Source organism: Aquarana catesbeiana, linkage group LG02 (genome assembly GCF_042186555.1).
Source record: "Aquarana catesbeiana isolate 2022-GZ linkage group LG02, ASM4218655v1, whole genome shotgun sequence".
Classification (NCBI taxonomy): domain Eukaryota; kingdom Metazoa; phylum Chordata; class Amphibia; order Anura; family Ranidae; genus Aquarana; species Aquarana catesbeiana.
The window spans coordinates 254607039-254679127 of NC_133325.1; positions in this window are offsets into that span (position 1 = coordinate 254607039).

The window sequence follows — 72089 nt, forward strand, 5'->3', positions numbered from 1 at the left end:
CAGTCTATATATGCATCTAAATGATATGTGGGAGTCTTACTCCGATGTAGAGTATTTGGCTGGATTGTCCTATATTGCTCTCATATTGTATTGTATCCTCATATGTGCATAATTATAAAGGACTCCTTGGCTATAAGCCATTACCAGTCCCTAGTTGCTATTCTCCACACAATCCTATATGGGCCCATACAATATTCTGCCCATGTATGGGATATTTAGGCTCCAATCAGTGCCCCCAATCCCCATTTAGATCACCTGCACCCAGGCGATCCCACGGACACATCACACCCAATCACATTGACATCCTACCCAATGTACTTAACATCCAATTTTAGCATGTCCAGTACATCGGATACAGATCATACGCTCTCAGATTAACTCTGAGTCTACCATTGCATGTGCAGATCTGTTCAAAGTAGAGTGCAAATTTTATCAATGAATTATGAGGTCCATCGGTTCCATCTGATACAGGTCACATACACATCCAGATTAAATCTGAGTCCACCATAGTGTGTCCTGGTCTGTTCAAGATAGATAACGAATACCTTTGTCATAAAACTCAATTATCAAAGAGAAACCAAACAATGTTTATGCAAACACCAATGACTAGTGAGGGTAAGTAGCCAATATTATGCACATATTATCAATTATCCCCCATTTCAATCATAGAGAAAGCAATTTATATATGTATTTTATTAGATGCTTGTATGCGGATAACCAAATTCCACCGAATACAATGCACTCCAACATGAAGACAAGAAACTGATATCTACACGAAAAATGGACATACATATAGCATCTATAAAAAAACATTGTAGGGACATGTCGCTATTTAATCCCCTAGGGGCCATAGAGTTCAGAATAAAAATCCATTTTGCCTCTTTCTGCAGTAGCATCTTATCTCTGTCCCCTCTTCTGTTGGACAAGTCCAATTTATGGATAATTATGCACTGCAATTCAGCCAGTTTTGCATCATGGCTATCCCTAAAGTGATTTGCCACTGGAGATGTATCGTCTTTAGTGACAATGCTTGAAATATGCTCTCCTATTCTTTTACGGAACTCTCTGATGATTTTACTCGTATATATTTACCCGCAAGGGCAAATGATTTGATATATAATGTAAGTGGTAGAGCATTTTACAAAGGGTTTAATCCTAAAGATATGTTTCCCAGCAGAGTCACTAAAAGGTGCTGCTTCTCTTGACATACTTACATACAGCACAATGCTGTTGTGGAAAATTTTATATTAATGTATTGTCATAAGAGTCTCCCAGTGTCTGTTCTCTCGCAGCCCGCTCTAAAGAGCTGACTGGGCCAGACTGACACTGGTTGAGACCTGTTAGGTAGTGGAAAACTTCCTGGTGTTTGGAGAGAGGTGTTTGCGGAAAGAAGGCATGTCCACCAGCAAAGGGCCCCTGTGCAATACACAGAACGATCATCTGGTGGGAGTGTGTTCGCTCTGCAAAGACATTATCGGTTTAGCGGTTGTTTGCTCTTGTCACCCCGGTATGCCTGATCAACATATTTGGGGTGCCATGATGTACACCTGCAGATAATCTCCCATCCACGAGGAACTCTGGTCATCGTCATTTGGTTGTATTTTGTTGTGTTGTTAAATCCTTATATGGTCATTCACATCTTGTGTTCATTTCCTGTGAGGTCACAAGCTTTGTAAGAGGCGTTTGGTTGTTGGAAGTCCAACCCTCAAGTTTTGGGACTTCCTGTTGATATGTTAATAAAGGGACTCACGGCTGAGGGCCAGGGAGAGTGATGCTGAGCTGAGAACGTAGGGATGTGTTGATGTCTGTTTGTGGGTAATGAGACACACACCAGAGGATGGGCTATGGCAGAGGATGGCATACGATCAAAAAGTGAGATGCATTTATATCATTATACGAAATTGTTATTATTATTATTAGAAACAGGAGATTTGGCTGTGTGCTCTGTGTGCGAATGGAGAGTCAGGTACTTTATGGAGCAGACAGAGCCCCCCTCCACATCGGAAGGGGGGAGAACGGATTCCAGTCCAGGACATCTCTTTCCGATGTGTTGGGGAGCCTCTGCTCTACAAAAGAGCTAATTTTTCGTCTTTTGAGATAATGCTGGAAGTTTGATTGTATGTCTGGTGTGTGCCTGTGTGTGTGTGTGTGTGTGTGTGTGTGTGATTTGTATTTCCAAGCTCGAGTGTTTGTGTAAGGAGACTGTGTGCTGTGTGTATGTGTAAGTAACTGTATGTTGTGTAATAAATATATGATAAATAGAAATGTATGATTATTTGCAGCCTGCAATGTGGGTGTGACTGATGCTGTGTAACAAGTTTGTAATGCATGTGAGCAATGGATGAATTGTAATTATTACTTGTGTATGGGACAAGTAGATTGCATGAGTTTTGTAGAGTGTTTAATTGTCTCAAGATACAGATGGTTAGTGGACTTTGGGGAAAGCTTTTGGTTTGAAGATGGCTGCTGCATTTTCAAGTGGGCATGCGGCCTGGGGGAGGGTTAGCCAAGCATTTTACAATGGTGAAAATTGGCTACTCCCTGTAGAGAGAAAAGTGTAGTGAGTGGGTATGTTTTTGAGATGAAAAGAACATGCCAGCATTGCTGGTTGTATTTCTCAATGTCTTGTTCCTGTGAAAGCTGATGTGAACTGAGTTTGAGTAAAGAGGGTATGTTTCAGCCATGTGATAGTGGGTTATGTGGCTTGGTTGTTTCATTGGATAGCATGTGTTCCTAAATTGTGCTTTTTCGTAACTTTAACACTTTTAATGTTTGTCTAAGTGTTCATTTAGTATCTCAAATGTGTAATTTTGTGGGGAGAAATTTTTGGTTTTGACAGGAAAATGGTTTTTGTCTGCTATTTCCTTTTGTTGTTGTCTGCCATGTGGCTACGGTCGGGCATTTTGTATTCCTTTGTGTGTGCAAAGCCATGTGGTATAAGCTGCCATCTTGTTTCTAGACTCCTTTGTGTGTGCAAAGCAATGTGCTATAAGCTACCATCTGGCTTCTAGGCACCATTTTGTTTTCCTTTTAAGTGAATTCTATTTTTGTACTTTTTACACACATTTCAAGGAAGCTATTGCGTTTTCGGTATTGAATATTGGTTTTGAGTGAAATCTCTACTTTGCACTGAATTTCAATAGATACCAAGACTAGCTTTAACTGTGAGTTTTTGTACTTTTAGCGGTGTGTTTAATTTTTATGTGTTTTGTGTTTTTGTGTCTTTAGCTGGGGGTTGTATTGTATAGCCTGCAATATATGAAACTAGGCTTACCCTCCCCTCCCTTTTCCTGTACATTGATATGTAAATAAACCAGTTTGAGGGGTTTTAGAGCTGGGCAGGAAGTCCTTCTTAGCATTTTATGTATCCACAGGAAGTTGGTGGGGGGGAGCTTGGGGTCCTATCACACAAGCAAATAAGATTTGTGCTTGGAAGGACAATGGGAAAATACTGGTGTTTGAAAGTGTTTTAAATATCTCCCAGCTGTCTTTTTAGTTTTATACTGTAATACAGTTTTCGGTAGAGAGCAAACAGGAGGCATCCATGTTATCGAGGTACAGAGAGAAGCTGCTTTGTTTTGTAAAGGAAAGCAGGCAAAAGTGCTCGGTGTAGATTCGTCTGGAGATGCACTGTACGGTCGTACAGCGCAATGCGCTTGTGTATGCATACATTGTGAGGGGTAGAGACATAATTCGGGGGGTGATCTGTGGTTGTTGACGAATCATTTGGCATAGTTAATAGTTGGTTGTTAAAAGAGTGGTACTCTGTAGTTCTGTGCCAAAAGTGTTGGGACAACAAGCCATAGAGTTGATGCCGCGTTTTAGTGTTTCTAGTTGAGTGACTAATAGTGCTTGTAGTCCGTCAATCCACCGTGTAAGAAGGCACCGGGCGGTGGTCTCCGAAATGGGTGCAAGGGTTTCCCTGGATGCAGGGGTAGGACGATAAGCCGATTCGAATCGTCATGGGCAATGACAGTCCGTGCAAGGGAAGAAATTTGAGGCTTCCCACAGTCAAACGGATGCAAAGAGCATGGAGTCTAGTTCTGAGGAAAAGGCCATTAAGCTCCAGAAAGATTGACATAGGTGGTCCAAGGATACTATTTTGGGTATCCCTCTGGAGTTGATGTAGCGTGACTACAGCTTCAGAAATCTGTAATGTTGAGTGAGTTGATGGATGCGTCGTACACGTTTGTGTGATTAAAAATACAGAGGCCTGTTTTTGAACTTTGTGTGGCTGGTCCATGCAAAGATTTCGAAATGCTCTCATGCTTTTCAATTTGTATTCATTTTTCTATTGCTAAAAGAGTGAAGGTAGCATTCCATCTGGTCGTTTTTAATCTTTTTTTTCATTTTCATTTTTGGGAACTATGAAATATCTCCCCCACATTTGTATCTAAACGTTTGTCTCTTTTGAATGTTTGTATGTAGTAACATGTTTGAACCTACCACGACAGCCCTCTTGCGTGTCGCAGCTATAGTATTTTAGAAAAAACATGAAAGTAAGATTTACAGAGGGTTTAGTTATTTTCGGTTTTGAGGAATGTCAGTGACAATTTACCAATGTAAATGAATGTTGTATTGTTTACCATTCTTTGAAGGATAGAGTAATAAGTTTTGTTTATAAGTATCTTTTTCAGGTCCAAAGAGTTTCTGAATGTGGATGTACAGGTGTATAAGAAGGTAAAAGTATCATAGGCTATTTCACTGTTTTATTCTGCACCATTTTAAACCCTGCATGTCTTCCTCCCATTTGTAACGAGGAGGGAAGAAAAAGGAGGATGATAGTGGTGAGAATGACAATTTTTCAAACCAATAATACTAACCTTTGTAATTCTAACCAAGTTTGTGCCAAGACTGTCTTTCTTTAATAGAATTTGAATCAGCGAGCAGCAGTCTGGTGAAGTAGGCTCCCATCCCAGATGCTAAGAACCTTTTTGTCACTGGTTCCAGGTATTACACCCCAGATGGTAAGCCACGCACAGGTTATGTAGTGACCACAGTCCCGATGTCTGGGTTATTGTCATATGAGGTTTGTTTGGAGGTCAACCAAAAACAGAATTGTACTTTCCTCATTAGCTGTCACCTACATTCTCAACTGATGGGGTAGGTGCAATCACTGTAACATGAATTTCAAAAGATCCACCACAGGGTTCATGAGTCCATCCTGGACCTTGGCACAATATCCAGTTTACATTCTTTCCAACCAGGTGACTGGGTCATTGTAAAGAAGCTTGAGGGATAAGGCCATGCTAGCCACTGCAAGAAGCAGATCAACCACAAAGAGTAGAGGAGTATCTTCGTGTGTTTATATTTTTAAAGTGTATTTTCCAACTAGCTAAGAAAGAGAACAGGACACATGGTCGGGTATTAGTGCCCCAGCGATGACGGCGGTACATGCTATATGTGACGTTCATATTGGTGTGGGAAGGTTTGACAGAGTAAGTAAAATCAACAGACACCTTATAAGGTCATTCCCCTAAGGAAAGAGGTTCATGTGTGCTGGTGAAACTCGTCCCAGCATCTTATGTCGCGGCCGATTGTCAGGATCAGATGGAGAGAGAGAAGGTAAGAATGGCAGGGACAGCTGGAAGGGAATTGCTTGTAGACGGTGGGGGCTTGAGCTTATTAAACGCTTGAACAATTTCTCATCCATTGAGGATGGGATGTTTTCATGTAACTGTTGAAGCTACAAGGAAGTTTCCACAGTCCAAGGGGGTTTCTGGGAATTCATAAGTAAAGATTGTTATATCTGGATTGGGGATAGTAGTGACAAAGTTCAGGCCCATATGGATAAGGCTTAGATTCCTGCAAGGCAAAGCCAGAGCTATAGCTAGTGAAGGTTGGAATCCTTATTAAGGGTTTGGGAATCGTTGGGGATTTAATTTTTATTTTGCAGCAGATCATAGTGAAGGAAGTAGGGGTATGTACAGTATACTCATGTTGTTTTTTGTTTCTATTCCTTCTATATGCCATGATGAGGTGCTCCTGTTGCCTGATTGGACGCGTGACCAGAGCCTGAGCAGATGACAACATCTTCCCTGATGAGATGCCCCGAAGCCCCACCCACGTACAAGACACAGAGGATCCCAGACCGACCGGCAATTACTACAGCTCACCACGTCATCTCCAACATTGTCTACATGTCAAGCCGTGTTTTACTTTTTATGGACTAAGAAGAAGATCAGGATTCATCGAGGGACACATGGGATCATATAAGAGGAGGGGCTGTTGTGCAAAATTTTATATTAATGTATTGTCATAAGAGTCTCCCAGTGTCTGTTCTCTCGCAGCCCGCTCTAAAGAGCTGACTGGGGCAGACTGACGCTGGTTGAGACCTGTTAGGTAGTGGAAAACTTCCTGGTGTTTGGAGAGAGGTGTTTGCGACATGTCCACCAGCAAAGGGCCCCTGTGCAATGCACAGAATGATCGTCTGGTGGGGGTGTGTTCGCTCTGCAAAGACATTATCGGTTTAGCGGTTGTTTGCTCTTGTCACCCCGGTATGCCTGATCATCATATTTGGGGTGCCATGATGTACACCTGCAGATAATCTCCCATCCACGAGGACCTCTGGTCATTGTCATTTGGTTGTATTTTGTTGTGTTGTTAAATCCTTATATGGTCATTCACATCCTGTGTTCATTTCCTGTGAGGTCACAAGCTTTGTAAGAGGTGTTTGGCTGTTGGAAGCCCAACCCTCAAGTTTTGGGACTTCCTGTTGATATGTTAATAAAGGGACTTACGGCTGAGGGCCAGGGAGAGTGATTCTGAGGTGAGAACGTAAGGATGTGTTGATGTCTGTGGGTAATGAGGCACACACCAGAGGATGGGCTATGGCAGAGGATGACATACAATCAAAAGGTGAGATGCATTTATATCACTATACGAAATTGTTATTATTATTAGAAACAGGAGATTTGGCTGTGTGCTCTGTGTGCAGCCAAATTTCGCTGACAATGCCCACAAGGGTACATACCCTCAATGTGTGCTGCAACTGATGTCAAAGTGGGATTTTTTTGCCACTGAGCGGGTGTATTCACTATGCACTAGGGTATGTCCTATTGTCAGTGCACGTTTGTCAATTACACTAGGCTGGAAGCCCAAGATTTGTTTTAATTTGTTATCCAACATGAGTAATGTTTGCCCAGTATCCTTTTGAGATGATTCCAGTGCGTACCATACGTAGTCACCAAACCTATTTTATCCTTACTTGTTTTGTTCAATTTTTCTACATCTGGTTCAAATCATACAATTATTTCCCTTAGTTTCTTCCAGGCCTTTGTCTTTGCTTTTCTAATTACGAAATTGTGGTATCCTCTTTGTTTAAATCTCTTACTTAAATCTCTGCTCTCTTTATGGAAATCCTTGACGTTTGAACAATTTCTATGAATCCTTAAAAATTGACCTGTGGGGATTCCTCTGATTAGTGGCCATGGATGGTGACTGGTGGCGTGAAGGAGGGTATTTCCCGCTGTGGGTTTTCTAAAGGTGTTGGTCACAATCATTGTTTTTTCTTTACGAATCATCAGATCCAAAAATTCTATTTTGTCTTTGTCCACCTTTTATATGTAAGAAAAATATTTCTAGTGTTATTATTGAGTTCTTCAATGAACAACTCAAATTGAGCTGTGGTACCTCTCCACACCACCAGGACGTTGTCAATGAAGCGCACCCAAAGTGCCACATATTCCTGAAAATCTGGGTGATTATAAACCTCCTCAATTTCCCACCACCCCAAATGCAGGCAGGCGCAGGAGGGGGCACACGAGGCCCCCATATCTATGCCCCGTTTTTGGCAGTAGTATTTATTGTCAATGAAGAAATTGTTACTAAATACTAATTTGAGCAGTTCCATTAAGAATTCATTGTGGGGACTCGCTAGAGGGTGTCTAGCATCCAACCATTGGGATACCACTTGTATCCCCACTTCGTGAGGGATTGATAAGTAAAGTGATTCCACATCTATACCTGCCAACAGTGAATTCTCAGGTATCTGTACATTTTCTAATGTTTGCAAGATATCAGCAGAGTCCTGTATATAGGAAGGTAATTCCTTATTAAGATGTTTTATTCTTTGGTCTACTGTATATATTTGCCAATTCTCTCCAGCCCCCCCCCCCCCCCCCCCCATTCCTGATACAATTGGCCTACTTGGGTTTTTTTTTAGATTTTTATGGACTTTTGGCATAATATAGAATGTTCGTATATTACAATTAATAATTCTAAGAAATAAAAATTCTTTTTGAGTAAGTAATCCTACTTCCTGAGCTCTAGCCAGGTGATAATTAATTTCCCTGACTAGATCAGGAAAAGGATTATTGGGCCATCGTTCACAGCAATCAGTGTCATTGAGCTGCTTATAGATTTCCTCCAGATAGTCTGTTTCAGGCTATAGAACTACTTCCCCCTTTGTCACTGGGTTTAATGATACAATTTGGTAGCATTTTTAGTTCCTCAAGGGCTTTTCTTTCATTAAGTGAGAGATTATCTTTAGTTGGTTCTATTTTTTCCCACTTAATTGCCCATATATCTTCCGTAATTGCCTCCAGGAATGTCTGAAGATATTTGTTGTTAGAAAAGCTAGGAAAACGTTGAGATTTATTGGCCAGGCCTGATTTTGCTGGTGGATCTAAGATTTCAAAATCTATCCAAGTATTTCCCTCAAAGAAATCGACCAATTGTGTCTCATTGATTTCCATAAGGGTATTCATATCCATTTCATTTTTTGCATCCATATTTTTTCCAAAAAACATTAATTTAAAATTAACCGATCTCAAAAAAAGGCATATATCTTTATAGATCTCAAAAGAGGAGAAGCCCAGGCCCTTACTTAATACGGAAAGATGATCATGATTCAGTATGTGTTCTGTCAGATTAATGACATTCATATTTGATTCTTCTGCAATCTCATTGTTACCCTGTTCTCCTGGGAAGTAGAGTTCCGCATCCTAATTGCATTTTGATCCTGTATTGGATGTGTTTTTTCTTTTTCTATTTCTCTTTCGTCTCTTTTTTCTGTGTGTATTCCCCCAGGGGTAGCCGCACCTATCTTGTCAATCTCCTCTAAAAAAGTTGCCTCTTTACCTTCTTGACTATTGGTCTTGTCATTTTGTTTACTGGGTCTATTACGCAATCTACTTCTCCCTCTTTTTTTTCTAGGTCTAAAATATTGCCAGTTTCAAAGTCCACCGTATCTCTCTGGAATTTTTTCTGTTTTCCCACTTTTTGTTCTTTTTGAAATTCCTCCACTTCTTTTTTTAATCTAGCATTAAATTTACCAAAGTCCTCTATATCTTGATATTCATCTAGAGATTTTATACTCTTTTAACTGTATTTCTAGTTCCTGTAATTGGATCTTTTCCTCCTGCACAATTAACCCAATCATGTATAGTCTGTGTTTAACTGACTCTTCAGTCCATATTTTCATAAATCTGTCATTGTGCAAATGATCAGCAAGTATAATACGTTCCCTTAATCCTCGTGGTATCATTCCAGCTTCTATATATGCCTCCAATGAGATTATATTCCATTTTCTTTTTAAATGTTTAATAGTCAAATTACTATGTTTCCTATAAAGTTGTCTAAACTCATTTAGACATTTTGGGGCATTTTGTTTGTCTCTACTAAACACTGCCCTAATCTCCTGTTCCATCCCACTATCAACGTGAAATGCCATTATTAACAACTCCCACACACCTAAACAAACACACATATCTGTACCGGGCAGCTCACCACCAAATAAAAACCAGAGGGAGGGAAATATGTTGGAAAAAACAACATAAAGATAGAAAAAGAAGAAGGTCTGCAGGACTGGGGATATCCGTATCCCTATTGTATAAATCCTAATGTAAATAATCACAGTGCTATTAGTGAGCAAGGGAATAGTTCTATCAAATTATTTTAAAGAGGTATGATATAAATATATCTAATAGGGTGACTTCTCATCCAACATTTTTTTGATAAGCAATTGGCAGGACTCAACCATATATGGGTTATACTAAACCAAAAACTATCTGTACATAAAAAGAGCAAAAATGTGAATTCCACCTATTTAAGGTGGTAGCACTCACCGAATGGGTATCAGAGGGTGTGAACAAAAATTAGACTAAATCAACACAGAAAAATAAAAAACAAATAGATCTCCACACACCTACATGAGTTAAACTACAATAATTTTATTGCCTTAAAAAGCGATATACATGGAAAAAAGCACCAATCCCTATATCCCCCTATATATTGGGCCAGAGGGGAAGGCCCCCAAGAGGAAAAAAAGGGGATTCTCCCCAGTGGTCTAACCTAGCCCAAAGACTAAAAACACAAACTGTGTAAATGATGTATATAGAAAAAAAACCCTCACAAAATAGGAGGGAACAAATTAAATCACACAGTCTGCAGACCTAATCCCTCCCCTAGTATAAGAGCACCCCCTAAATATACCTAATAAAAACACATAGATCACCCATAAGGCCAAAGTCATGCAAGAAATGCCTAGTGTGGGGCAGTGTATTCCTGAAAACAGTTTATATCTCACTGTCCTACAATGGAATAGGGCATAGCCTAAAAAGCACTAGATGAAAACCACCCGAAGGGCTCCCAGTCGTCAGTTAGTCAGTCAGCAATTGAATGTGTATATTATACATCCTATTAGTAATCTTATCCTGATGAGTTGTATATGACTTGAGAGAAGGAAGGATAGTCAAATGCTCCAAGGACTGTATACAGTAGCAGGTTGTTCGATTGTCACCAAATGTGAAACCATAGTACTAGTTCTCTATTTTTAATGATGTGAAGTTATTTCCACAGCCTGCAGGTAATTCTCATAATTAGTCATTGGTCACACATATAACTGTATAATTGCTTCACAATCGCTGGTTTGTGCGAAGTTTTCCACAAACTTTAACTGTAATTTTAACTGCGTTAACTCTGCCCAGCCAGGATAGTCCACATCTCGACCACACCTCCATATCACCGCCACATTTATGAATCATAGGCGGATAGTTAGCCTGGAAGAGCTTACTGATATCATGGGTAAGCTGTATGCCCAGATAGGGGATCGCATCAGTTGCCCAAGAAAAGGAAGTTTTGTTTAAGTTGTGTGAGCAACGACAAAGGAACTGAGACGTTTAAGGCCACAGATTTAGACATGTTCACCTTCAATCCCGAAATTTGACTAAACTCATGCAGGATCTTATAAATTGTAGGGGTATAAGTCAGAGGGGAGGAGATGAATAGCAGGAGATCATCTGTGTATAGTGCGCATTTGTGTTCCTATTCCCAACATCTGATCCCTTTAATGTCAGCATTGGACCTGATCACGATAGCCAGTTTTTCGATTGCCAATGCAAAGAGGAGGGGGGAGAGCGGACAGCCCTGTCTGGTGCCCCTTTCAATACCGACGGAGTCAGACTATCTGCAGAACAGTCTCACTTGTGCATTCGGGGAAGAATATAAAGAGTGAACTATGCCCAGAAAATGTGGACTGAAGCCCCATCTTACAAGGATTTTGAAAAGATATGGCCACGTTACCGAGTCAAATGCCTTGTGAAGGTCTAGTGAAAGAAGGAAACCATTCTGGAGGGGCACCATCCCATTGGGAGTTAAGTAGGGAAATGATGTCAATCGCTCTTCTGATCTGGTCCAGTCCCTGTCTCCCAGGGATGAAGCCCAACTGATCCTTGTGTATGTAGGTAGCAATAAACTGGCTACCCTATTGGCTAGGATCTTTGACACTAATTTAATATCATTATTAATGAGCGAGATTGGACGATAGTTACCTACCTCGCTCAAATCTTTCCCCGATTTAGGGATGACAGAGATGTAAGTAGAATTCAGATCTTTCACTAGGGGGGCTCCATCCCTGAGAGAGTTAAAGAACCGGACCAGATAGGGGGCTAGGCTGGGGCCAAATTTTTTGTAATATACTGCAGAGAAGCCATCTGGGGACTGAGCCCTGTTGAGGGATTTGATGGCGTCCAACACCTCTGCAGTCGTGATTGGATTCTCTAGTAGTTCCTTATGATCTTTAGATATGGTGGGTAAAGGGAGGTTGTCAAGAAAAGTATTCTTGAGTGTTTGGGAAGGCGGTTGAACAGTTTTATAAATGTCTGAGTAGAACTGTAAGAATGTCTCCATTATTTTTGTCGGGTTCTGGGTGAGGTCCCCAGAAGAGGAACGAATTTTGGGGAACGATGATGTGCGTTGTTTGGGACTCAATTTGGTAGCGAGTCTGGCTCCAATTCTGTCCTTTTGTAAATAAAATGTAGCTCCTGTCCATCTAAGGTGCTTCTCAGCAGCCGTTGTGAGGGAAAGGTTGAGGTGGGTATGGGCCATGTCTAGTTGTTCTAATGTTGAGTGAGTAGGATGATGTTTGTGTGCCTTAGCAAGTCTTTGGTATTCTTCAGTCCATTTTAAAATTTCAGCCCTGTGCTCTCTTAAGTTTAGAGGAGAGCTGAATGAGCTTCCCTCTGAGAACCGTCTTATGTGCCGCCCACAGTATCGATGGGGAGGTCTCCTCAATGTCATTATCAAGAAAGTATGCTGTGATGTCTCATTCAATTAGGGTACACTGAATAGAATCATTTAAAAGGCCTTCATTAAGACGCCATTGGAAAGGGCCCTTATGTCCCGATGATTTCTGAGTGACAAGGTTGACCATAGAGTGGTCAGAGAAGGGGGTATCTACAATTTTAGACCTTACAATTAAGGGGATCATTGATGAGTGAGTGAAGATGTGGTCTATCCTGGCGTAGGATTTATGGGGTGCTGAGAAATTAGTATAGTCTTTTACATGGGGGTTTGCCTCTCTCCATATGTCCACCAGCCCTGCAGAGTGTAGCCTCTGAGCAATTTTCGTATTCTGTTTTGAGGGGCGTTTGGGTTTTGGTAAGCCTCCGGCTGTTTTGTCCATAGAGTAGTCTAAGGCTATGTTTGAGTCTCCACCTAAGAAGACCGTCCCTTTGAAGTGTAGTTGTAGTTTGCTCAATGTTGAGTCAGTTAATTTCCCCTGACCCTTATTGCGAGTATAATCAGATAAAAAAGGTGTAAATCTCCCCATCAATGGTGCCAGACACCAATATGTAGCGACCTGAATAATTTCGGGTTGGAAAAGATTGATATGTCTGGAGAAGCATATGGCCACACCTTTAGTTTTGTTTTCGGCGGATGCAATGTAAAATTGTGGGTATCTCTGATGTAGAAAAACTGGTTTATAGGAGGCAGGAAAGTGGGTTTCTTGTAATAGAAGAATGTCTGCGTGCATGGAATGGTGCAATTGAAATAATTTCCGTTGTTTGATAGGGGGGTTTAGGCCCTGAGTGGTATGTGAGATGAGTTTGAAATTGGAGGTGGTTGGTTCTGTATTAGCCATGGTTCAGAGGGGAAGAGAGTGCTGTGATGGCCCCCGACCTACCTTCTCCCGGTGGGTAGCCTGGGCGATGACATCGGTCCGTCCATGAAGTCGAAGCAAGGTGCCCCAAGTGATGCTGCCAGATGATCCCGGAGAACCTGGAAGAGGATAGGAAATACAAAGAGTAGCAGGAGAGGGAGAAAAGCCAAGGAGGAGAAGGAGAAACAGGTTAGACATGTAAAAGCACATACCGTACATTCATGATACAGCAACTGAAGAATCAGGAGACCCCCTGGTCCCCTCCCACCACGTGGTTGGAATAGACCTGCCATTACCCACCCCTTAAACCTGAAGGTTGGAGACCCCTGAATCAGGGACTCCTAGTCGTCTCCTGGGGGCACACTAGGTGCCTAGGGAGACTGGTGGAGGTGCACTGAGACCACCACAGCCCCACAACTAGAATACATGAAGAAAGAAAAAATAAAAAATAAAAAAATAAAAAAAAGTTAAACTATAATAGCTGAAAATGAACAGAGCACCCCTTAGACATAGAAATGTAGGGTCCTGAACACACCCTAGGCTCCGTCCCCTGGGTCCGGCGCCCCCCCAACCCCACCCTCCAAATTCAGGGGGGAACTCGGGTGAGACCGGGCCCAGGGAAATGAGCGGAATCGCTCACCTTACCACTGTCGATGGCAATATCCACTCCGGGGAGGGGACAATTTAAACCAATGATAGTTGAACAAACAGCATAGCATAAGACTATCTATACTGTGGGCTGGGTGAACCAACCCTGGGAACATCAACAAACAGTCAAGGTATTGAGGAGAGGGTTAACTAGCTCATCTGGGAGGAAGCACATAAACAAAAAGGAGCAAATAATGCTATTACCAACATGGTGAAACATATAGGTTATGTGCACAGACTCTTTCAGTCCTGGTTTGAGCCCTGAGAGTGGATTCCCTGCTTCCCGTTAAAGCCCCCCTAACAACTACCAATGATGAGATAGTAAGTCATAGAGTGAATCAACTGAGAGGGAAAGTCTTGTTGAAAATCAAACCTCCGTAGAAGAGACCTGGGGGTGTACTCCCGTACCAAGAGTAGGAGAAGTCACAAACCAGATCCCTGGTTTAAAAAGATAGGTGGTCCTTCATGTCAGCAAAGTATCTTTGGACCGCTTGGATTGTTGTTTTAGCCAAGTGGGCTGCAGGGGGCTCGCCGGCGGTGGTCTCTTCGATGTTGAGGATGGGCCTTTGTTTGAAGGTGAAGGAAAATGCTTCTGTGAGATCAGGCCCAGCTGGAGTAGGAGACTTTCTCCTTCCACCAAAACAGAGAATCCATGTCCTTTGTTGTGATATGAGAAATTCAGGCGAAGCGGGAAGGACCATCTATAAGAGAGCTCTTTCTGCATCAGGATTTTGAGTAGTGGTCTCAGCGATCGTCGTTTTTGCACTGTGTATGGGGAGAGGTCAGCAAAAATCTGGACAGCATGACCATGTATGTTAAGGACTTCCGCCCTTCTAGCCTTTCTCATAACCTCCTCCTTCACGGCATAAAAATGTGGCTTCACAATTATGTCTCTGGGGAGACCGTCATCGCGAAGGGGCTGTAATGCTCTATGTGCTCTGTCCAGTTCCAGACGGTGTTCAGCTATGTCAGGAAATAGCCCTTTGATAAGTGACTTAAACGCTGGGTGGACATCTTTCACCGATTCGGGGAGTCCCCTTATCCTGAAATTGTATCTGCGTGACCTGTTCTCGAGGTCATCGATCTTTGAGAGGGCTGTTTCAAGCTGGTCCTGAACGTCTTGGAGTCTGTCAGCGTTTTGATTGATCCTAGCCACAGACTGGTCCGCTTTCTTTTCTATTAATTCAATCCTCATTCCCAATTGTTGTAGGTCTGAATGAATGGAGGAAGTGATTTGGGCTGCATTAATAGCAAGGCCTCTGGAAAGCATTTGGGAGAGTCAGTGGGAGCTGGGTTAAGGTCACAGGCTTCTCCCTCACAGAGCAACATGCCTGTGTGTGGGTCAGTCATAGGAGTAGTGGGGAGACCTATCCCCATTCTTCCCAGCAAGGATTCAGCGGATGCAGGGGAGGGTTCCATGTATAGTGGGGAGTTTGCAGTACCTGAGGGTGATAAAGAAGCGGTGTCCTGTTCAGCAATGTATGCTTCCTCCTCAGTGTCAGTGTATCCCCCTCTCGGCGAGGCCGCCATCTTGGCATAGCTGAGGGGACCGGCTGCGGCAGTCATCAGGACCATTAGGCTTCTTCTGGCCGGCGCCGCTATGTTTAAATGTTTCCTGGAGGTATCCCCCACACGTTCATCTCGGTGTGGTGTGCGGTCGGGCCGTAGTTGCAGATTATGGGCCCGTGGTGGCACAGAGCTCTAAAGGGACGCGGCCATGTTGTGAGCTTCCGCGCATGCGCCTGTATATAGTGGCACAGTGGTGTAGTGGATAGCACTTTTGCCTAGCAGTAAGAAGGGTCGCTGGTTCGAATCCCAACCATGACACTACCTGCCTGGAGTTTGCATGTTCTCCCTTTGCCTGCGTGGGTTTCCTCTGGGTACTCCGGTTTTCCTCCCGCACTCCAAAGACATGCTGGTAGGTTAATTGGATCCTGTCTAAATTGTCCCTAGTGTGTATGAATGTAAGTTAGGGTCCTTAGATTGTAAGCTCCTTGAGGGTAGGGACTGATGTGAATGTACAATGTATATGTAAAGCGCTGCATAAATTGACGGCGCTATATAAGTACCTGAAAATAAATAATAACATCTCTTTTTTAAGGCAATAAAATTATTGTAGTTTAACTCATGTAGGTGTGTGAAGAGCTATTTGTTTTTTATTTTTCTGTGTTGATTTAGTCTAATTTTTGATCTCACCCTCCGATACCCATTCGGTGAGTGCTACCACCTTAAATAGGCGGGATTCCCATTTTTGCTCTTTTTATGTACAGATAGTTTTTGGTTTAGTATAACCCATATATGGTTGAGTCCTGCCAATTGCTTACCAAAAAAATGTTGGATGAGAAGCCACCCTATTAGATATATTTATATCATACCCCTTTAAAATAATTTGATCAAACTATTTCCTTGCTCACTAATAGCACTGTGATTATTTACATTAGGATTTATACAATAGGGATATGGATATCCCCAGTCCTGCAGACCTTCTTCTTTTTCTATCTCTGTTTGTTTTTCCAACATGTTTCCCTCCCTCTGATTTTTATTTGGTGGTGTGCTGCCCGGTACAGATATTTGTGTTTGTTTAGGTGAGTGGGGGTTATTAATAATGGCATTTCGCATTGATAGTGGGATGGAACAGGAGATTAGGGCAGTGTTTATTAGAGACGAACAAAATGCCCCAAAACGTCCAAAAATGAGTTAAGACAAAATAGGAAACATAGTAATTTGACTAGTAAACATTTAAAAAGAAAATGGAATATAATCTCATTGGAAGCATCTATAGAAGCTGGAATGATACCACGAGGATTAAGGGAACATATTATACCTGCTGATCATTTGCACAATGACAGATTTATGAAAATATGGACTGAAGAGTCAGTTAAACACGGACTATACATGATTGGGTTAATTGTGAAGGAGGAAAAGATCCAATTACAGGAACTAGAAATACAGTTAAAAGAGAGTATAAAATATCTAGATGAATATCAGGATATAGAGGACTTTGGTAAATTTAATGATAGATTAAAAAAAGAAGTGGAGGGGGGTGTGGCCTGACGCAAGTTCCGGATGGTCGCATAGTCTCTGAGCTCCGGAGACACGGGACCAAAGCGGCAAGAAGCGGGCTCATCTGAGACATCTAATGATCCACAATTACAGTGGATGGGTCTGGGACAGTACCAGAACCATGCCCAACAAAAGGCGAGGTGATAGAAAGCCCCAGCGGCTCACTGACTTTTATTTCTTAGTCTCCGGCGGAGACAGGCAAGATGGCGCCACGGCCTACTCGCCTCCAGCGGCATCCGTGCACATGAAAGCCTTGAAAAAAGGTAATATGCCTCCTAAAGTCACATCTGCAGATAGCCACTATTCTTACCCTCCCTCTCCTTCCACCCAGAGCCCTGCAAAATCCAAACCCAGGATGGATGGCAATAGATCAAGCCGGCGGGGTGCATGGCTTCTGATTCAGGGGAAGACATCAGGGATATGCCTGAATCCATTTAATCATACCCCACTCAGAACCAGCCTGTGCTTGATACTGTTTTAAAAGACATGTTACTATCACTCTGCAGCACACTCCAAGCTGATATGGCATATCATACGCATAGATTTAACAAAGAGATACAAGCAGTGGGAAACAGGGTTGATCCCATAGAGACAAAAATGGAAGAATACGCAGAGACCATTAATGATCTGGTTGATGCTAACGATGAGAGGGAGGGGGGCACAGAGTGGATTAAAGCAAAACCTGCAGACATGGAAGACAGATCAAGGAGAAACAATTTAAAAATAAGGGGGATTCCCAAATCTATCCAACAAAGTGATCTGAATTTGCACGTTACTACTCTGTTTAAACAAATCTTGCCCAGCTTAATTGATTTGGATGTTACCATAGATAGGATACTTCGCATACCCAAACCATCACACCTGTCTGAACGCATTCCTAGAGATGTTCTCTTACGCCTGCATTTTTTCCATGTTAAAGAACACCTCATGACGGTTGATGAGGAAAAAGGAGCAAATTCTCCCACAATGCCGGAATCTTCAATTTTTCACTGATTTATCACAATATACACTTCAAAAAAGAAAAAGCCTGAATACGGTAACCAAAGCTCTCCGTAATCATAAAATAGTGTATAGATGGGGCTACCCCACAAAACTCACCGTCACTAGGGACAATCATACCCACACAATTACCTCTTTGGAGAAAGGAATTGCCCTATTGAAAGAATTGGATATTATACCTGAACCAGAGGGAGGAGCCCACACTTCAAGCACTCCGCAGCAAATTAACCCAGAATGGAAAACGGTAACAGCAAAAAATGCCAAATCTCATGCGTAATAGCCCACATATTATTCTTTTATACTCTGGGTCCCTGTGTTATCTGACCCTAAGGAGCTAAAGGCCAAACTTACCCAGTGATATCTAGAAGCTTATGCTGCCCACAGTTGATTTTCACCAAATACGCTATTTTTACTCTTTTAAGAGCGTAATAATGTTCCACCAATTACTATGTTGTTTTGTTTTTCTATTTTCTTTCTTTTCATTGCCAAGTTTTTCAAATGACTACAGAATCAAGAAATTGGTATCTCCATACCCTCTCAGCGTAAAACAGAATTTCACCACAAGCGAGATTAATCCTTCTAGGATGGATACGTACATCATCTATTTTTACCTCATCTCCAAGAGTGAGTACTCAACTACACCCACTAAACACAACTCCCTCCGTTACCCATGGTACCAACCGATTCTGGCGGAGGAACTATATCCCACTACTAATTGTTTCCTGAGTGACACTTACAGCATGAACCATCAACTCCAAATATGACATTGAACATATTGTCTATTAATGCTAAAGGACTTAACCATCCTGAGAAGCGTAACTCCATGTGGAAAGAAGCAATTACACACCACTGTGACAGTGTGAACAAAAGAGACCCACTTTCTGGCCTCTAATCCCCCTAAATGCTCTCATAAGAGCTATCCACACATCTTTACAGCAAATGCAAATTCAAAAACCAGAGGGGTCCTAATTGCCATCAGGGACACAGTGGCATTCAAGCTGCAGAAGACTGAGTATGACATATACACAATAGTTAATGCATACTCACCCAACAAACATCAAATTCAATTCTTCAGTAGATTACTAAAAAAAGTGAAATGCCTCCAAAAAGGCTTATTAGTGATTTGTGCAGACTTTAATTTAACTCCTGACCCATTGTTGGACTCTACTTCTCAGTCTAAAAGAATAAGTCCAGCGCTTCTTCCCTCTATTATTTAACATGACTTACACGATGCATGGCGATGCCTTCACGCCAATTAAAGGAACTTTACTTTTTTTTTCAATACCACATCGCACCTATACCAGAATTGACTTATTTTTGGTAGATCAACAGACTCTACTTCGAACATCTTCTGTATCAATTAATCCGATAACTTGGTCGGACCATGCTTCGATGGTTTTCTCCATGGCGGACTCGACGACTGTTAACGCGAGGCAGGTATAGAGAATTAATTCATACCTTCTACAACAAAAATAATATAAAAAAGTTTTTCAAGATCAATTAATGGAGTTTTTTTCTAATAATGCGAATCCTGTTTCAAACCCATTCATTTTATGGAACGTGCATAAAGCATTTATGAGAGGTATATGTATTCAGTTAGGGGCGAGGGTTAGGAGACAGAGGCAAAGGCGGCTAAATGATCTGACGAATGAAATTAACAATCTGGAAACTCAAAACAAAAATAATCCTTCTCATTTCACCTCCCAAAAATGAATACAACCTAGACACGATCTAAGACTCTTGCTATTAGAAAACTTTGAAAAAGCTAGTAAAAGACTAAAAATGGTATATTATGCTAATGGGAATAAAGCGGGTAAGTTACTGGCTCAATCTCTTAAGGGGCATAAAGTTAAAGCAAAAATACCCTATATCATATACCCTGGCACTAAACAGAAAGAATTTCACCCTCAAAATATAGTGGATGGATTTAGCTTTTATTATAGCTCTCTGTATAATCTGAAAAATGATCCTAAGACCTGTCAGCCAACCCCAGAAGGAATTAACAAATTCCTCAATTACCCATACCAAAGTTGACAGACATGCAATTAGATTCCCTGAACGCTCTGATTACTGAATCAGAGATTCATAAAATAATAGGCTCTCTTCCCCTAAATAAATCACCAGGTCCTGATGGATTCTGCAGGGAATATTACAAAGAATTTAAGACCATTTTTATCGCCTCATCTAAATAATATTTTTGTTGCTGCTGCTGCCTCTGCATCTTTCCCTCCGGAAATGTTGGAGGCGCTCATTGTAACCTTGCCTAAGCCAGGAAAGGAGCCAGACTCTCCTTCGAACTTCAGGCCGATTTCGCTCTTGAATATCGACTTGAAGAACTACGCAAAATTAATAGCTGGTAGATATTCTACCCACGCTTATTCACCCTGACTAGACAGGTTTCACCAAAAATAGGCAAGATGCTACCCGGAGACTAATCAAAGTTATACACCTAGCTGAGGTGATGAAAGGGCCTTCTCTGCTCCTAACGCTGGATGCAGAGAAGGCCTTTGACCGCATACATTGGCAGTACCTGCTCAGGGTATTAGAAATGTTCGGATTTGCAGGTAATATACTCTCGGCCATCTTGGCTTTATACTCCAAACCATCTGCCAGAGTGTACTTATCAGGCATATTATCTTCGCCTTTCTCTATATCCAATGGAACAAGGCAAGGATGCCCCTTATCCCCTTTAATTTTTAATTTACTGATGGAACCCCTTGCCATTCACATTCGATCACACCCAAGAATCAAAGGCTTCTCAGTTGGAGGCACTGATCACATCGTCAGCCTATTTGCTGATGATGTTATCATGATTTTAACAGAAGTGGAACCTTCCCTGGCTGCAGCACACAAAACTCTTTCTGTGTTTAATCAAATATCATACTATAAGGTAAATAAAAGCAAGTCCCAAATCTTAGGACTAGGAATAGATGTTCATACAAAAGCTAGGCTTCAGAATAGATTTCCCTATATATGGAGTCCAAAAGGAATACAATATTTATGCATAACACTAACTGAAAAGACCGAACAACTATTTCACACAAACTACATCCCAATCCTCCAAGATCTAGACTCAAAACTACGCAACATATAAAAAACAGAAATGACATGCTCAGGAAGAATAGCAGCATTTAAAATGATAGTCCTACCTCAACTCATTTACCTATTTAGAGCCATCCCTATTCCGATCCCTGAAATTTTCTTCTCTAAAGCCCAATCAACAATTAATACATACTTGTGTCAAAAGAAAAAAGCTAGGTGTGCATTTCAAAAATTGATTAAATCTAGGAGAGCAGGGGGAATGGGTCATGTACTATTGCGGGATTATTACTTGGCCGCCATCTTAGCCCAAACAAAACAGTGGTTTCCACAAAACCAAACACCTAGATGGACAGAACTAGAGAAAGCCCAATGCATTAATAATAATACATATGACCTACTTCTAGCAAGCACCTTCAACCCGTTTAAAATAAATAACATATCACCCACTATGAAAACCACAATTAAAGCATGGAATATATTTCTAAAATCTTTCATTTCCACTCATATCGTCAAAACTATACCAATTCCGATCTCAAGCCTACAACTTACAACAACTGATACCAGACTTAAATATACGAAACTGGTTGTTGAGAGGCATTACAACTCTAGAGGATATTACAATTGGCCCAGCAATCAAAACATTTAGAGCAATCCAAATAGAGTACGGATTAGAATCAAAAGACTTATATGCCTATAATAAAATAGCACATCTTTTATCAGCCATTCCTATACCTTTTGTCTCATTACCGATAAAGATATACTTGTATCTTACTAATCCAATTACTTCTATTAAAGGCATATCCCTCTTTTATAACTTTTTAAACCAAAAATCTGAATATTCCATATCCCCATCCATGAAAACCTGGGAAATAGACCTAAAGTCCTCATAATCCACAGAACAATGGCAACACTCAATTAAGATTACTTATGTGGCCACTAAATGTGTCAACTTATGGGAACTCTCAAGCAAAATCCTTCTGAGGTGGTATTTAACTCCCACAAGGATAGCAGGATTTCACCCCCAAACTTCTCCACTATGCTGGAGACAATGTGGGATCAGAGGTTCACTTTTGCATATATTATGGGTTTGCCCACTATTAAAAACCTTTTGGTCTCAGGTCTATGATCTAATCAGTAAACTCATCAACAGCTCTCTCCCCAAAAAGCCAGAACTTGCTATCCTATTACTAGGAATAGAGAAAATCCCTCCAGCTCTTGGAAATATAGTCTTTCATATCCTTGTGAGTGCTAGACTGGCAATAGTTAGAAGATGGAAAAGTCCAGAAGCCCCAAACCTCACAGAAGTAATCAGAGTTACTAACCTACACATAAACTATGAACTGATGTTTGCTGCTTCGCAGGGTAAATATCAAGTGAGATATCTCTTATGCCATCCGTGGCTTGAATGGTATCAAAAGAACAAGACTTAATGCAATACCACTATGGAAATATACTAATTGTTTTTATGTTTCTTTTTAGTTAATATAATAGATGTTTGTGACAGACCTAGCCGGGAGAGAGACTTTTGGAGGGGACTGAATGCTAGCCTCTTGCCGATCGATTCTGGGCCCTGGCATTTGGGGGAACGGTGCTCTTTGTGAGCTGTATGCCTGGGGACTCTTGAGGTTGTATTACTGTGGATTCGGGTCCTGGTCCCCCAGGACACACAGACTCTGGGGACCCTGGATTTGCCATATTAGAGATACTGGCTAATTTATAATGCTGGGACAAATACTGTTAGGAGATGCTGATGTCAATTCCAGCCACCTGTCTGTCTGTTGCCTGCTAGAATGTGTAATGTAAATAAGTCTAGTATGGGATCTAAGAGTCATTAGATCCCCATTGTTGTTTGTGTTAATTAACTCTGCTATTGTGTGAACAAGAATTCGGTGTTGATTTGTGATAATGTTGATTGGGTTTTCTGAGCTACAAGACAGCCAGTCTGGCCTAAAGGTCATGTCTGAGTCATCTAGGCTGTCTAAAGGGATTAGTTAATTAGCCCATGTTAATTAGGTTTCTGGTCACAGGTGTATGTTCTGAGTAATATGAGCAGGAGGTATACACCTCCTCTTTTAATGTATAAAAGAGCCTGTATTCCTTTCAAGAAGAGAGATTCCTGGTTGAACTTACATACAGCCTGCCTGGTGTTTGTTCTGAGCTACACAACTGGATTAGAACAGCACATAGCTGTAGTTCTAGTCCCGGAGCATCTGTCATGGACATACTACTTCCAGACCTGCAACAGGGCTCAGGCGCATCCCCACCAACAGGTTCCCAGTAACGAACAGGCGTGCGCCAATGCGCATGTGCCGATCACGGAGATCGCACGCACAGTGACGCGGCTTTGGCGCCCAGTGGCCTTTAAGAGGGGCTTCCACCATTCAGCTCTTGCTGTTTGATCTGCAGCTTCACCTGTGACCTGTTCCTGTAATCAGCATCCGATCACCTGACCTGGCTCTCTGACCACGCTGCTGTCTCCAATCCTGAACCTTGGCTTTCCCTGACTCTGATTCTGTTTACCTGCCTGCCTGATCTCCTGTTACCAGAAACCAGCCTGAACTTGACTATTCCTTGCCTGTCGATTCTGTTGAACTGATCCACTGTGTATGACCCGGCTTGTCTGACCTTGCTTCTGCCTGCTGTGTGCACCCTGCTGACCTGCATCCTGCTGACCTGCATCCAGCTTACCTGCAGCCTGCTGACCTGCATCCAGCTTACCTGCAGCCTGCTGACCTGCATCCAGCTTACCTGCATCCTGCTGACCTGCATCCAGCTCACCTGCACCCTGCTGACCTGCATCCAGCTTACCTGCATCCTGCTGACCTGCATCCAGCTTACCTGCAGCCTGCTGACTTGTATCCAGCTTACCTGCACCCGGCACTCCAGCCAGTTCCAGTGTCTCCCAGTGGACATCATCTCCAGTTCCAGAGAATCCACCAGGCACTCATACCCCGCTGTGCTCCTACGGTCACTCTCCTCAACTCCAGTGATCTGGGAACCAGGGCTGTATGAGAGGTCTCCCTCTGCACGTCAGGCTCACATACGAGGTATGTGTCAGCATCGGATGACCGAACCATCAGATGTTGCGATCTGCAATCTGATTCTATAGCCGCAGAGGAGTGTCGGGAGAGGGGAACTAAGCGAGCAAGGGCTCGTTACAATGTTATCATATTATTATTGGTAAAATGGAGTGGCATGGTCGAGCCCTAGCACTAGGTGCAGTATGTTCCCGTTGGGGCGCTAAGTGCCTGGGGTCGATCCGAAAGTGCACACTCATATGAGAAAGTTTACACTCCAATGAAGGGGAAACTTCATGTTTATCTTCTCTTTCATCTCAGAGGGACAATGCTAGTGTAGATACAGTGGGGACAGAAAATATTCAAACCCCCTTAAATTTTTCACTCTTTGTTATATTGCAGCCATTTGCTAAAATCATTTAAATTCATTTTTTTCCTCATTAATGTACACACAGCACCCCATATTGACAGAAAAACACAGAATTGTTGACATTTTTGCTGATTTATTGAAAAAGAAAAACTGAAATATCACATGATCCTAAGTATTCAGACCCTTTGCTGTGACACTAACTCAGGTGCTGTCCATTTCTTCTGATCATCCTTGAGATGGTTCTACACCTTCATTTGAGTCCAGCTGTGTTTGATTATATTGATTGGACTTGATTAGGAAAGCCACACACCTGTCTATATAAGACCCTACAGCTCACAGTGCATGTCAGAGCAAATGAGAATCATGAGGTCAAAGGAACTGCCTGAAAAGCTCAGACAGAATTGTGGCAAGGCACAGATCTGGCCAAGGTTACAAAAAAATTTCTGCTGCACTTAAGGTTCCTAAGAGCACAGTGGCCTCCATAATCCTTAAATGGAAGACTTTTGGGATGACCAGAACCCTTCCTAGAGCTGGCCGTCTGGCCAAACTGAGCTATCGGGGGACAAGCGCCTTGGTGAGAGAGGTAAAGAAGAACCCAAAGATCACTGTGGCTGAGCGCCAGAGATGCAGTCGGGAGATGGGAGAAAGTTGTAGAAAGTCAACCATCACGGCAGCCCTCCACCAGTCGGGGCTTTATGGCAGAGTGGCCCGACGGAAGCCTCTCCTCAGTGCAAGACACATGAAAGCCCGCATGGAGTTTGTTAAAAAACACCTGAAGGACTCCAAGATGGTGAGAAATAAGATTCTCTGGTCTGATGAGACCAAGATAAAACGTTTTGGCCTTAATTCTAAGAAGTATGTGTGGAGAAAACCAGGCACTGCTCATCGCCTGTCCAATACAGTCCCAACAGTGAAGCATGGTGATGGCAGCATGACCCTAAGCACACAGCTAAAATAATGAAGGAGTGGCTTCACAACAACTCTGTGACTGTTCGTGAATGGCCCAGCCAGATCCCTGACTTAAACCCAATTGAGCATCTCTAGAGAGACCTAAAAATGGCTGTCCACCAACGTTTACCATCCAACCTGACAGAACTGGAGAGGATCTGCAAGGAGGAATGGCAGAGGATCCCCAAATCCAGGTGTGAAAAACTTGTTGCATCTTTCCCAAAAAATACTCATGGCTGTATTAGATCAAAAGGGTGCTTCTACTAAATACTGAGCAAAAGGTCTGAATACTTAGGACCATGTGATATTTCAGTTTTTCTTTTTTAATAAATCTGCAAAAATGTCAACAATTCTGTGTTTTTATGTCAATATGGGGTGTTGTGTGTACATTAATGAGGAACAAAATGAACTTAAATGATTTTATCAAATGGCTGCAATATAACAAAGAGTGAAAAATTTAAGGGGGTCTAAATACTTTCAGTCACCACTGTACATTTCTGCTTACTGTTAAAAATACTTTATGTGAACTTAATTTAAACAAAATATGTTAATGCCTTTAAATATTGAATGGATATTGAAATGTGATCATCTCCAACTTGGCTGTACACTAAGTACTTTTCTTATTTCTTTTTCTTTATACATTCTATGCTTTGATACTTGTTTTGTCACTCTTGATGTGTTAAATATGAAAATTACCTTTTTATCAATAAAAACGATTGAAATAAAAAAAAGAAGTGGAGGAATTTCAAAAAGAACAAAAAGTGGGGAAACAGAAAAAATTCCAGAGAGATACGATGGACTTTGAAACTGGCAATATTTTAGACCTAGAAAGAAAAAGAGGGAAAAGTAGATTGCGTAATAGACCCAGTAAACAAAATGACAAGACCAATAGTCAAGAAGGTAAAAAGGTAACTTTTTTAGTTCTGTATCTATGCCATTTTAAGTTTTGCGCTAGCAATTTCCCTGCTTTGTTTCCATGCACATAGTAGTTCATTTTTAATCTACGGGAACTTTTTTCAAAATTGTCTAGTAGCATTAATCTAAGATCCTGTCTGAGTTTCGATATTTGTTTGGATAAAGTAGGGGTGGTTTTATTTTTATTTTGGGCTTCTAGGATTGATATGTTTTCAGTGAACTCTGCTAGCCGTTTTTGCCTCTGCCTCTTTGCTTTTGCCCCTAACTGTATCAATATCCCTCTCATATATGCCTTATGGGCGTTCCATAATATAAAAGGGTCCTGGACTGATCCTTCATTGAGAGTAAAAAATTCCCTTAAGCGGGTTTGGATAGTCATCCTGTGTTCTTCTTGCTGTAGTAAAAATGGGTTCAACCGCCACATTGGTTTCTGTTTAGAGGATGCCAAGTCAGCTATGGAAAGGACAATAGAGGCATGGTCAGACCAGGATATTGTGTTAATATTGGCGGATGAGGTTTGGAATAGGACCCGTTGGTCTATTAGGAACATGTCGATCCTCGTATAAATTTGATGCGGTGGAGAAAAGTAGGTGAAGTCTCTCTTACCAGCATGAAGGCACCGCCACACGTCGTATAGATTATGAATAACGGGGAGTAGAGTAGAGACTTTACGTTTTGCTTGAGACGTGGAATCCATTTCTGGATCTGAGATAGTATTGAAGTCACCACAAATTATGAGCAAGCCTTGGAGATGAGTAATAACTTTTTTCATTAGCTTGTTGAAGAAGTGGATTTGGCGTTTGTTAGGTGAGTATACCGTAACTATCGTATAAGTGGTTGAGTTTAGATCACACGTAAGAATTAAGAACCTGCCGTTTGGATCTTTAATTTCTTTGTGTATTTTAAATGCTATTGAGTCTCTGATTGCTATCAATACTCCTTTGGTTTTGGAATTTGCATTAGCAGTAGTAAAAGGATATTTCTTGTGTGTGCATTTGGGTGGAGCTGTTGCGCTGAAATGAGTCTCCTGTACACAGACTATATCACTATCATGCAGAAGAGCCTCAGTCCAGAGAGACTTGCATTTCGCCGGGTGGTTGAGTCCCTTTGCATTAATGGATAAAAAATTAATTGTCATATTTGACAGATTTTGAGCATACTAGGATCCTGCAGGATTAACTGAATCAATAACTGAATTCAGATTAACTGAATCAATACCTTATAGGTAACACATGCCAGCTTATATTGTAGTTGTGATGTATAATTCTCGCAAAATTGCAAGTCCTTTATCCAAGGAAGATATCACATATGTGCGATTTTCTCTGGTCACAGTGATTTTAGTTGGGTATCCCCATCTGTAAGGAATTTTATGGTTCCTCAATATTTTGGTTACTGTGTAAATATAGTGGTGGCTAGATGGTACCATAGGATACAGCACCTCATCCCCAAATTAATCAGATAGCTAATGGATGTAGGGACAGGGGATTATAACGGTGCTAAGGTTAAAAGATACAAGAAGGAAGAGAGAGGTTTTAAAAAGGCAAAAATTACAAAGTTTATTTATTAATGATAATACATACATAGAAAAACACACTTAAATCAATTTACACTTAAAATGAATTTGTATACTGCATGCGACCTAGGGTATAGTAGAGTAGGCCAGATGGGGATGGCCGTCGAAATGGGGGCTCGATTTCCTACATGTTTCGCCAAGACATTGGCTTCCTCAGGGAACAAGAGCTCAAAAATGAATATATAAAAGGGTCTGTATATGGGGATACAGAAAACATCATGTGAACAAAATTATTTGACAGTACAGTATTTAATACACACTCAAGAAACTCAGTATTGTGGCTGGACAATCGTGCAGCAAGGTAGCCCCGCCAGTTCCGGTAGCGCAAAACGTACCTGGAACGCCGACACCCAGGAGGGGGCGCGGAAGGCGTCGCCATAGGGGAATGGTGGGCAGGCCGCGCCGTGTAATGTGCCTGCAGGGGGTACGCAGTAAACCTGGCAAAGGAATGTGTTGAAAATATGTGAGTAGATGTCGGACTTTGCATGTAAGGGAGTACTAAAAATGATGCAATTATGCATCAATTGCATAAAGCAGAAAAGGTTATATATATATATATATATATGTGTATCTATTTAATAAAAGCATAGAAAACTCACACTGATCTTTAAAAACAGTAGATTACAATGGGCACAAGGTGCCTGTGGATGAATGCACACACACAGCACACCTTGAAAAAACACCTTGAAAAAAGGCCTAAATGGAAGAATAAGTTGCTTTAAAGATGGAACAGGTGGTCGTTATAAAAATAGCAAAGAAAAAATCTTCAAAGGGGAACTTACGTAGTAAGGTACACTGCCAGATAGAAGGCTAATATTGACGCAGTCAATTGCATGAGGTAGGGTATTGTGGAATTTTATTGGAAAAGCAGCAAGTGCAATAAGTCCTAGGGAGAGATAGATATGAGGGGGAGAAGTTAGGACAGCACAGACTGTGTTGAAAGGAATAATGGGACTGCTGAGAAGGCAAGGAGCGAATTACCTGATCGGCCATGTAGCAGATAATGTAACTCATGGGAGATCAATGTTGAGGATTGCCGAGGAAATAGTTGGTAAGTCCAAAATGGCTCCTATAAGGAATGGTTATGGGCTCAGTGAATGGTAAAATAGGGACAAAATTGTGCTAAATGTAATAAAAAAGGAGGATTACCTTGTTGCTGTGTGTAGAGCATATACAGGCACGTCCCTCGTCCAGCATATGGGCTGAGGGACTGGCCGGTTACTGATATACCCCCCACACCTGATCAAATTGTGATCAGGTGTGCGGACGCGAGTGAGGGGCGCCCGCGCCTGCGCACAATTGCGGTGCCACGGAAATACAAGTTCCGACATGCACCGCATGCGCATGCTCAGACCAAGCGGGCCGCGTGGCGAATGAGAGGGTGAAACGCCATGGAATGGGAGATACCAGGGCGTCGCCACCTCCCACTAACCGATGGAAAGAAGGGGACCAAAAAGTCTGAGTACGGCGCGGACACCCGGGGCAGACAAGAATGATCTGCCCTGGGCGTCCCTACAGGCACGAACAGCGCTGGCAATGCACCTCCCGAGGGGGGAGCCACAACCACGCCTCCCCGCAGAGGCGCCGGAGGGTCAGGAAACCAATGCGGTCCGGTGGCGGGACACACCAAGTGCAAGATTGGAAGTGGGCGGAGACACAGGGTGGGGGGGCAAAGCCCCCACTAACCCGACAATCCATAGGGGTCCATATGGACAGCGGAAAGTATCTGTGTGTCGGCACACAATGTCCAGCCGCAAAGTGTATAACAGACATAGAGAACCACAGAGTCCCAGTTGCACAAGAGAACATATAATAAAGGCAATTCTTATATGGCACGGACTGAAACCAGAAAAACAAATGGGTCAAGAGGGTATGTTGATACAAATAAAAAAAAAAAATGTTTTTCACATATTTATGAATACAAACAAAAATTGAACAAAAATACAAGCAATAAATGAAAATTATAGTTATAATGGGGAATGCAATATTAACAAATGACAAAGGTCATGGTGGTATAAGATAACATAAGAAAACTGTAAGAGGGACCGCAAGTGGAGCCATGGCAGAGGAGTATAAGGCCAGAAAAACAGAAGGACAAAAGAAAACAGGAGAAGAAGAGAGTAGAGCGGTAGGAAAGAAGAGGGTGTATAAGAAAGAGAGGGACGGGGAAATAGAAAAAAGAGAGAAAGCAAGTGAAGACTATAAGCAACGCAGACTGAAGGGTGGGCATAAGAGATGGAGATACACAGTATATTTGCAGGTATGGCTCGTCAGAGTATAGGTATTAAAGAAAAGGTTTGAAACTAATATGTTCGTTGAGTCCAGGGAAATTGGTGGCATTTAATGTGTGGATCCATTTTGTTTCAAGCTGTAATAGTTTGTTATCTATGCTTCCGCCTCTGACATGTGAAGGAACATGTTCAAGTGCGGAAAACAAAATGACATGGGGATCAAAATTGTGCTGGGAAGCAATGTGCCGGTTGATAGCAGTGGTAGTAATGTTTTTGTGTAACGGTTTGATGTGGTCACGAATACGGATCTGGAAGGGACGCTTGGTTTTGCCAACGTAGTATGAGCCACATTGGCACTGAGCCAAATAAACGACTCCTACGGTGGCACAAGTGACCCGGTGTCTAATGGTGTGAGTGTTTCCATTAGGCAGGGTCACCACTTTGGAGTTAGTGACAAAGGCACATATGTCACACCTGCCGCATTGGTATGTACCTGTGGCAGTGGGCATATGTGCAGTGTCAATCACATGATGGCTATTGATGAGTCGGTCACGAAGTGAGGGGGATCGACGGTATGTAATGTCAGGGTGTGTTTTTACATATTTGGCAATTGTGGGATCTGATGTTAATAAGGGCCAAAATTGGTTGAGAATATGCTTAATTTGAGTATGTTGGTTTGAAAATTGGGTGATGAGTCGTATCGGTTGTCTGGTGTCTAGTGGTTTGTCGGAGAAGACCAGGTCCTTTCTGTTTAGTTTCTTTGCCTTATTAAAGGCTTTTTTCAGGAGAGAGTGGCTATAGCCTCTATCTAGAAGTCTATTGTACAATTCATATGCTGCCTTGAGGAAGTCTTCCTCTAGGGTGCAATTACGTTTTATCCTCAGGTACTGGCTGAACGGGATACTCCTAAGGAGAGGTCTGGGGTGGGCACTGTAGGCATGCAGTATCGTATTGCCCGAAGAGGGCTTACGGTAAAGGGCAGTGTAGATTTGACCATTGGATTGCAAGCCAATCTGGAGGTCCAAAAAGTGGATCTGCGACTGGCTGCACTCCATGGTAAACTTGAGATTGAACGTATTTAGGGTGAGGTGCTGAACAAACAAAACAAGTTCCTCTTTGGTACCTGACCAGAACAACAATATGTCGTCTATATACCTGTACCAGGATATAACCCTGGACAGGTAAGGAAAAGAATGGGCCGGATCAAATAGTTCCCTCTCCCACCCCCCCAGGTACAGGTTGGCATAGGCAGGGGCGCACTTAGTCCCCATAGCCACACCCTGCACCTGGAGGTAGTGGGAGGAGCCGAACATAAAGTAGTTCCGTGTTAGTATGAACCTCAGTAGTTCAAGGACGAAGTCCCCGTATGTGTCATATTTGGGGCCTCTTTCACGAATTAGATTTCTGATCACTGAAATGCCTCTATTGTGTGGAATAGTGTTGTATAGACTTTCCACGTCTAGGGCTACTAACCATGTGTTTTTTGGTAGGGTTTGACTCTCAAGTATCCGAAGGAGATGGATAGTGTCCTTGATGTATGAAGGCAGGGCAACTATGTGAGGTGCCAGGTATTTGTCGACCAATGCACTGGCAGATTCAGTGAGACATTGTTGTCCGGACACGATTGGACGGCCCGGAGGATGATCAAGGGATTTATGGAGTTTAGGGAGAGAATAGAAAGTAGGAGTTGTGGGTTCTAAATCACTGATTGACCACTACATATCCGAATACCAACAGCTGATATTCGGAGCCCACCAAAAGGGTATTATAGACTCCAACACATGGAAGTTCCTTAGTGTCCGTATTCGTGACCACATCAAACCGTTACACAAAAACATTACTACCACTGCTATCAACCGGCACATTGCTTCCCAGCACAATTTTGATCCCCATGTCATTTTGTTTTCCGCACTTCCTTCACATGTCAGAGGCGGAAGCATAGATAACAAACTATTACAGCTTGAAACAAAATGGATCCACACATTAAATGCCACCAATTTCCCTGGACTCAACGAACATATTAGTTTTAAACCTTTTCTTTAATACCTATACTCTGACGAGCCATACCTGCAAATATACTGTGTATCTCCATCTCTTATGCCCACCCTTCAGTCTGCGTTGCTTATAGTCTTCACTTGCTTTCTCTCTTTTTTCTATTTCCCCGTCCCTCTCTTTCTTATACACCCTCTTCTTTCCTACCGCTCTACTCTCTTCTTCTCCTGTTTTCTTTTGTCCTTCTGTTTTTCTGGCCTTATACTCCTCTGCCATGGCTCCACTTGCGGTCCCTCTTACAGTTTTCTTATGTTATCTTATACCACCATGACCTTTGTCATTTGTTAATATTGCATTCCCCATTATAACTATAATTTTCATTTATTGCTTGTATTTTTGTTCAATTTTTGTTTGTATTCATAAATATGTGAAAAACATTTTTTTTTTTATTTGTATCAACATACCCTCTTGACCCATTTGTTTTTCTGGTTTCAGTCCGTGCCATATAAGAATTGCCTTTATTATATGTTCTCTTGTGCAACTGGGACTCTGTGGTTCTCTATGTCTGTTATACACTTTGCGGCTGGACATTGTGTGCCGACACACAGATACTTTCCGCTGTCCATATGGACCCCTATGGATTGTCGGGTTAGTGGGGGCTTTGCCCCCCCACCCTGTGTCTCCGCCCACTTCCAATCTTGCACTTGGTGTGTCCCGCCACCGGACCGCATTGGTTTCCTGACCCTCCGGCGCCTCTGCGGGGAGGCGTGGTTGTGGCTCCCCCCTCGGGAGGTGCATTGCCAGCGCTGTTCGTGCCTGTAGGGACGCCCAGGGCAGATCATTCTTGTCTGCCCCGGGTGTCCGCGCCGTACTCAGACTTTTTGGTCCCCTTCTTTCCATCGGTTAGTGGGAGGTGGCGACGCCCTGGTATCTCCCATTCCATGGCGTTTCACCCTCTCATTCGCCACGCGGCCCGCTTGGTCTGAGCATGCGCATGCGGTGCATGTCGGAACTTGTATTTCCGTGGCACCGCAATTGTGCGCAGGCGCGGGCGCCCCTCACTCGCGTCCGCACACCTGATCACAATTTGATCAGGTGTGGGGGGTATATCAGTAACCGGCCAGTCCCTCAGCCCATATGCTGGACGAGGGACGTGCCTGTATATGCTCTACACACAGCAACAAGGTAATCCTCCTTTTTTATTACATTTAGCACAATTTTGTCCCTATTTTACCATTCACTGAGCCCATAACCATTCCTTATAGGAGCCATTTTGGACTTACCAACTATTTCCTCGGCAATCCTCAACATTGATCTCCCATGAGTTACATTATCTGCTACATGGCCGATCAGGTAATTCGCTCCTTGCCTTCTCAGCAGTCCCATTATTCCTTTCAACACAGTCTGTGCTGTCCTAACTTCTCCCCCTCATATCTATCTCTCCCTAGGACTTATTGCACTTGCTGCTTTTCCAATAAAATTCCACAATACCCTACCTCATGCAATTGACTGCGTCAATATTAGCCTTCTATCTGGCAGTGTACCTTACTACGTAAGTTCCCCTTTGAAGATTTTTTCTTTGCTATTTTTATAACGACCACCTGTTCCATCTTTAAAGCAACTTATTCTTCCATTTAGGCCTTTTTTCAATTGATTGCTGATCCTGCCAATTGCCCTGCTGTGTGTGTGCATTCATTCACAGGCACCTTGTGCCCATTGTAATCTACTGTTTTTAAAGATCAGTGTGAGTTTTCTATACTTTTATTAAATAGATACACATATATATATATATAACCTTTTCTGCTTTATGCAATTGATGCATAATTGCATCATTTTTAGTACTCCCTTACATGCAAAGTCCGACATCTACTCACATATTTTCAACACATTCCTTTGCCAGGTTTACTGCGTACCCCCTGCAGGCATATTACACGGCGCGGCCTGCCCACCATTCCCCTGTGGCGACGCCTTCCACGCCCCCTCCTGGGTGTCGGCGTTCCAGGTACGTTTGCGCTACCGGAACTGGCGGGGCTACCTTGCTGCATGATTGTCCAGCCACAATACTGAGTTTCTTGAGTGTGTATTAAATACTGTACTGTCAAATAATTTTGTTCACATGATGTTTTCTGTATCCCCATATACAGACCCTTTTATATATTCATTTTTGAGCTCTTGTTCCCTGAGGAAGCCAATGTCTTGGCGAAACATGTAGGAAATCGATCCCCCATTTCGACGGCCATCCCCATCTGGCCTACTCTACTATACCCTAGGTCGCATGCAGTATACAAATTCATTTTAAGTGTAAATTGATTTAAGTGTGTTTTTCTATGTATGTATTATCATTAATAAATAAACTTTGTAATTTTTGCCTTTTTAAAACCTTTCTCTTCCTTCTTGTATCTTTTAACCTTAGCACCGTTATAATCCCCTGTCCCTACATCCATTAGCCATTTTGGTTACTGTGTTCAGATTTTTCCTTTTTAGGAGCGTGTATTGCGAGAGATCGGCAAAGAATTGCAAATTCTGATAAGTTGGCGGCAATTGCTCCTGTTTTCTCATATATTGCATTAGATTTTCTTTTACATGAAAGAAATGTAAGCATAATAGCACATCTCTCGGGATGTGGTCAGATAGGTGGGACGGTTTGGGTAAACGATGAGTCCTGTCTATTGTGACATCGAAGTCAGTGAGGCCTGGTATGAGATTTTTGAATAAGGTCGTTGCGTAGGAGCGTAGGTCTGTTTGGTGTATTGATTCTGGTATCCCTCTTATTTTCAAGTTATTCCTTCTCGATCTATCTTCCAAATCAGCCAATTTTGCTTTGATCCATTGGTTTTCCTCTTCCTTTTCTTCATATGCATCAACCAGATCGTTTATGGTATGAGCATACTCTCCCATTTTAACCTTCCACATGATCCACCCTGTCCCCTATTGCTTGGATGTCTTTATTAAATCTGCTCATGCAAGAGGCCATATCCGTCTGGATGGTGCTTCTCAGAGATATTAACATGTCTTTTAAAACTGTGTCCATCACGGGCTGATTCTGTGTGGGGAATGTTTCAATGGAATCAGGCATCTCCCTTGTGTCTTCCCCTGACTCTAGTGCAGGGCTCACAGGCGATCCCCATCTAGTGCCATCTAGCCTGGGTTTGGACTTAGCTGGGCTGTTAGATGAAGGGGTAGAGGGACAGGAGTGTTGGCTGTTAGGGGATGTCGTTTTGGGATGAGGATTGCCCTTTTTTGATGTATTTTTTGTATTTTTTGTACGGCGGTGTGTAGGCCTCGGCGCCATCTTGCTTACCTCCAGCTTCTGTGATGGAGTAGAAGTCTGTCAGGCGCTGGGGACGGCTAACGTTACGCCGCTTGTTAGGCATGGTCCCAGTAGTGTCCCGGTCCGAACTGCCGTGAAAGCGGGGGTAAAAAAACGCCTTGGAAGGGTTGCTTTGTGCTGCTGTGTCCCTGGGTAGACGGAGCCCTGGGATTATGCAACCATCCGGCTCCGCTGCAGGCCACACCCCCCCTAAAGGTAACTTTTTTAGAGGAGACGAACAAGATAGGTGCGGATACCCCTGGGGGATACACACAGAAAAAAGAAACGGAGACAAAAGAGAAATAGAAAAAGAAAAAAACACATCTAATACAGGATCAAAATTCAGTCGGGATGCGGAACTCTACTTCCCAGGAGAACAGGGTAACAACGAGATTGCAGAAAAATCAAATATGAATGTCATTAATCCGACAGAAAACGTACAGAATCATGATCATCTTTCCGTATTAAGTGTCAGTACTAGGATCCCTTTAGGACCCAGCACAACTCACCTGACACAGCCTTTGCCTGGGAAACAACAGTGATTGGCCAGCTCACCCTTAAATCACCTGTATCAGCATTCAATCAGTGCTCATGTTAGAGTTTACTTTTGTGTTTGATCCAGCTGATATCTGCTCTGTGTATTTCGTGTATGACCCGGCTCGTTTGACCCTGCTTGCTCGCTTCTGATTCGGTACTAACATCTATCCTCATCTGCAGCGGTGAACTACAAGGTCCAGCAAACATCTACCTTCATCTGCAGTGGTGAACTACAAGTCCCATCTGACCTGCTCTGCTTAGACCCGCTCATGGTATGTGCTCTTGTTCTTTGAACTCTTTGCATAATCAGCACACCTGAACTGTTACCTGTTATCTGCTCCTAGCCTGACATTAACACGAGTCATACATAAAAAGGGAAACCTATCATGGATCCTGAGAAGGCTCAGTTGTTTGCACAGGAACTTTGCCGTTTATCCCATCAAGTTCAGGAAATAGCCACAGAGCTCACCAAGGTGCAATCTCCTCCTACTACCACCACTACAAAAACTCCATCTGAACCAAAAATTCCTTTGCTTCACCGGTTTTCAAGTTAAGGCCATCCTTGTCTGGCCCTGAAACTCAGAGGGTTCAAATCATTATCTCTCTACTACAGGGTGACCCCCAGGCTTGGGCCTTTAAGCTGGAACCAAACCATCCAGCCTTGCTAACAGTAGATGCCTTCTTTGAAGCCCTAGGGTTACTATATGATAATCCAGATTGTGCTGCTACTGCAGAATCAACCCTGCGTAACTTAAAGCAAGGAACTACTACAGCTGAAATGTATGTGCAGGTGGGCCCCGGTATCTGGCTGGAATGATACAGCTCTACTCAGCCAGTTTAGAATAGGCCTTTCAGATGCAATTAAGGATGCTCTGGTCAACTTCTCCTACCCAGCTTCACTGAAAGAGGCTATGTGTCTAGCCATTAGAATTGACCGCCGCCAGCGAGAGAGAAGGCGAGAACAAACTACGGCAGTGGCAAACTATATACCTCCCTATTCCACCTCCAGTGCCAAATCTGAGGAAGAACCTATGCAGTTAGGCTCCATCCAGTTATCTGCCCAGGAACACACACGCCAGCATAACATGGAACTCTGCTTATATTGTGGCCTCAAGGGTCATATGCTCCATTCATGCCCTACATATCCGGGAAACTCCAGGACCTAGGTGATTGTGGGGAGGTCACCTTAGGTGTGCTCTCATCTCCCCAGGGGGACAATTGTGTACTTTTACCCACTGTCATTCACTTTGGGACAGGGGCTCATGAACTGCTGGCCTTGGTAGATTCTGGAGCCACTGAGAATTTTATTGATAAGACTCTGATTACCTCTTTGTCCCTGGAAACTCATGCTCTAGTTTGCCCAGTCCGCCTGATTTCCATGGATAATCAGCCTCTCTCACAAGATCTAGTGCTCCAGTCCACCTACGCTTTCCAGTTACAATTGGGGGCTTTGCATTGGGAGAAGATTTCATGTCTTTTCGTTGACTGTCCATCCACTCCTTTGATCCTAGGCCTTCCTTGGCTTCAGAAGCACAATCCCGTAATTGACTGGCGAACAGGAAATATTCTGGCTTGGTCCAATCAGTGTAAAAAGAACTGCATCCAGCACCCTGTTCGACTTGCTACCTGTCAAGTGGGAATGGAACAGATTCCGCTTTGTTATATGGACTTTCAAGATGTGTTTTCTAAAGGGATTGCTGACACTTTACCTCCTCATCGCAGTTATGATTGTCCCATTGACTTCTTGCTTGACACTACACCTCCTCGAGGAAGAGTCTTTCCACTGTCTGAGCCAGAGAATCTTGCTTTGCAAGAATACATCCAGGAAAACCTAGCTAAGGGTTTCATCCATCCCTCCACTTCTCCTGCAGGAGCAGGATGCTTCTTTGTCCCGAAGAAGGATGGGGGACTGAGACTTTGTGTTGTTTACAGAGGTCTAAATAAAATAACTGTTCCCAATCGGTATCCTCTTCCTCTCATCATAAAGTTGTTCTCTCAAATCCAGGGAGCCAAAATCTTCTCCAAACTGGACTTAAGGGGAGCCTATAATCTGGTGCTCATCCATGCAGGTGACGAATGGAAGACTGCCTTTAACACCAAGGATGGTCATTGTGAATGTCTTGTCATGCTTGTGACATGTTGGGTCGCTTCATGCTTGTATATTTAGACGATATTTTTTATATACTCTCCCAATCTTGAAACACATCAGAAGCATGTCTGCTTAGAATTGACCTGATTAAAGACTCACTCCCTTTTTGTAAAGCCTGAAAAATGTTTATTCCATGTTAAACAAGTACCTTTCCTGGGCTACCTAATTTATCACACAGGCCTCACCATGGATCCAGCCAAGATTCAAGCCATTTTAGACTGGGCACCACCTTCAGACTTGAAGGCAGTTCAGCGCTTCCTGGGCTTTGCAAATTTCTATCGAAAATTCATTAAGAACTTTGCCACCATTGCACATCCCATCACCTCACTCACCAGGAAGACTCCAACTATGTTTAAATGGACTGCACCAATTCTACACCATCCTTTTCCTGAGCTACCTTTAATTATGGAGGTAGATGCATCTGAAGTAGGGGCGCTTTTGCACAAAAGGATCCTGTAAATGCTGCCATCCACCCCTGTGCCTTCTTGTCCCATAAATATTCCCCAACAGAGCGCAATTATGATATAGGCAACAGAGAACTTCTGGTATCCCAATGGTTGGGTGCTAGACACCCTCTAGTGGGTCCCCACAATGAATTCGAATTCTTAATGGAACTGCTCGAATTAGTACTTGATAACAATTTCTTCATCTTTGACAATAAATCTTACCGCCAAAGATGGGGCGTAGCTATGGGGGCCTCGTGTGCCCCCTCCTACACCTGCCTGCATTTCGGGAGGTGGGAAAGAGAAGAGGTGTATAATCACCCAGATTTTCAAGAATATGTGGCACTTTGGGTGCGCTTCATTGACGACGTCCTGGTGGTGTGGAGAGGTACTACAGCTCAATTTGAGTTGTTCATTGAAGAACTCAATAATAACACTAGAAGTATTTTTCTTACATATAAGGTGGTCAAAGACAAAATAAAATTTTTGGATTTGATGATTCGTAAAGAAAAAACAAACATTGTGACCAACACCTTTGGAAAACCCACAGCAGGAAATACCCTCCTCCACGCTACCAGTCACCATCCATGGCCACTAATCAGAGGAATCCCCACAGGTCAATGTTTAAGGATTCATAGAAATTGTTCAAACGTCAAAGATTTCCATAAAGGGAGCAGAGATTTATGTAAGAGATTTAAACAAAGAGGATACCCCAATTCCGTAATTAGAGAAGCAAAGACTAAGGCCTGGAAGAAATGAAGGGAAATAATCATGGGCTTTGAACCAGATGTAGAAAAATTGAACAAAACAAGGATAAAATAGGTTTGGTGACTATGTATGGTACACACTGGGATCATCTCAAAAGGATACTGGGTAAACATTGGCACTTACTCATGTTGGATAACAAATTAAAACAAATCTTGGATTGGATTGAATTGAATGTTAAGTACGTTGGGTAGGATGTCAGTGTGATTGGGTGTGATGTGTCCGTGGGATCGCCTGGGTGCAGGTGATCTAAATGGGGATTGGGGGCACTGATTGGAGCCTAAATATCCCATATATGGGCCGAATATTGTATGGGCCCATATAGGATTGTGTGGAGAATAGCAACTAGGGACTGGTAATGGCTTATAGCCAAGGAATCCTTTATAATTATGCACATATAAGGATACAATACAATATGAGAGCAATATAGGACAATCCAGCCAAATACTCTACATCGGAGTAAGACTCCCACATATCATTTAGATGCAGATATAGACTGTCACTTGGTAACATTTATCTTATATTATTATTTTTGTTTTTGTGCAGGGTAGCACACCACTATGCTTTTAAGGCCCCTTTCACACGAGGCGGGCTCCGTTTCCACGGAGCCCGCCTCGGTCCGCCGGCTCAGCGGGAGATCTGTCCGTTGATCTCCGCTGAGCCGGCGGATGACAGGTCCCTCTCTGCTCACTGAGCGGGGAGGGGCTTGTCAGGCGCCGCTGCCGCCTATGGAGGGATCGGACGAAAATGGACAGTGTGTCCGTATTCGTCAGATCTCACCCGATCCGCCAGCGACGGATCTGGACGTAGAGCCATACGTCTGCTTTTAGCGGATCGGACGGGGTCGGATGTCAGCGGACATGTCTCCGCTGACATCCGACGCTCCATAGGCTAACATGGAGCGCCCGTTCAGGTCCGCCGTCAAAACTGACAGGCGGACCTGAACGGTCCGATCGTGTGAAAGGGGCCCTATGCTTGAAACCTTATAGCAATTTCACACTCTTGGTGAAGTAACAAATGGGTTAGTAACACCTGGTACTCATCTTATATAATTAAGAGTGGGTTGTGGTTTTATATTTAATGGGTGACAGCTGACTACTCCCTTAGTTCTGACAAAGTTCCGGCCACTCAGAACGAAACATGTAAACTCAACCCTGGGACGAGCACCCCCGCTTTTGTACCTACCGTATCTTAACCCTATCACTATTGAGGATTTAATGACTGACTATGACTGACTATGAGGCATAAGTCTTAAGAGAAATCTCTGCCTGGATGAATCTTTCATTATCCCTTGAATGACTTTCTACCATTTCCTGAAGGACTTGGGAAAAGAGGATTGGCAACAGGACATTGTGAATGTTGACTATATATAAAAAACTCCCGCAGAAGAATTACAAATGCTCTCCTCTGATTACAATACACTGAGCTAACAGAAGGGAAAACAAGGAAATAACTAACCAAAAAGGAATAGTGTGTTGGACATTTTTTTTTTAAATCAGAAAGGTTTTTATTGAGCTTGTCAAGAATTAACAACATCCAAAAGTACATGAATATGAATGATTCTACAGTCAATAACGTATGCACAAGTATGTTATCCTTACCACTGCTACATAACAAAGTGTTCCTGGCACTCTACTTCCAATACTCCATTCCTCCACCAACACAGCCCGCATCTTTTATGGTTCACTTGAGGAATTTTTTTTTCTTTTTTTTTTTCTTTTTTGTCCCCCCTTTAGAGACACTGCAAGAGTCGAGACATTACCAGTTCTCTGGGGCTCAGACCAGGTGTGTCTAGCCAGCATGACCATATGCGTTCGAACCTGCCTGGACATCCCCTATGTTGGTAGATGTTTTTTTCCATGATAAGGGTATTTCCCATGTGGGTTATCCAGGAGTTGCTAATGGGTAGTAAGGCAGACTTCCAGCCCAACAAAATAAGTTTCCGGGCCTGGAACAGTGCCCTACAGAATTCAGTCCTGAACACTTCCTCAGGGATCACATCCTCCAGAACCCCCCAGTATACAGCATATAGGGTCTGTAGGTACCTTCATTTGGAACACCCCATTGAGTGTACCAACCACCTCTCTCCAGTACCGGTGGAGTTTCGGGCATCGCCACAGGAAATGGATGAGTTCCCAGTCGCGCTGCCAACAACAACAGCACAAAGGGTCCACCAGTCTCCCCATCTTATGTAATTTTGCTGGAGTGTAATGTACCCTCAGTATTATATACAGTTGGGAGACTTTTTGAGCCACATTCAGAGAGCATGTGGTTATGGATCGTAGGGCTTCCTCCCATTGATCTCCCGTAAGTTGTCCTATATCTTTCTCCCATGCTGATATTGCCCTACATGGGTATGCCCGCAGGTGTCTTGTGAGTAGCATTCGGTAGCATTGGGATATATTCCCTTTCGTTGCAGTGCTAGAATGCAACATATGGAATACCGGGGTGGGTGACAGTGTCCACTCTCCCACATCCCCCTGCGCATTCACAGCATGCCTGAGCTGAAGGTACGAGTACCACATGGTAGCGGGTAGTTTAAATTTGTCCTGCATTTCTGGGAAGGATAGTAATTTACCATTTTCAAATGTGTGAAAGCAAAGTTACACCATGAACATGCCACCCAGGTCCCTGCTGCAACTTAGCCAGCTCCACATAGGTGCGATTGTGTTGGACATTTAAATCAACTGGATACATATATACAGATCAATCCTGATTCAATTTCCGAGTGATCTCTGTATAATCAACAGATCTGTGAGTAATCCACACTATAAGTTGTATTATTTAGTACTACCAACTGGAAATTACCTGCAGGCTGCAGGAACTCCTTTTTGTGGCTATATTTAATGTATCCGTGATGATTGTTCCACATAGCATACCATAATATCTGTGAATACTGTTCCATAGCTTGTGTTACCTCAGAACATTCTGCAATGGTTGCACAGTGTCTTGTTAAGTCTGTCTTGAAAGTGAGGAGTGCGGGAACTATTATTATATAAATAGATATATATTGAAATATCAAGGATAACCATCGCTCGGCTGGCAATTTGAGATGATTGGGCATACACTGATAGATTGATCCTGATCTAATTTTGTGGAAAACTTCGCACAAACCAGCGATTGTGAAGCAATTATACAGTTATATGTGTGACCAATGGCTAATTATGAGAATTACCTGAAGGCTGTGGGAATAACTTCACATCATTAAAAATAGAGAATCAGTACTATGGTTTCACACTTGGTGACAATCGAACAACCTGCTACTGTATACAGTCCTTGGAGCATTTGAATATCCTTCCTTCTCTCAAGTCATATACAACTCATCAGGATAAAATTACTAATAGGATGTATAATATACACATTCAATTGCTGACTGACTGATTGACAACTGGGAGTCCTTCGGGTGGTTTCATCTGGTGCTTTTTAGGCTATGCCCTATTCCATTGTGGGACAGTGAGATATAAACTGTTTTCAGGAATACACTGCCCCACGCTAGGAATTTCTTGCATGACTTTGGCCTTATGGGTGATCTATGTGTTTTATTCGGTATATTTAGGGGGTACTCTTTTACTAGGGGAGGGATTAGGTCTGCAGACTGTGTGGTTTAATTTTTCCCCTGCTATTCTGTGAGGGTTTTTTTTTCTATACACATCATTTACACAGTTTGTGTTTTTAGTCTTTGGGCTAGGTTAGACCACTGGAGAGAACCCCCTTTATTTTCTCTTGGGGACCTTCCCCTCTGGCCTAATATATAGAGGGATATAGGGATTGGTGCTTTTTTCCAAGTATATCGCTTTTTTTAAGACAATAAAATTATTGTAGTTTAACTTATGTAGGTGTGTGGAGATCTATTCTTTTTTATTTTTCTGTGTTGATTTAGTCTAATTTTTGATCACACCCTCCGATACCCATTCGGTGAGTGCTGTCACCTTAAATAGGCGGGATTCCCATTTTTGCTCTTTTTATGTGTGTGTGTGTGTGTATGTATATATATATATATATATATATATATATATATATATATATATATATATATATATATACATGTATGCTAATCCTTTATATACTGTATATACTCATATGTTTGCTGAATTCTTTTGTCATCCATTTTGCCTCCATCTGAGGGAAGATGGTTATATAGAGAGAGGGATAGCGTATGCAAGTAGTTCATTATCATGAGAGGTTGTTCCTAATCATAAATTATTTCCCCCTTCCTCCCTCCCTCCTGTTATATTTAAGTTTATTTTCCTACATCTCTCATATGAAATACATGTGTGCAATTTATGGGAAAGGAAAGAAAATATGTGTATATATGTTTATATAATATTGCACATATATATATATATATAAAAGCACAAAAGTGAGTACACCCCTCACTGTTTTGGAAATATTTTATTATATCTTTTAATGTGACAACACAGAAGAAATTACACTTTGCTACAATGTAAAGTAATGAGTTTACAGCTTGTATAACAGTGTCAATTTGCTGCCCCCTCAAAATAATCAACACCCAGCCATTAATGTCTAAACAGCTGGTAGCAAAAGTGAGTACACCCCTAAGTGAAAATGTCCAAATTGGACCAAAGTGTCAATATTTTGTGTGGCCACCATTATTTTCCAGCACTGCCTTAACACTCTTGGGCATGGAGTTCACCAGAGCTTCACAGGTTGCCACTGGAGTCCTCTTCCACTCCTCCATGACAACATCACAGAGCTGGTGGATGTTAGAGATCTTGCTCTCCTTCACCTTCCATTTGAGGATGTCCCACAGAAGCTCAATAGAGTTTAGGTCTGGAGGCATGCTTGGCCAGTCCATCACCTTTACCCTCAGCTTCTTTAGCAAGGCAGTGATCATCTTGGAGTTGTGTTTGGGGTCGTTGTCATGTTGGAATACTGCCCTGCATCACTGTCTCTGAAGGGAGGGGATGATGCTCTTCTTCAGTATGTCACAGTATGTGTTTTCATTCATGGTTCCCTCAATGAACTGTAGTTCCCCAGTGCTCATGCAGCCCCAGACCATGACACTCCCACCACCATGCTTGACTGTAGGCAAGACACACTTGTCTTTGTATCCCTCACCTGGTTGCTGCCACACACGCTTGACACCATCTGAACCAAATACGTTTATCTTAGTCTCATCAGACCACAGGACATGGTTCCAGTAATCCATGTCCTTAGTCTGCTTGTCTTCAGCAAACTGTTTGCAGGCACTCTTGTGCATCATCTTTAGAAGAGGCTTCCTTCTGGGATAACAGCTATGCAGACCAAGTTGATGCAGTGTGTGACGTATGGTCTGAGCACTGAAAGGCTGACCTCCCCACTCCTTTAACCTCTGCAGCAATGCTGGCAGCACTCATACATATATTTCCCAAAGACAACCTCTGGATATGACGCTGAGCATGTGCATTCAACTTCTTTGGTCGACCATGGCAAGGCCTGTGTTGAGTGGAACCTGTACTTCTAAACAGCTGTATGGTCTTGGCCACCATGCTGCAGCTCAGTTTCAGGGTCTTGGCAATCTTCTTATAGCCTAGGCCATCTTTATGTAGAGCAACAATTCTTTTTTTTCAGATCCTCAGAGAGTTCGTTGCCATGAGGTGCCATGTTGAACTTCCAGTGACCAGTATGAGAGAGTGAAAGTGATAACACCAAATTTAACACACCTGCTCCCCATTCACACCTGAGACCTTGTAACACTAACGAGTCACATCACACTGGCGAGGAAAAATGGCGAATTAAGTCCAATTTGGACATTTTCACTTAGGGGTGTACTCACTTTTGTTGCCAGGGGTTTCGACATTAATGGCTGCATGTTGAGTTATTTAGAGGGGACAGCAAATTTACACTGTTATGCAAGCTGTACACTCACTACTTTACATTGTAGCAAACTGTCATTTCTTCAGTGTTGTCAAATGAAAATATATAATAAAATATTTACCAAAATGTGGGGTGTACTCACTTTTGTGAGAAACTGTATGTGTATATATATATATATATATTCTTTTTTTTTATATTTATATATGGCACGGTTTTGATAAATGGAGTATTAGTGAAAATTTGTGATTACAGAGGTCAGTTTAGTGATCGAAGCATCATTTAATGGCAGTAGTATGCTCTCTGTCTCATGGTTGATCCCTTAATTAACATAATCAAGCATATTCAAATTATTAACTTTTTTAACATATTAGTTTTCGCTGGGAGCAGATACATCTTTATAAATTGTTTTTATTACCACTTGTCAAGGAATTTATTATTATTTATCTATTAAGTTGCTATAGTCCCACCGTGTAACCAATGCCTATAAGCATTTTTTTGCCTTCCTTACCCCTGTGTCCCTTGAAGGTCCTCCCCTATAAACTGGCGAGTTACCAGCAAGTTAGTGGGCATGACCTGAGGAAGGAGGCGTGTTGAAACGTGTTGTCATGGCAATTGTTTGATGTTTTCACTCTCTTCCCCTGTATCCTTTTCATGTGGGTTTGTGTGTCCCTGGAGATCAGCGTCAGCTGGACTGGGCATGTGGGCATTAGGATCTGCAGATCAAGCGTGGTGGTGGAAAGCCTCAAATGTGCTTCCAGTATCCGGGCAGCTAGATTGAATGTCCACAGCTTCCCCTCCCCTGTTGGGATCTTGAGATACTTTTAGGAGTGCGGCCACAGTGGAATCCTTATGCTGTATCTATCTTCACACAATGTGAAATTGACCATTGTAGTGTGTTTAACTTTACCATATTACCAATTCAGCCCTGTAAGGATTTGCCCCTTCCTGACCATGACATTTTTTGCGATTTGGCACTGCGTCGATAATTGCGTGGTCATGCAACATTGTACCCAAACAAAATTTATGTCCTTTTTTTCCACAAATAGAGCTTTCTTTTGGTGGTATTTGATCACCTCTGTGTTTTTTCTTTTTTGCGCTATAAACAAAAAACGTGTCAATTTTGAAAAAAACACTATATTTTGTAGTTTTTGCTATAATAAATTTCCCAAAATTGAAAAAAAAAATGTTTTCCTCAATTTAGGCAGATATGTATTCTTCTACATATTTTTGGTAAAAAAATCGCAATAAGCGTATATTGATTGGTTTGCGCAAAAGTTATAGCATCTACAAAATAGAGGATAGATTTATGTCATTTTTATTATATATATATATATATATATTTTTGCTAGTATTGGTGGCGATCTGAGATTTTTAATGGGGGCTGCGATATTGCGGTGGTCAGATCGGACACTTTTGACACTATTTTGGGACCATTGACATTTATACACCGATCAGAGCTAAAAATAGCCATTGATTACTGTATAAATGTCATTGGCAGGGAAGGGGTTAACACTAGGGGGAGATCAAGGGTTTAACTGTGTTCCCTGGGTGTGTTCTAACTGTAGGGGGATGGGACTGACTAGGGGAGGAGAGAGATCATTTTTCATACTTAGTATGAACACACAAACTCTCTCCTCTTCCCTGAGAGAACCAGGATTTGTGTGATTACACACATAGATCCAGGATCACGCTCTGTCATGAGCGATCGCGGGTGCCCGGCAGTCATCGCGCCTGCCGGATATGCAAATTGGCTCTGGGGACAAGCGCTGGGCATGTGCACGCTTCTCTGGCAGCGTCCGCCTGCTGTCATGTCTTAAAGGAGTGACGTACAGCTATGGCGATTTGCCCTGCCGAGCTAACCTGCTGCAGTATAACTGCGACGGCTGGTTGGCTAGTGGTTAAAGCCGAGTTACACTAGGGCGGCTTTGCGCTCTCTTCTTTTGTGTTTTGTCTAGATGTGGTCCTGCCACCCAGAGGATCCATAGAGAGCAGCAGCACCCTTTGACTTGTCTAATTATCACCAATAGCCAGCTGGAGGGCTATACTAAACTGTTGATCAGCGCACCTGCTATTTTTTTCTTTTGTGAACAAAATCAACCAGCGCGGACCACAAACCCTACCTAGGAGCAGCTGTGATACTGAGGGTAAATTTATCAAATCCTAAAAAAATACATGTAAAAAGGCAGTACAGCGCATGAAATGAAATAAAACAAACTATACTAAAAAGTCCAATATAAATACAGGCAAAATCCAGTAATTCCTCCAGTGACACTGGTGACATGAAACAGATTGCAGGGTGACTGTGGTGACAAGCATGGACCTCCACCTTCGGTGATACTAGCCGCTCACCTCAATAGATGGACCCCTGAATAGATCAGTCAGGTCAAAACAGCAGTTCCCTCACAAGGATAATAACGGGAGAAGGTGTATGCAGGTTCAGGCATCTACAGCAACAGCTTCAACAGCGAACATGCAGGCAGTATTCACATGGAAAAATATGGAAAAGATCTAGTGCTCTCTGAATAACTCTAAAATGTTTATTAAAAATATCGGAAACACTCACAATCGAATGCACTGTGCCCCAGTGCGAAGGATACAAGCGTGGATAAAATGGATGTCCCATACAGGATGGACGAGCGGAGCACGGGTGATGTCACGATCTAGACACGTGCAAAGTGCGGACAGAAACCTTAGAAACAGGAAATAGCAGTGTCCACAGAATCATTATGGAAACTGGTAATGCGAAGACTAATTATTGGAAAACCAATAATTAATATACTGACACAACTTTTCTCTAAAACTTTTAAGCAAGTAAAGCAGTAGGAAAGCAAAAAATATAAAGATCTAGATATACAAATATATAAGTAAAAAAAAAAAAAAAAAAATGATAAAAAATATAAAATACAGAGAGCAGTCACTAGCGATCAGAAATGAAGCAATTAACGTCAAACTCAACGTTCAAGCCCCCTGGAACAAGAACCTTGGTCTCGTGAATCCAATGGGATTTTCTGTGACTGAGTTGGCGTAGGAAATTACCCCCCCTCCAATGTTTATTAACTCTCTCAATACCCCAGAAGCTCAAACCCCTGGGGTTTTGATTATGTACCAATTTAAAGTGCTTTGAAACGTTGTGTGTTTTTATACCTTTCTTAATGTTGTTAACATGTTCCCCTAAACGGACATGTAAGGGGCGGGAAGTTCTGCCAGTGTATTGTAGGCCACACTCACATTGAAGCATATAGACAACCCCAATTGTGGTGCACGTAATAAGTTGATCTATTATGTATTCTTTGCCTGTAGAGGTGGCCCTAAAACTTTTATGTTTTTTGTTATTGCACTTAGAATGCCTGCAGGCTGTGCACCGCCCACAGGCATGAAACCCTGAGAGAAAAGAAAATAATCTACTTTCTGATTGTATAGGGGGATCTACCACCCCTGGGGCTAGGCGATCACGTAAAGATGGGGCTTTTTTATAAATGAACATGGGGCGGGGTGACAACAGGGGACCCAGCACATGATCCTGTTTGAGAATTGACCAATTCTTCTAAACAAGTTTTTCAAATTGTTTGTGCTGAATATTATAATTCAGCACCATCTTAAAATTAGACACATCTGAGCAGGTGTTCTTAACCTTATCAGAGATCAGGGAGGCTCTGTCCATAGCCAGAACCTTCTCAACCTCACTTTTTAGTGTGTGTATATCATATCCTTTTTCTACAAATCTTGATGAAAGTAAGGCAGATTGGGAAATGAAATCACTATCTCGTGTGCAATTTCGTCTGAGTCTGACGACTTGTCCCCTGGGAATGTTGCAAAGCCATGATTTGTGATGGCAACTTCCCAGGGGAATGTATGAGTTGCGGTCTGTAGGTTTAAGATAGTTGCATAATCTGAATCCTTCATTATCTTTCCAGATCTCAAGGTCCAGGAACACTATTTTTTCTTTGCTGAAATTCCAAGACAGCTGTATGTTCTTAGTATTATTATCAAGTTTCTGAACAAAGGAATCCAAACTGGACTGATCCCCTTCCCAGATCATGACAAGGTCATCTATGTACCTTTTATAACACACTAGCTCAGGGGGGCGATGCTTGAACACTACGTCTTTTTTATTGTATTGCTGCACAGTGACAGTTTTTTTTATATTTTTATATTTATAAGTTCACCATTACAAAAAAATAAAAAATAAATGCACATTTTTTTTTTGCATGTAAAAAACTATGCATTTATTATTTTTTTTTGCAATGGACCATACCTACGATACTGCTAGGCAGTTACACTGACAGGAAGACTCGAACTACCACAGCGCTCAACAATGCCATAGTAGTTCATTGAGAACTACAAGCTGAGAACTACAAGCTTGTAGTTTTGCCATTCATGGAACACTAGAAATAAATGACGCAGCCTAGCAGGCTGAGTTTTTTGCTGACTGTGACAGTAAGCAAGGGGGGGGGGGTGATATCCCCCACTAGCTGTGTGAACAGGAGAGCCGGGGGGGGGAGTGGGGGGAGGAGGGGCCCGTGCATCTGTAACATGTTACTTGTTACACCCTGATTATGGGTGTATCATGTTACAAAAGGTGAGCTTATTCTTTAATTTTGGTAATTTTCACATTTTGAAACTGCAGTAGAAAGGATATGTATAAGAGAAAAAAAATCCCTAGATATTCAGAAAATTACAAAAATAACCTGGTGTACAAATGACATAACAAGTTGAAAGAAAAAGAGGTTCTCTTGCAGACCCTACTCCAGAAACACAATGTTCAATAGTTAGGGATCCCTCTAGAGACAAACTGTTTGAGAAGGTTTTTAATGTTCAGACAGAACTTTGGCTGTTTGGGTGTTGGGACGAACATTCGAACTTTAGCCCATTCTGTTCACTGCTCAGTGGGACCAGTGCATTAAAAATAGTACATAGTATAGAAGTGGTATTTCTACCTCTTCTATATATGACAGTTCCCACTTCCACTGGCTCCTAAAGGAACCAATGATGTCAATCCCAGATTCTTTTAACCTCCCTGGCGGTATGATTATTTCGGATTTTAGGTGCTGAAAGTGGTACAATTATTTTGCATGGAAATTTGGCGTTTTATATTGTAGGTCTGTAAATCTTAACAATAACACACTTAAATCTGTCCAAACCAGAGTCTAGTAGATATCCCGGGTATGATAAAGTTTGAAACACAAAAACATAAATTATAATATAATAAATAAAAATAAATAATTAAAAAAAATAGTAATAAAATAAATTTCCCCACAATTCACTATCGCTCAATTCTGCAAGTGTTCTAATTTACTATCGCTGTTTTCTAGCTGGTCTAAAGCCACTTTTGACGTAAAGGGACACTTTTTGGTTGCTATGGACAATCTCCAGTTTCCAGGCAGAAAGAACAGTGTATATCATGTAAAACTGCATGCAGGGCATGGGCCAGAGCACTGGGGACAAAAGGGATGTGAAATCATTTCATACAGTACTGTAATCTGTAAGATTACAGTACTGTATGTGTTATGATTTTGACATTTTTTTGAATTTGCCACCAGGCTCCGCCCCCTAGCATCGCGCCGCTCGCAGGGAACGGAGCCTGGCATGGAGAGGCTTCGGAGGAGGACGGAGCCCTCGGACACTGCGGGGGACATCGCAGGATCCCGGGGACAAGGTAAGTAACGCTGCCCCAGGATCCTGCAATGCGATCCCGAGTGTGGCTCGGGGTTACCGCTAATGGGACTGAAATTTAACCCCGAGCCACACTCGGGAAAACCGCCAGGGAGGCTACGTAAAGGTTTGGGGATAGCAGGGACATTTTTTTTTTTTTTTAAACAAGATTTTTATTCAGCATATTGACATGTTACATCACAGTCTTTAACCAATAGGTTGTTATACATCTCATTAAAGATATCATATTATCTCTACACACAAAACATATCCATTTTCACCTTTTTATATAGTTATTCCTGTCAATGGTAGAAATCCCTTTACTTCATTCAACCTGAGTGTTTTTCTCTTTTTTTTAATTTATTATATATGTATATACAATATTTTATTGAAGAACCACTCAAAGAGAAGAGCATCGGAACAGTCGACATGAACCTTAGAAACTTAGTTTCAACCAAAAATACCCCCCCCCCCAGATGAAATCCCTCCGCTCCCTTCCCTCCCCCCTTCATTATTAATCTGCTCATAATATTGTATGCATCCTTCCTTTCAACACCCTATTGTTTACCTTCATCATTGCCTACATTCCTTCATCTCTACTGCTCCCCTCCTCATCTGCCACTAAAGTATTTTTGGACTCAGTCCACCTATACCACACTTTCTTAAATTTTTTAGGGGCTCCTCTCACCTCGTATGTCATTCTATATAATAGTATATCAGCATTTATTATTTTTATCCACATTCCCAAGGTGAGTTGTTCATCATGAATCCATCTTCGAGCAATCAGTTTCCTCACGCCAAAATTCTGTGAAACAGTTTTGTATTCGTATTAAAGCGGAGTTCCACCCAAATTTCGAACAATACCTGTATGTATTCTCTTCCTTGCTTAGATGCTGACATGCCGTTTAAAAAAAATTTAAATCGCCGTAATTACCTTTTATTTTTCTATTCTTCTATGCACTTCCTGGTTCTCCTCCCGTGGGAGTAGGCGTGTTTGTAGCCTCCCCCAGACTACTGGGAGCTAGTCTCAGGCTTCCCAGGATGCCACTGAGCATGTGCGGGAACGAGCAGTGAATGCTGGGAGCACAGCATTCACCACATCCAGGAAATAAATGCTTGTGGGCTTCAAATGCCCAGAATGAAGATGGAAACCGCCTGCAGTGAATAATATAAGTTATTATTTCCAACGAAATCTGACACAGGCGGACATATTACACACAATATGTGAGTATGTAATGCTGAGAAGAAAAGTTTGTGAATGAACTCAAAAAAAAAAAAAAACGATAGATAGGTGGACCCCCCGCTTTAATCTCTTCTTGATCAAAAATCCCCCATAGACACCTCATAGGAGAACATATGTTTGGAAGAGCAAAGTGGTCTGATATGAACTCTGTCACCTGGGGCCACAATGGTCTTATCTTAGGACAACCCCATACCATGTGAAGGAAAGTTCCCTCATCTCCCCCACATTTATGACACTCTGGATTGTCCCTTTTGTGCATTTTAAATAATCTGGTTGGAGTGTAATATATCTGATGTAAATATTGAAGCTGTATCATTCTGTCCGTGGAGGAAATCACCGATACAAGATATGTATCGAGTACCTCCTGCCACAATTCCTCAGTCAGTTCCGGTATAAAAGTCATCCATCTAGTTCTGGTCCTAGCAGTCAGGTCAGGGCCTCCCAATCCAATCTCCTTGTAGTATCTAGATATACGCTTAGTCGGTTCCGGGTCGATCAGGACCCTTTCCAAGGCTGTGTTTTGTACCTTCACCTCTCCCCCCCGAACTGGGCTGTCGCTACATGTTGCAGTGGGGTATATCTGAACTGCCAGGTCCTAGGTACACCAAACTACTCCCGTAGTTGTGCAAAAGATGTTAGCTTACCATCCTGGTATATATGATGAAGATATTTTATCCCAAATTTGACCCATCTATGCCCATCCTCTATTTTGCAGAACTCTTTTAGGGACTTATTGTACCAGAGAGGACAATTAGGTGATAACCATAACGGATCATCCATTATTCTCTGCGCACACAGGTGAAACACCCTACCTGGTAGTGCCATAACAGACCCCACCCCTCTCCCTGGTATCTCCTTTCTAAACAGCATATTCAATAATGTTTCCTGAGATGTGGCTACAGCCGCCTCCAATAGAGTAGTGGCGTTAGGTATCTGGGGGAAGCACCGCCAATGCAAGAATGTCATTTGGGATGCGAAAAAATAGGATCTCATATCCGGCATAGCCAACCCCCCTCGAGTTATTGGTAGTTTCAGGATTGCTAGGGATAACCTGGGGGCCTTGGATCCCCACAAGAAATCCACCACAATGGAGTCTATGCGTTTGAACAGTTTCACCGAGACATAGACAGGCGAGTTCGATAACGTACAGCAGCTTTGGAAGGAAAATCATTTTAAAAAGGTTTATGCGACCCATCACTGTCAATGGCATATTCCTCCACCACTGCACCTTCTCACGAAGAGCCTCCATTACCGGTCTCAGGCCGCGGATAACGAAGCACCCGGATCCTGCAGATACAGGAGCATGTCATCAGCATAATGGGAGACTCGTTCCTCAATCCCCCCCACCCGAAGTCCATTCATGTGAGGAGTATCCCTTAGTTTTGCCGCTAGAGGCTCTATGGCCAAAGCAAAAAGAAGGGGGGATAGCGGACACCCCTGTCTGGTCCCCTGGAGGACAGGAAAGGGCTCAGATATAATTCCATTTACTCTCACCCTGATCAATGGGTCAGTGTATAGCAGCTTCACCCAGGATATAAATATAGGTCCAAATCCCAATATCTCCAGGAGACCAAACAGATAGCCCCACTCCACCGAATCAAAGGCCTTCTTGGTGTCCAAAGAGGCCACCACTCTCTCCCTGGAATTGTCATGCTCAGTCTGCAGGTTAATAAATAACCTTCTAACATTCATTTGTGCACAACGCATAAAGCCCGTTTGGTCTGGGTTAACTAGCTTCAGAATTACTGACTGTAGCCTCCCCGCCAATACTTTCGCTAGAATTTTGGTGTCGACATTCATCAACGAAATGGGTCTATAAGATTCACATTCTTTAGGGTCTTTTCCCCCTTTATGTATTAGGACCACCAGGGCCTCTCTCATAGAGGGGGGAAGTCTCCCCTCCCGCCGCGCAGTCAAGAACACTCGTAAAAGTCGGGGCGCCAGTCCACCACTAAAGGTAGTATAGCATTCCGGTATACCATCTAGGCCCGGAGATTTCCTAGGGGCAAAAGAAGCTATCGCCCCTTCAACCTCCTCCACTGTTATGTCAGCTTCCAGTTCATCACGATCCACATTTGTTAACCTAGGAAGATCAATATCATTCAGATAATTTTCTAAAGTGTTACCTCCTGGTGGGATGCATGATTTGTAAAGTTCTTTGTAAAACTGGGTAAAGACCCGTAGTATATCCTCGGAATTACTCACCTCCACCCCACTTTGATCATAGATACTCATTATACGTATGGGTGTGTATTCTGGTCGTGCCAAATATGCTAACAATCTACTATTTTTGTCCCCAAATTCAAAAATACGTCTACGCTGCGTAAGTCTGAGTTTGGTAGTCTGGTCAGTCAGTATTTCCTTGTATGCCCGCGTCCTATCCTGGAGAGTACGCAAGCCCTCCCTAGTCGGTTGCTGAACGTATTCTGCCTCAGCTAGAGATACCTCACGTTCCCTGTCCGGTATTGAAGAGGCTTGCTGCTTCTTGAAGCAACTCACCTCCGCCATGAACACCCCTCGTAAAGTAGCTTTGAATGCCTCCCACGTTATTAGATCAGAACCAGTGTCTCTGTTTTCTTTCCAGAACAGCTGAATACTCTCGGTACATTTAATTTTAACATATTCCTCCTGTAACCAACTAGCCTCCATCCTCCAGTGTCTGATTCCCTGCCTCTGTCCTACTTTAATATCTACTAGTATAGGTGAATGGTCCGAGTGTACTCTAGGTAAGTACCTCGCCCCAGCCACCATTTGCAGTCCCTCAGGTTCAACCAACACAGTGTCTATCCTAGACAGTGTTTTATGTGTCTCAGAGTAACAAGAATATTCCCTAATCTCTGGGTGTCTCGCCCGCCATGCGTCACAGAAGCCATGAACTGACATCCACTTCGCTAGTGGTGTTGGCGTTTTTGGCGGTGCATCCAACTTGTCCATTGTCGGATCCACCACCGCATTCAAGTCTCCCAAAATGAAAATCCTCCCTTCCGCTATCTCAAAAGCCGCTTGAAGCATATCATTTAAATGAGACAAGGAGAAGGGAGGGGGGACATACAAATTCACAAAGGTCAGGAATCTATTATGAACTTTTATCAATATGATAACATATCTACCCTTTATATCCGTTTTAATTGCATGGATATGTATGGGTAGAGATTTAGCTACTAGTGTGGACACTCCCCTAGCATATGAAGAATAACTTGCATGGTAGGCCCCAGCAATATGCGCCCTTTTTAGAGAGAGAGTCCTGGAGCCCTGCAGATGCGTTTCCTGTAACAATATTAAATGTGGTTTATATTTTTATATTTTTTGAGATAGTCAAAGACCAATGATCTTTTAAATTTGCAGTTAAGGCCTCTGACGTTCCAAGAGATCACCCTAAGGTTCACAGCCATAGTACATAAAACAAGAACCTCCTTCCCTCCCCTCCCTCCTAATACTTTGATAGGGCATCCTCCAGGGCTCCACCACTCCCCCCCCCCCCCCCCTTGCCCTGTGGGGCAGCAACATAGAAGGCAGACAATGAATATTTGATATGAACTTGAAATCATGAGCATACATAAAGCATAATGACAATTATCCCAGTTACTCCCCCCTCCTCCCCCAATGTTCCCCTCCCCCCACCCCGTACCCGCCCCCAACTTGCAAGGCACTTCATTCCCCAAACCTTTAACCCAAAAGAGGTTATAACGGATGTGCGACTTCAAAAAGTCACACAGGCTCCAACACTGCGAGGAGTAAGTTCAAGTTTGAGAAAAAAAAACAACAGGAAAAGAAACCTATAACAAAAAAAATAAAAAATATGTGTTCAGAGAGGAGAGGAAAAATTCTTGTTCCACTCCTCAGGTTTCAAGTAATGAGAAAAAAAAAAACCTTTGTTTCCGAAAGGAGAGAAAAACCTGCAGATTCCTTCTGTGTTAAAAGTACAATTGAGCACTTGAAAGCAGAAGCATAATCCCTCTGTAGCTCTCCGGACTGCCAGGTGCATAAGGCCACATCATATGTCACTAGTCCGTCCATCCTGGAATTATGTGAAATGGGCCAGGGGGAAAAAAGGGCTGGTAAAAGAGCAGCTCAACATCCGCCAGATTTCCTCCCCTGACTTCCTTCATCCCCCCAAATCCCCTCCATCTGTATGTATGGATTTAAGGTGATCTTGGAGAACCCCCTCCTCTCGTGTGACCCCTCGCATCCAGCCAGTCAGAAGCCTCCGTGGGGGTGGTAAAAAAATGTGCCTTGCCATTATCCACAATGCGTAGTTTTGCTGGGTATAGCATACTGTACATCAGGTTAAGTTCTCTAAGCCGTTTCTTTATCTGATAGAAGGAAGCCCTCTGTTTTTGCGTGGTGGCAGAGAAATCAGGATAAATAGATATCGATAATTATGACACTTTAGCTCAGGACCTGTCCTGGCCCCTTTCAGGATATTTTCTCTATCTCTAAAGTGCAAAATCTTTGCTATCATGGGTCTGGGGATTGTTCCCTTTAGTGGGGGTTTACCTGGTACTCGATGTGCCCTCTCTATGGCAAACATAGCAGTGAAAGTTCCAGGGGCCATATTCTCTTTCAGCCATTCCTCCAAAAATTCTTCAGGATGGCTACCTTCCACTCCTTCAGGGAACCCCACCAGCCTTATGTTATTTCTTCTCATGCGGTCCTCCATGTCGGCCATTTTAAGAGTGTGCTCAGAGAGGGTCTTTTTAATGACTTGGTTATCAGTGCTCATAGGTCTAACAGTGTCCTCCAGAGCAGCAATGCGATGATCAGTAGCCTGTGCCTTTTCTCTAAGCTTCTGCATATCGTGTTTCATAAAGGAGAATTCCATTTGCAGTTCCCCAAAATGATCTAGCAGCTTAGTTTGACATCCCTGTATGGCAGCCATTATCTGCTTAAGGGACGGCTCTTCTTCCTCCTCCAAGGCCCTGTCTGCACCATGTATGAGCACATCTCCCCTGTCCAGTGATCTCCCCCTGCGTATAGTGCGGTCTCTCTGTACTCTGGGACTCACCCGACCAAAGGAAGCAGGAATCGATCTTTCTGTGTCCTCATGCTGCTGGAGCGGTGGCCATTCCTCATCCTCCTCTCTCCCCGGCGCCGCGGCACCATCTTGAGAGCCCCAGGCATAACAGGCCAATCTTTCCCCCGGTGTTTTTGGCCATGGAGGCCCATACTTCACCATCCCCTGAGGCTCTCCGGAGGGTCCTCCACTCATGCCCCAGCAGTCCAGGGCAAAACGCCGGCTTTAGCTCACAGGATTAGGTCAGGATCTAGAATCTGCAGGGAGAGCTCCTCTCCAGATGTCCTCACATGCTGTGCGCTGGCTCCGCCCCCCTGGGAATAGCAGGGACATTAATGTGCATTCTTCCCACTGGTCATATTTGGTCAATGATGCCACCACCCTTTCCCTTATATTGCTGATGACAGCTTGAGAATCTATCATTCAGCTAGTGGTACTTTTGGGAATGGTTGTGTATGCCAAATTGTCTGTTTTTTTTTAAGTATTATTGGGTGAAGGGCATTGTGACTGATGATGGATTTACAATGGTTGACTTTTTTTTGGCAATGTTTTCTTTTTTTAATAAAGAGCTTGTCAAATGTTAGGTGCTTTTATTTCTAGGTGATTGATTTAAATTAATTTAAATTAAATTTAAATTGTCGGAATTGTTGGTAACTGACATTCTTTGCCAGCTTCTTTCTTTTTAAAGATAAAAACAGCACACAAACTTCTCTTAAGGTCCTACAAAATTCTGACTCTTAGGGGGGCCTGCAAGCTTTTTTAAATCAAAGAAGTTGACAATTACAACTGCTAAAGTCATTTTTGGACATTGTAAATATCACTGCTCCTGGCTGCATGGAATTTTTAATTATTTTTTTTTTCATTTCTACAGAAATTAGGCATTTTTGTTTTGACAGGCTTCCATTGATTTCAAAATTCCTTTGAAATTCGCTGAACAGCTGCCAAAGCAAACCCAGGCTCGTCACCACTGTTTGGTAAAACAATGTCAGCAGAACAGGCAGATTTTTGAGTCCTTCTTCATATAGTTCACTATTAGGGATCTTTACTGTGGATAGTAGATGCAAGGGAAGAGCAGAAGTGCAGGGGTTCCATTTTAGAGCTGAACTTCAGGATAAGCAATTATTGTCAAAATAGAAGATCTTTTTTGGCTGCAATGGATGTTCTTACACCATTGGGTAAAAAGACAGAAAAATATTTTACTAAAAGAGTAGTGAATTGGCAAGGAGGACAGCTCTGGAGTAGAGCATGTTCACTTGACAAATTTATTTTTTTTACTTAGCTTTATGAATAAAGTTAAACTGTGTTTGTTTAGAACCCTAAAACATGTGCACAGTTTAGTTTAGTTTAGGTCATCACAGCATTACCTGATTTTGCTTACTAAACATGCTCTAATCATGTAGCTGATGAAGTAAAATTAGATGACAAAAACTTATATGTGTACAAAATAATCATCTTGCAAAGAGAACACCAGAACACCCTTTATTCCTTTAACCCTTTTACTGCCAGGTCCCATGCTCCACTTTTAAACCCAGATGGCCAGAAGGTTTTTTTTTTGTTTTCCCTTACAGCTTTCAGAGCTTGAAAGACCCCCCCCCCCCCCCCAAATCTACTTGCTGAAAGCAAGTAGAATAAAAAGAAGGTGCTACTGATTTTTTTAGGCCTTTATATTTGGATATTTGCAAAAACGTTTATTAAACAGAAGTTTTGGTAAAAATACAGTAAAATCATTATTAGTGCATAAAGCTACATCCTATAAGCCAAAAATGTATTGAGTTATTAAATAACAAATATTTGCAAAATTTAAAATTGTGCCTTTTTTGGAAATGGTGAAAACTAAAGACACGCAACTCTGAAAATAAAAACAATTTACTCTAAAAATCTGGAGGTTATCATGTTTCACTTACAGCTTTCAGAGTTTGTAAAGGACCACCCGAACCATATAATTTCTGAAAGCATATGACCTGTAGAATAAAAGAATATTGTGCTACAGATTTTTTAGACCCAGAATAGTTGAGCAAATGTTTATCAAATCGCTATTTTTACAAAAAAAAAAAAACGATTAAAATCGTTATTAGCACAAACACAACATGACTGGCAAAATTCCTGGGAAAATTTATACTACAGACCTTGTTCTCCTGGGGCATACTAAAAGGAAGTCCCAATTATATTAATTGGGATGCAGCAGCTGCACAGGCACAGACGTTGTTCCAAATCTGACATCGGTGTGTGGGTGCATGGCCCTCAACGCAGACAGTTTAAGCTCATGGACATGCACCCAGACCCACACAGATATCAAATTGGGAGTGGGGGCTGTGTTTGTGCAGTTGCTACATTCCAATTGACATCAATGGGACTGCCTGCAGAGGAATGCATGTAACACCTGTGCATCCCCGTGCCAGTAAACATGGTCCTGCAGAGGCATACACTTTAGTATGCCCCGTATGATTGAGGCCTTACAATGTGGTTTTTTTTTTGAGTGGGGTTTGGAAACTTTGGTGAGATATCAGGGGTCTAAACAGGCCCCATTTTTTGAGACAGAGAAAGGGTCTGAAGACAAATTCCTTAGTCCCTTTCTCTGCAGCCTGAGCTGCCCTGCAGATGAATGACTATAGGTTTCTGTGTAGTCCTATTCATTACCAAACTGAAGCATGGTAAACACAGTTATGATATCCTTCAGTGACGAATGAGCACAGTGAGTAATCAGTACAGAGCTCACTGTGATTATTCAGGAAAGGAAGGGGGCTGGTAAACATATGATTACCAGCCCCCCACCATTCTCCATTCTGACATTGAACTCCCAAGTGTGCTCCAGCAGCAGCCATAGCCAACAAGAGGGGAGGAAGGAAAGCTGATAAGCAGCACTGCAGTGAAGGGGGGACTGGGATCGATGAAGGGGGGTCCACTGCAGGAGGGGTCAGAATGGCAGGGGGTGCAATTGGATATTTTATTTCTCTGTGGCTTCCCTTTAGCACCTAAAGCCAATGGGAGGGGAGAGGTAAAGAAGTTGGCAGCAGCAGGGAAGCCACAATGAATCAGTGTTGCAGGTGGAATCAGTGCTGGGGAGGTAGGAAAAAACTGATGCTGTGATAATTGGTGTAGGGGGAGAGGGGAGATTTACAGGGGTTGTGATGGGGCATTTTAACTGACTGCAGTTTGGCTAGATTTGAGGAATAGGGAAGGCAGGGGGAGAAAGGTAAGAGAAGGGGCAGCGACAGCAGAAGCAGCAGCAACAGTGGGTGAGGGTACATTTTAGTTGAATAGCTCTGATCAGCAGATTGCTAGCTGATAATCACAGCTATTGTTTTGTTCAGTAGAGTCTGCTGATCAGTTTTGCTCTAAGCCCAAGGCCACTGAAGTGACCATGAGCTTATAGAAGAAGGGAGAATGTCAGATCTGTACGATGCACCGTCCTGGTTAGCTGGAAGCGGTTCTGTAGGTCCATGCACTGTATGGACCTGACAACAAAAGGATTAATGAATCAACCCTTCTATATTACAAAAAGTAAATCATTGTTAAAGCAAACTACAAGAAAATCAAAAACAAGTGATAGATTGTAATATGTTTAACGTAGAAAGCACAAAAATATAGCCTGTGATTTTTGTTTCTAATAAATTTAGACCTAATCTTCCTATTTAATATTGTCTTACTGCTTACCAAATAGGCACTACTGTGACATTTATTTCATGTGATAATACTCCTGCTTGTATTATTTTCTCAATTTTTATCTGCCTATCAAAACAGGTGTTACTGTATGTACCTGGTGGTGGAGCGTGACGTGCAGAAGGCCTGGTAAGGTAACAGGGAGTGCCAGAGTACAGAGTGAGCATGAGTGCCTGACTGGTCTTTCATTGATGGATGCTGAAGAGCAGGCTGTGTGTCTTGGAACAGCAGGAAAACAGACTGGAAGCTGTACTGGCAGGTAGACTGGAGCAGGAGACTAGCACAGATCAGCAGGCTCAGGAACAGGGTCAAGCAACCTGAGTCAGCAACTAGCGGGCAGATCAAGTACATGCAGAGTCAGAGGTCAGGCCAGGGTCAGCAACAGCAGGCAGATAGGAGGATAAGCAGAAGGAGTAGGCAGAGGCAAAATCCAAAAATAAGCCAGGGGTCGGTACAGGCAGCATTTAGGCAGTCAAGAACAGATCGAGTCAGTAGGAATTCAACACAGGAATGGCTAACAGAAGCTCAGGAAACATTGTAGACTAAACGGCAATGACTCAAGGCCATAGTTCAGCTTAAATAGCCTGCCTGGCCACTGTGTGTGCTTGTGCCCCATTCACGCACATGCACACCTGCAAGTTGGCCTCAGACAGGGCTTCTTGGTATTATGCACCTGCGCACAGTAATGTATCTTTCCCGATAGCAGATCTGTTACCTCTTCTGATAAAAGCCTTTTTTTCTAAATAAAATAAATCAGATTGGGGAGGTGCTGCTATTTGTAAGAAACAGCTAGTCCACAAAATAGGTATTGACAATGTATACTCTCACAGAGACTGTTTGTTCTGCAACACAATGTACAAATTTAAAGCATCCCCAAAATTTTTATTAAAGCATTTGCCTTTTTTCTTTTTGCTATCTTTGAATCTGCATGAAAGCCCTTCTCCTCACTGTATAATTTGTAAAAAAATTGTAACATGTCTTCCCATGGCCAGAACAGCCCCCTATACTGAGAGATTCACTGCTAAATTTGGGTTTGCTAAATTTCAAACAGGATTTACAAAAGCTCTTTGTATATTAAACCTTGGCTTGTCCAAAGAATAACAGGATAAACAACCTGACAATTACATTTTGGGTTGTAAAAGTATTAAAAAATCTAATGATGAAGTGGTAGTTAAAATAGGGAGAACAGGGGGGCGTGTCCTGGATGACAAGCTGGGAAGACGTGTTGAGTCTGAGCTCCTCGCTTTCTTTGCGGAATCGACTGGCATCCACTATCTTCCTCTGCCCAAATCCAACTCCAGACCGCATGTCCTGATTCCTGAGCCTTTTCTGCCCTTGTCTAGGGGGCCAGCGGGAGTTTTGGCCAGCCGGGCCTAGGCCTGCAGCTGATAATACAATGCGGCGGCCCCCGCCATCTTGGGACGTACTAAGCAGAAGATGCCTCCTGCGTCCCACGGCCAAGCTCTGTGGGAGGAACATCTTCTCTGACTGAGCACACAAACTGAGCTCCCCCCCGGGGTTGCGGGGGGCTGACTCCCAGCCTAAGATGGATACCGGGTGCAGTCTGTCACAGTCTCCGGCTACCCACGGCATAACATCGCATAGAGGCCTATGATCTCAGACACGGATCGTGGTCCAAAACGCATGCTACAAATGCAATTTCATATGATCAATACCCTCTGATGTGAGTAATCCCTCAATAGGGGGGTGTCTCTGGCCTCCCTGATGGGGTTTTCTATTGCCCGGGGACCGCACCTCAGGAAAGGCCATGGCTTCGGCCTACACCTGGAAGTCGACGGCCATCTTGCCGCTCCAAAGTACACCCTGACGGTACTCCCTCCGCTCCTTCAGGTAACCGGATTCCCTTAAGGTACTGGGGCTCATAGAGACTGTCTTCCACCTCTCTTATTGGCAGTGGGGGTTGGTGGGGCTGCAGATTGGTAGTCCTGCTGAATCAATAGAGCATACTACTACCTATATGGAGGATGCTGCTTGAGTAAACCCAGGGCCCCTGCCTGCTCACTGAGACCTCCGTGAAGCTATTTTAGCTATATATAGATGCAGAGGTAAGCCTGGTTGACTACTAAATTCTCTGCACACCTCATGGGCAAAGTTGGCCAACAGCAACGATACTATAAACCACAGTTTGGATCGCGTGAGGAACTAAACATGGAACGTTATGTTACTAGGCCACAACCTGCTTCCTCAAATCCTTCCACAAACCCTTTTGCCTTGCTGGACCCATCCTTGGATTCAGAAGATGTTGCAAATCCCCCACTACCTAGCTCTCAGAGCCAAGCTCTCAATTCTTCACCTTCATGTGAGACTCTTACTCCTGACATTTTGGACACTAACCTGCACCTTTTACTTCAACAAATCACGTCCAATGTCTCGGCAGAGGTGAGCAAACTAGCTGCCGAACTGAGAGGGGAAATAACCCAAATTAGGGATCGCACAGATACCCTGAAGAATAAATTTGATGAGATGATAAACTATGTACAAGCCATTGAGGAGGAAAATCATACCCTATGCCTCAGTCTCTTAACTACAACTACAACAAGAGGACTTGGAGAACAGGGAAAGAAGACAAAACCTATGCTTCAGAGGAATCCCAGAGACGGTGGGTGACTCTGAGCTCCGGGCCTATCTTCTGGGTCTCTTTAACAACCTGGCTCCCTCAGTTGTGGACATAGACTGGCTCCTGGATAGGGCTCATTGGTCTCTGGGCCCAAAGCCTCCGGCCGGAGCTATACCCAGAGATGTTGTGGTGAGGTTTCATTACTTCGAAAGCAAAAAGGCATTAACCCTGGCAACACGTAACAAATCCCAAATTATGTATAAGGGTGCTAAATTGCAGATCTTTAGCGACCTTTCTCCCATCACCCTTGCTAAACAGAGGAATCTACGCCTAATTACTTCACATCTGCAACAACATAAGATTCCATACTATTGGGGATTTCCTTTCCGCCTAGCTGTATCCAAAGACGGAGCCCAATATACTTTGCGTGAACTGCAAGAGGCTGAGGCCTTCCTAAAAAATCTTGGTCTCCCTCCTCTTCCGGAGGATTACATGATCCCTCCTGCCACCCAGGTCCGTCTACCTTTAAACACACCCAATCGCATCTGGACCCCTGTTAGGGGCAAGTCCAAGAAACACCTCTCCACTCCTTAACGCCTGTGATCCTCTAAACAACCACCTTGAACTCCACTCTGAACATTCCTTTTTGGATCTATACCTCATTACCCTTTGCATTTCCGTTTCCTCAAATTTTTTGATGAAACGATGTTGCTGTTTTGGTCTGTCATTTAGCAGTCAGAAGTGGAAAAGTGATTGTTAGCAACAATACCCATAAACTGCATTGTATATATTTCTATGTTACAAATGTTTCAATGCTTTTATTATCTACTATTTCTACACTAGCTTATCTAAATAGTCCGCAACCATGGCTCTGAAAATTATGTCATATAATGTGAAAGGCTTGGGTTCCATTAGTAAGCGCTGCTTGGGTTCCATTAGTAAGCGCTGGATGGCCCTGAAGGAGTTTAGAGCCTCGGGCACAGATGTGGTAATAATTCAGTTTTTCCCCACCTCCTTCCTTGCCTGATTCCATGGGCAGGACGGGAGTGGCAATCTTGATCAGAAAATCGTGCCCTGTTAAGGTCAGGAAGTCTCATGTAGATCCTCATGGGAGATTTCTGATCTTAGAATGTGAATATATGTCTGCCTCTTTTACACTGGTTAATTCATAAGCTACAAATAAGGACCAGATTGACTTCCTCAACAAACTTTTTGATACCCCTCAATATCGCTCACAACCTTTTATGATCGCTGGTGGGGACTTCAATCTGGTCATGTCTCCCACTAGAGATAGACAAACCCTCTTTAGCACTGTACCATCCAAAAAGATCATGTCCCAAGCCAATGCCTTCCGTAAATGTGTCAGGTCTCTTTGTCATGGTTTTTCGACTCATGGAGGATAAAACACCCCTCTGCTAAACAATTTACGTTCTATTCACCAGCTCATAAAAGGTACTCCCGCCTTGACCACTTTTTTATTTCGGCTCCACTCATCCCCTATGTGGTCGAGTCGGATATTTCCCCCAGTACATGGTCAGACCATGCCCCCATTATGTTAGATCTTATGCTTTCTCAGACTTATACCAAATCCTGTCACTGGCGTCTTAATGACCACCTTTTGCAGTCTGACGTATCCCACTCCATCCTAGAAAATAGCTTGAAAGAGTACTTTCTGCTCAACACAGGATCAGTATCTCAGATTTCTATGCTGTGGGAGGCACACAAGGCTGTATTTCGTGGTGCATGTATAGCTGAAAGCTCTCGGTTGAAGAGAGATAGAAATAGTCTTATACAGTCTTTAATGTCCGCCCTAGTAATCGCAGAACGGAGGCATTTGTGTGGTCCCACAGTGATGACATTAAACAAAGTCATTTATCTCAGAGAGCAAATTAAATCAACAAAACTTGACAAAACAGCCAGGTCCATGCTATGGACGAAACAAAAATTTTACAAATACTCTAATAAGCCTCACAGGATGTTAGTTAACAAACTATGCCCATGACTGTTTAACTCATTCCCTGACTTTCTTCAGCAGTCGGATGGATCTAGAGCACATTGTCCCCGTGAGATGTCCAAAATTTTTGGCAAATTTTACAGCAATCTGTATAACTGCCTGACTCCGGAGAATCATTTCAACTTTACCCAAGAAAAATTTGAGTCCTTTTTCTCTAGTATAAAGCTACCAAAATTATCTACAGCAGATTTAGAGAGTTTTAATGTGGCAGTATCGGCTGAAGAACTCCTAGCTATAATTAAAATCCTCCCATTACATAAGTCATCCTGCCCTGATGGCTTGCCTTATTCCTACTATAGATTTTTTTTGACATTTTATCTCCACACATGCTAGCCTTATGATTCCCTCCTTAAAGGCACTCCTCCACATTCACACTTCTCCCACTCATTCATTTCGGTTATCCCAAAGTCTGGAAAGGACCCCTCTATCCCAGATAACTACAGACCCATAGCTCTTCTAAATTCGGACTATAAAATATTCACTAAAATTCTTGCTTCCTGGCTTTCCAAGCTCATCCCCAAACTGATCCACAGGGACCAAGTGGGCTTTGTGCCTGGTAGGCATGTGGGGGATAACACTCGGCGTACAATAGATCTAATAGACCTTCTAGAGAGAACCTCTCGTTCAGCATTAATTCTGAGTTTAGATGCACAGAAGGCTTTTGACAGGCTGAGTTGGCCTTACATGTTTGCCACTTTAAAAATATATGGCTTTAACGGCTCTTTTCTAAAAGCCTTAGAGGCCCTATATTCAACTGTCACAGTGCAGGTCTAAATGACGTCCTTCTTGTCTCCTGGCTTCCCCATGACAAATGGAACTCAGCAGGGATGTCCTCTATAGCCATTGCTTTTTATCTTGTGCTTGGAGCTCCTAGCCGAGTCCATCCATACTCATCCGGATATAAGTGGGGTGGTGATGAGACAGGGGGAGTACAAATTGTCATTATTTGCAGATGACATTCTGCTTACTATCACTAACCTATTGATATCTCTCCCCTCGTTACATAAACTACTGACTTCCTTTAGTGCCATCTCCGGTTATAAAGTCAACACCTCCAAAACTGAAGCCCTTCCTATACACATTCAATCGCCCTTACTATCTCAACTTAAAGAATCATACTCTTATAAATGGTGTAACACCTCTCTCAAATACCTGGATGTTCTACTTACTCCTCCTACGTCTCCCTTTATAATACTCATTTTCCCCTTTGATACTGGACATTAATAAATCTCTGTCGAACCTGACCCAATACCCCCTGTCTCTCTTAGGCAGGATCAGTGTTTTAAAAATGTCTATATTACCCAGACTGCTTTACCACTTTGAAACCCTGCCAGTAGCCTTACCTGCTTCACAACTAAAAGCACTCCACAGGAATTTTCTAAAATTTATATGGAATGGTAGGGCCTACCGCATAGCGATCTCAGTGATGTTTTCTCTTAGATCCAGGGGGGGGTTTGGGAGCCCCGGACATTACTAAATACTACTACACCACACACTTAAGGGCTATTACCTCTTGGACTTCTTTACGCGCACTGAATCAATGGGTCGCCATTGAAAAAGGGGTACTTTATCCGGTTCACCCGTGCTCCTTGATTTGGGGCGCCCCCCCTGGATCCCATCCATAAACATCAGTGCACTTGTCCAATGACGTTTACTTTAACCATTTGGTGTCCGTGTCTCAAACGCATTCCCTTATTTCCCCCTGCTCTCCTCTCGTGAATGTACTATTCAACCCACTCATACCAGACAGTATGTCCCTGGGCAGGATCTTTCCATGGCTTAATGTACCTCTTTTTTCAGCTTCGGAACCTGGTTCATCCCATAACGAGGAAACTACATACTTTCAATACTTAAAGTGAGAAATTTGATATACCATCACACTTTTTCCATTTCTATCTACAGGTTAGACGCTTCTTCCACTCTAAATCTCCAACCCTGACCCTAGAAAAGCCAACTACCTTTAATACTTATGTGCTCAGGGCCCTCGCCAACTGCATTTAATTTCATGTATTTACCGTATCCTCCTGAGTCGACTCCTATCACGGAAATCACGCATCATTATATGAGCAGGTGGTCCCATTTGGTGGGCCGACCTATCACAATACAGATGTGGGATAGGATTTGGTCCTCTACTTTTAAATCTTCCAAATGTGTGACTCAGAGGGAGACTTCCATTAAGAGTCTCATGTTTTGGTATAGAACCCCTGATGTAATTCATAAGTATGAGCCCTCAGTCTCGCCGCGCTGCTGGCGGTGTGAGACTGACATAGGATCTCTATTTCATATCTTTTGGCAATGATCCCTGATTCAACCCTTTTGGCGTGATGTGAATCTACTTATACAAAAGGTGGTTGGGGTGTCCCCTCCACTAGATCCTTTAAATTATCTGTTGGGTCTCCCTTCCCTAGGTGTATCTAAAAAGGCAAATCGACTAATATCCTATATTTTGCTAGCCGCCAAGAGGCTTATTCCATTGTCCTGGTTATCCAATATGCCTCCTTCCTGGTCCAGATTTCTGCACCTGGTGGCTGAGATTCAGACGATGGAGTTTCTGATGGCCTCGGTACATGACTGCATCTCCCAAATTAATAAAGTATGGGAGCCATGGGATCTTTCGGATTATGGGACTTCCATACCACACATCACGCCTTAATAATATTATATTAATTCTACACTGATGGTGTCCATTTGACTTCCCTCCTCCCCCATTCCTGTGCACATCATTTGATGCTATACTAGATTTTCTACTACATACTGTATTTATTGGCTTATAACACTCACTTTTTCACCATGAAAATCGGGTGCAAATAGCATGTGCATGTTATACGCCAATACTTAAATTTTAGCTGCCTTGGAGGGGACAGGGAGCGGGGCGGGATGAGCGCCGTCAGATTACATGCAGTGAGAATCTCCTGTTTACTTGGCGGCCTCTGTAATAGGAAGTCCCATCTCCTGGGCCACCATTGGACCACTGTTCTGTCTGTCATAGGATTCTCACTGCATGTAATCTGTCGGCACTCATCCCGCCCCCCTCCCTGTCCCCTCTTGCTGCAGATGGGCATCGATCAGGCTGCAATGATGGCAATGGTGAGGCTGCTGCATTGAAGGCAATGGTGAGGCTGCTGCATTGAAGGCAATGGTGAGGCTGCTGCATTGAAGGCAATGGTGAGGCTGCTGCATTGAAGGCAATGGTGAGGCTGCTGCATTGATGGCAATGGCGAGGCTGTACTGATGGCACTTGTGAGGCTGCAGATGGGCATTGATCAGGCTGCATTGATGGCAATGGTGAGGCTGCAGATGGGCACTGACCCTTCTTTTGCTTCAAAGTTCCTTATTTAAAATTAAAATTTTTTCCTGAAATTTCCCTCTTAAAATGAATGTGCGTGTTATATGCCGATAAATACGGTAATCTACACCCTCCATGGATTTCCATGCCTACTATATTGTTATGATTAATCTTGAGGTTCTGAATTTCTACCTATAAACCGCCTATTTTGCATATCAAGGGGAAGTGATGCAATTCACACTTGTACCTAGTATTTGTGAACATTATTTACTTATATATTTTCTTCTCTGTTTTTTTTTCCTTTTTATTATGTCTGTTTATACTACACTTTCATTAATAGTGTATTGTACATTATGTTACAATTTTATATTTGTTATCTGATAATCCAATAAAAATACAATTTTGAAAAAAAAGATATGGAGAACAGATCATCAAGATGAAGGGTATCTTCATATAGAAGAGAAGGAGGGTAATGGATTCTTCTGTACTATACTACCTATTCATGATGTCTCTAGCCATAATGATTTAGTCATTTTTTAAGCATGTCAGATATAGCGTTCTTCTCAATTATAATTTTCAATATCCATCAAGGAAATATTGCCTTTAGTCACAAGAAGCATACGGGCAAACAAAAAAAAAATGCAAATAAAATAACTAACATCTAATTTACAAGTGGAGAGTGCTAAGTGCAGTTTATGAGATGTAAAATGACAAAGACATTACAAATTTTCATTTTAAACTAATACAAATAACCTTTTTTAAAGACTTGTTTAAAACCTTTAAGCTTTTAAAGGTCTTCAGACGTCAGTGCTTGAGAAGTAAAACATATCACTTCTGATGACAAATTGCATTTACTTCAAATGCAAGAAAATGACACAGGAGTATGTTGCTAGAGGTTAGTATAAATTCTTCAGAAGTGACCTCAGCTGACTGGATGACATAGGAAAATAGACAGAATTCTATTAATGTCGATTTGCAATAAACTTTCTAAACAAAACTAATAAAAAAGTATCTGACAGGAGGTAGGTTCAATGGGTGTGCCACATCCCAAGTACATGGAAAAAAAAGAAAGCAGTGGTTCCCCTGAAGCGGGATTTTAAAGGCACTACCACACAATTGGTACAAAATAAGTAAAAGGTATAATTTTATTACATAACAGGAAAAAATATATACAAATCAAGACAGAAAAATACAATTTACACATAGAATGAAGTAAATATAAATATGGATACAAATTGAAATGTAATAGAAAAGAAACCCTAAATGGAAGTGGGTAAGTCTCACTGAACCGACGCGTTTCAAAGAATCCTTCATCGGGGTTCATAGAGTGAGAGTTAGTATCTGGTGGATTACAAAATAACAAAGGGGTAATTAGTATTAAATATGAAACCCCCAGAGCAAACCAAGGAACAAAAAAATCACTTACTTCCAATATACTGACAATACATACGTAAGTATCCATGACATTAGAAGCAGCTTCACGGATGTCCCCCCAGTGTTGTCCACTTGAAAATTAATTCAAAAAAAGTTTTTTCCTAGGCTATGTCAAAAAGAATTTTTTGCGAAAGGGAATAGATACCCCTGATTGCGCTGAGGGTCACCGCACCCTATGACCAGGTGCAGTGTCTGTGTGCAGGCTGGGGTCCAGAAGACTAAGGACGTGGGAGCAAAGAAACACACACATAAGAGGTGGGTAAAGGAAAATGTAGTCCTAAAAGTACATCAAGATAGGACCAATATATTAGAACAAAGGGAGAACTAAATATTATAGATGTTCAAAGATATATCCTTGAATGGTCTAGTGGTAGGGGGAATGGGAGTCTAGGCTTGAAACCAAAGTGCTGTAGAAGAAATAGGGGAGCCTGGTTAAAGATAGGCATCGTACAGAGAGTAAGAGAGAGGCAGGGCAAACACCCCAAAATAGCATTCGTGATTTTAAAAAAATAAATCACATGAGTATAACTAAAGAGTTTGTAAAGACTTCACTTACTTTGGACAGTGAAAACGAGCCATCAACTGATTCCATAGAGGAATCAGCTGGATGGGGGTGTATCTGGGGGCCGTCCCACCCAGGCCACCATTAGCTGACTGTAAGTCAGCTCGATGGAGGTGTGTGCCAATCCTGTCCTGCCAATGGGCCCCCTGAGCATTGGCTGCGCCCCACCTCCCTGCAGAGCCAGCCCCGACGACGCTCCACACACACTCACCAGTCAAGTTGGAATGCAAGCGCAGTCATACGTCTCGCCGCACCGCAGAGTGACACACCACAGCCCACTCCCACCAGCACGGTAAACCCACCCTGGAGACAGTCATAGACTGATCCAGGGATGGGATGGAGGAATGTCAGAGATGGCAGCCCCTCCCACGGTGTCCCCGAAGGGAACATCTTTGCCGTGCCGGGTCTGCACACAGAATACAACGCCTCACAGAGACCTGTATAGCACAGCTAACATGTCCGGATAAAACCCTATTTTACCTGATGGCAGTACCTCCAGGCCTAAACATTTTACTAACTGCAAGACCGAAGGTGTTGTATACATGCTCCGGTGTGACTGTGGGTGCTTCTATGTCGGGAAGACCAAACTTGAGTTTTGGCATAGGGCATACCGTCACACCCGGAGCATGAAGACATGTGATCCCGACTTACCATTGGGAAGACATACCGCCTTGGTACACCAGGGTTTTTTTCCAAAAATTAAGTTTTTGATTTTGGATTGAGTACACCCCAGTCCGAGAGGGGGAGATTGGAATAAAGATCTCCTCCAGCTCGAACTGTGGTGGATCTATAATCTGCGAGCTACCAAACCCCCTGGACTCAATGACGCAGTATGCTTTAAGCCATTCTTGGACGGCTTTGATTCCGGGGGCATGGAGAGATAGGGTTTCTTTGGGATCTCTCTTTGCCCTATACCCTTTTCTTCTCTTTCCTTTACTGCCATCCCTGTTTGGGTCCTTGTTCCCTTGTTCTCTCTTTTTTCAACAAACGTTGGTCTCCACTGCCTTGTCTATATTAAATGTAACACATTAGTATAAGCTTTTGACCCTTTTTGGTCTCTATTTTTACTTTATATGTAGGTACTATGTACTGAGAGCATGGGCTGGGTGTATGACCCTTTGGCAGCATTGGGACCATGCATCTGGATACATGTGCTCTCTATTACCTCTATACTTGCTGTTTATGGACTCCTCCCCCCCTTCCCCCCCCCCTTTTTTTGCATTGCTAATTCATTTGGACTGTACATGTTGTTCCCTGTTTTATCATCTGGTCTCCCTGTATGACAGCTCCATGGGTGTCTCCCCTGCATGTGATCCACTTGCGTTTAATATGCTTCATGTTACGTATCTACCCATCATCATGTATCCTATGTCTGCAGTGGGAAGCAGGTCTACAGACGAGGTGGTTCCCCAAAATGGTCCATTTTCCTTTTCCACTTCAGGCGAT